Below are 63455 nucleotides of genomic sequence, written 5' to 3' on the forward strand. Positions count from 1 at the left end.
ATGATACACCCGGAGGTTTTCGGAGCTCCAACTTCGTGGAATGGGGGTCCCTTCGAGGGATTCCAGCTTGTACGCTCCGGGTCTTTGGATGCGCGTGACCCGATAGGATCCTTCCCAATTCGGGGCCAACTTCCCTTGCTCGGTCGGCTGGGAGGCTTCAGCTCTTCTAAGGACGAGGTCTCCCACTTTGAAGGATTTGAGTTTGACCCTGGCGTTGTAGTATTGCGCCATCTTTTGCTGGTATCTCGCCATGCGGATCCGGGCAGCTTCCCTCGTCTTCTTGATGAGGTCCAGGTTGTTCCTGAGTTGCGTAGCACTGGAGTCGGCATCATAACATTCTACCCTTGGAGAAGGGAGTCCGATTTCCAACGGGATAACGGCCTCCGTTCCGTACGTTAAGTTGAAGGGAGTCTCGCCGGTGGGTGCGCGGAATGTGGTCTGATAAGCCCACAAGACGTTGTATAGGTCTTCGACCCACTGCCCTTTGGACTGATCGAGCCTAGTTTTAAGTTCCTGCAAAATAGTACGATTTGTTACCTCGGTTTCTCCATTTGCCTGAGGATGTGCGACCGAGGTAAAACGGTGGTCGATGCTGAGCTCCGAGCAGAATTCTCTAAAACGAGCGTTGTCGAACTGGCGGCCGTTATCTGATATGAGGATGTGGGGGAGCCCGAATCTACAGATTATGAACTTCCAAATAAAGTCCCGCATCTTCTGCTCGGTGATCCGGGCCACTAGCTCGGCTTCGACCCACTTCGTGAAGTAATCAATGGAGACGATCAGAAATTTTCTCTGCCCAATCGCCAAGGGGAACGGTCCCAGGATATCAATTTCCCATTGAGCGAATGGCTAGGGGGAGCTGATTGAAGTCAAGGGGGCTGAGAGTCGGCGCTGGATGTTGGCATTCCTCTGGCACCGGTTGCATCTCTGAACAAAATCCAGTGCATCCTTCTGGAGTGTCGGCCAATAGTATCCTTGGCGCAAGATTTTGCATGCCAGTGCTCGGCTTCCCAAATGGTTTCCGCAGATGCCTTCGTGGACTTCGCGCATTGCGTAATCCGCCTCCGACGGGCGGAGACATCTGAGGAAGGGAGAGGTAAAAGATCTCCTGTAGAGCTTGCCTTCATACAGTATGTATCTCGAGGCTAGGCGCTTGACTCGACGAGCCTCACGCTCATCGTTGGGGAGAACTCCATTCTGTAGGTAGCTAACAAGCTCATCCATCCAGCTTGGCTCAACGTCAAGCTGGGGATCTGGAGGTACTCCAGTGCCGCCGCTTTTGGGAGCTCGCTCATGCGGGAGGACGCCAATTTTGATAATTGGTCGGCGCTGAGATTCTCCGACCTAGCAATATGTTGGATGTGGAAGGAACCAGAGTTGAAGTGAGGTGCCGCACCTTCTGGAGATATTTTTGCATTGTCGGTTCTCTTGCTTCGAAGTCCTCCAAAATTTGGCTTACAACCAATTGGGAGTCGCTAAAAGCCTTCAAGTTCTCGACCTTCAGCTCTCTAGCCAGCTTAAGCCCGGCTATGAGCGCTTCGTATTCCGCCATATTGTTAGAGGCGGGAAACTCGAGGTGTAAAGCCTGCTCGGCGACCACTCTATCTGGACTGGTGAGAATGAGGCCCGCTCCGCTACCCCCCGAGTTCGAAGAACCATCGACATGCAGAGTCCACATCGACCTCGGGGTCTACTCCGCTAGCGCGGGTTCGAGCTCGACCTCGTCTGGCACAGTGCACTCGACTATAAAATCGGCGAGTGCCTGCGCTTTGATCGCCGGTATGGGTCGGTACTCGAGGTCGAACTCTCCGAGCTCGATGGCCCACTTTGTAACTCGACCAGCGCGATCTGATCGCTGCAGGATCTGCTTTATTGGCTGGTCGGTCAACACGGCCACCGTGTGAGCTTGAAAATAAGGCCGGAGCCTTCGAGCTGAGACGACTAGGGTGAAGACGGTCTTTTCCAGCTTGGAGTATCGGGTCTCAGCATCCCTCAAAACCCGGCTGGTGTAGTATACCGGCTTTTGAAGCTTGCTCTCCTCTCGAACCAGGACCGAGCTCACTGCTATGGGAGAAACGGCTAAGTATAGGTAGAGGAGCTCGCCCTGCTGAGGCTTTGTAAGCAATGGAGGAGAGGCGAGAAGGCACTTGAGCTCTTTGAAGGCTTGCTGACACTCTGCCGACCACAAAAAGTTCTTTGGCTTCTTGAGAGCCGCAAAGAATGGAAGGCAGCGCTCGGCCGATCGGAAGACGAAACTTTCAAGAGCTGCAACTTGGCCTGTAAGCTGTTGCACTTCTTTGACTGTCCTCGGGGGCGTCATCTCTTGGAGCGCTCGAATCTTCTCGGGATTGGCCTCGATTCTCCGCTGTGTAATTACAAAGCCAAGAAACTTGCCCGAGGTGACTCCGAACGCACATTTGGCAAGATTGAGCTTCATCCGGTACCTTCGGAGTGTAGAGAGTGCCTCGTTGAGGTCGGTCACATGATCTTGCGCCATTCGGCTTTTCACCAACATGTCATCAACATAGACCTCCATGTTTCGACCTATTTGATCTTTAAAAATTTGGCTGACTAGCCGCTGATAGGTCGCTCCAGCATTCTTTAGGCCGAAAGGCATAACTTTGTAGCAGTAGGTGCCCCCGTCGGTGATGAAGGCTGTCTTCTCTTCATCCTCTGGCGCCATCCGGATCTGGTTGTATCCTGAGAATGCGTCCATGAAAGACAGTAGTTCGTGTCCCGAGGTGGAATCCGCAAGCTGGTCGATGCTAGTGAGTGGGAAGCTATCTTTTGGGCAGGCCTTGTTCAGGTCGGTGTAGTCCACACACATGCGCCACTTTCCGCTAGCCTTTCTGACAAGGACCACATTGGCGAGCCACTCCGGATAAGACATCTCCCGGATGAAGCCGACCTCGAGGAACTTGTCGACTTCCTCGGCCGCTGCTCGTTGTCGCTCTGGAGCAGCACTTCGCTTCTTCTGTCGCACAGGCTTACAGGTTGGCTTCACTTGGAGTCGGTGGATCGCGACCTCCGGATCTATCCCCGGCATATCGGCGGACGACCAGGCGAAGACGTTCATGTTGTTCCGCAGGAAGCTGATAAGGCGATCTCTCTCACGAGCATCAAGGTCGGAGCCGATCTGCACGGTTAGCTCGGAAAAATTTTCTCGTAAAGGGATTTGGATGAGCAGCTCACCAGACTCTACCCACTTCTTCTGAGGGCCGACCCGTGCCTCTAAAGTTTCGTCCAAGAGCTTGCCATCTGGTGTCGGAACCGATACTTTGGCTGGTTGCTTCGCCTCGTGGGTCGCCATGTAGCATCGCCTTGCCACCGCCTGGTCTCCACGAACTTCGCCGACTCCTTGGCTGGTGGGGAACCGCATAAGCAGGTGGCAGGTTGAGACCACGGCTCGAAGAGCGTTGAGCCCTGGTCGTCCGAGGATGGCGTTATAGGCCGAGGGCAGACGCACTACGAGGAAATCCATCCTCACGGTACTTTCTCGGGAAGCGAGCCCGACCGTGACCAGGAGATCAATCTCGCCCTCCACCGGAACCGAGTTTCCAGTAAATCCGACCAGCGGGGCGTTCATCCTCCGTAATTGCTTCTCTATCATCCCCATTCTAGAATAGGCATCAAAATACAAAACATTCGCCGAGCTTCCATTATCAACTAGGACACGTTTTACATCAAACTTGTTCACAACCATAGAGATGACCACAGCATCGTCATGGGGGGTTTCAACTCCCTCCAAGTCCTCATCCGAGAACGAGATAGTTTCGGAGGCGCGCAGGCGCTTCGGGGTGGTTCCTTCCTCTGCAGCTCCTCCGACCAAGGTTCCGCCTCGGATGGTGTTAATGGTGCCGGCGATGGGTCTGGTGGCATTTGGATCTTCGGGCTGTGCGGTATCCTCCGCTGGCCTTTACTCTTCACGCTGGTCCGTACGAACCGGTTGAGCACTCCTCGGCGGATGAGTGCCTCGATCTCGTTCCGGAGCTGGAAGCAGTTTTCCGTATCATGGCAGTGGTCTCGGTGGAAGCGGCAGTACTTCCGGGGATTGCGCCAGGCCCCGGGATCCCGCCTCGGGGGCGGAGGCCGGAAATAATTTGGGCCCTCGATCTCCATGAGAATCTCAGTCCGAGGAGCAGTAAGGGGAGTGTAGTTTTCGTACCTCCCGTTGGGTATGCGGGACCGCGGTGGAGATCTCGGCCGAGGTGAAGACCTTGGTCGAAGCGGTCCCTGCAACCGGGGTGGACTCTTCAGACGGGGCGGGTTCTTGTCACGGCGCGGAGACGGGCTTCTGGGACGGTCGTGCTCCTCACGATGCCTTTTCTGCTTTTTGGAGGTCTGCTCGGCCCCGCTCCGTCTAGAAGCGATGACTTCCTCGGCTTTCGCATACTTCCGCGCCCGAACCAGCATCTCAGTGAGGTCAACAGGAAAATTCTTCTCGATGGAGAAGAGAAATCTGTAAGACCGGACCCCAGTCTTCAGTGCCAACATGGCAATTGACTGGTCAAGCTCCCGGACCTCCCATGTTGCGATGGTGAAGCGGTCCAAATATTCCCTGAGGGATTCTCCCTCCTTTTGTCTTATGTCAAGAAGGGAGTCTGAGGTCCGCCGCTGGGGTCGGCTAGCAGTGAAATTGGTGGGGAATTGCCTACCGAGATGCTCAAAAGAAGAGACGGTACTAAGCTTCAGCCCGGTAAACCAAAGCCGAGCTGCTCCCCGGAGTGTTGCTGGAAAGGCTTTGCAAAGCATGGCCTCCGAGTTTCCCTGCAGGGCTATTAAGGCCCGATAGCTTTCCAGGTGGTCGAGGGGGTCGGTCTTGCCGTTGTAAGGCTCCATCTGGGGCATCTTAAACCTCAGCGGGACCGGCTCATCCTCGATTTGTTGGGAGAAGGGGGACCTCGTGGTAAACTCGAAGTCGCCATCGCATCCCATCCTTCTGCCGTGGAGCGCCTCGATCTGGCGCTCCAGCTTCTCGACCTTCTTGTCGAGCTCATCGCACTGGGGGATCGCCGCGGTGGTCCGCTCTGGCATAGGTGGCCCTGGGACTGACTCGGCTTCTGATGGTTGCGGCCAGTCACCAGGACCCCTCACCGGGGGTTCTCTCCAGGGGGATGCCTGGGCGTGGAGATCTTGGCCTTGGGGGGGCGCTTCACTTACAGGGGTGTCGGCTGAACCGGAGCTTGAGGGAACGGTGCTGTCGGGACGCCCCTAGGCTGCAGGCCTTGGACAACAGCGGCCAAGGCCTGAACTTGCTGCACCAGAGCATCAAACTGTTCCGGTCGAACTTGGAAAGTCGAATCGGCCGGAGGGGGTGAGTTTTGGACAGAGTGTCCAGGGCTAGGTGGAGGACGTCGGGAGGCATTAGAAGCTCCCTTGCTTCTCAACTTCATGGTCGCGACTCGGTCCCCTCCTCTAGCGCCAACTATTGCTGGAAATTGGACCCGGGGGCGGCCGTCGGCTGAGGAGGAGGAGCTCCGGGAGGGCTTGGCAAACGGCGGCGATCCGGCGATGTGCGGGGTCCTCCGGGGGACCTGCAAGAAGCCGGTGGCCTGACTTTTCCGGCGCTGGCCCTCCGATGCTTAAGTCAGAAGGGGCAAGTATATGAGCGGAGGTAGAAATCAATAGTCAGAATCTCAATCCCCCCCCCTAAGATGGAGAAATTCCCCTGTTATAGAGGGGGTTGGGTTACCTGTGATGTGACGGGGCAAACGATCTGTCGTACAATTGGGCATGCAGTAGAAATTAATGCTCGATTGTGTGAATCAATGTTGTTACTGTTGGAGATTAGGCCAAAGCTCTTGAGTCGTCGTGGAGTCGTGCCATCATTCATAATCAAGCAGGTTGCCGTAAGAGGCTTGATGTCCGTAGGCAACGGAAGTCATACGCTTTAATTGTTGAGTAGGCTGAGGGCCTGCAAGTGCCATACGCTTTGATGGTTGAGTGAACAGGATACCTGCAGGACCCATACACATTAATTGTTGATGAAAGCAACACGTAGTCTTTCGGTCGCGCTGCGGGGGGATGTGACCTCAGTGCGCAGGTTGGGCATTTTTGGGTTGGTAGAGCTGTTCGGGTGCTTCCAGGTCGAAGGGGGTCTGCTCGACTGTCTACAGTCGGAGGGGATCTGCTCGGTCGGCCCCCGCTCGGAGGGGACCTGCTCAACCGGCCCCTGCTCGGCGGGTCTGCTCGGGCAAGCGTGGCGACATGTTTTTCCCCCAACACTGCCCTAGGAAGAGGGAAAAGGGGTCTTTTATAGAAGAGGATTGGTTCAATTTAGGTAAGATTTGATTCCCCTTTTTTTCCTTTTTTTTTTTCTTTTCTCCTCTTGAGGTGGATTCGGGAAGGGATTGATGCAGGGGAGGGAGAAGACACCGTTCGGGAGTCTCCCTCCCCTTCACATGGGTCGGGCCGGTGCTGTGGTTAGCGGGCCGGCCCGGCTCAAAATGTGGCTCTTACAGGTTCAATAAAGATGACACTTCAAAGTATTTTCTGAAGCCTCCTGCCAATTTGCTTGTACTAGAAGGAGATTGTTTAGATACCAGTTGTGATCCTAGCGAATTAGAATCATATCTGGTAATATTATGTTAACCATGTGAATTTTGCCATTACTTGAACAATTTTGTCTTATTTTCTGATGCTGTTGTTTAATCATGTTTTCCCATAGTTTGCAACCTGTGATTTTGTTGGAGATTTTCTTCTGCTGGACCCCTGTGATGCGGGAGCTATCTATGATTCTTTAAAAACAAATGTTGTTGGTGAAGAAAACATTGCACCCCATAGAGGCAGCTTGGTCAGGTCCAAATCTCGCCACAGTATTCTAACTTCTCCATCGGGATGTTCTCAGGCAACTGCTTATAGATCAAGTATTGGGAAGAACCAAGGCATCAATCTAAATCAAAATACAGAGGGCAACTGTGCATTTGAAATAACGATGATAATCATTGGTCTGGACTGCATGTTGACCCTGATCATCCTGATGTGCCGTGTAGAGGAACCAAATTTAGGATGTTCAAATGTTATGGATGATTCTGATTTCTGATGATGATAATAATGATCCATGGAAGCCTCTAAATCCTCATGAGCCTGGGAACTTGAAAATAAAACCATTCAGAAAAGGTATGTTAGTTTCTTTTTTTTCCCACCAAGATATCTTTCTTTTTTATTTTTCTGTTATATAATGATATTCTTTTTCTCCTGTCTTGAATAGTTAAGGGTTTTAGAAGGCAGGCGATTCGTAATGTCAGGAGAAATACTTTAACTTCTCAGTTTCCTATTGCAAACTTGGATGGTGTTATCAGCCAAGAGTTTGCAGAAGCATTTGAAGTAAAATCTCGTTTACAGGAAAGGCTGCCTGCACCTCAGTCACCACCCCTATTTGAAAAGGTTTTTGCAGGAAGTTTCTTAAAATTTTCATTTAACTGATCTTTTCCTATCTTCACTCTTCCTTAAGTTATGATCGAGTTTCATATTGCAGCTAAGAAGATCACTTACTTTTGGAGAACAAGAAACATATGACAGCTTTGGTGGTTTTGAGTATGAAAATGATGATAATGGAGGAGAAAATCACCCTATCGATTCTGATCAAGCAGAACATGATCTGCTAAATACTATGTGCAATATGGACACTGAAGTACAATTTTGCCATGGGAAGGTTTGCATATAGCAGCTCCGCTTTCTGCTTGATGCTTTATCAATTATTAAGCTTATGCTTTATATGATGTATGCGATAATCATATGCAGCAAAATGATGATGCTGTGACATTTGATCGTGTTGAAGGTCTATCACAGGATGATCTAGATTCTCATGCAACCCTTGAAGATTTGTACCACTCACATTTGGTAAAAGACAAAAATATCTATCTAGTTATCTATCTTTCTATCTGCATGCGCATGCTGTATTGTGGACACGAGTTGCATTATAATTTCTAATATGCCATCCAATCTTCATTTCTTGACCATACTTGATTCTAAAGGTGCATCACAGCATATATGGGATAGCAAGTGCTATTGTAGCTTTACATTCTAATAACCATGGTATGTTGAGGTACGGCGTTGGATTTCGGTTCCAACCTCTTTTGTACCGGTGCCGGTTCCCACCGGTACAAGCCGATACCGGTGCGAACCAGGCCGGTTCGTACCGGCCCAAGCGCGGTGCAGCGCGCCCCGCGCGGGCGAGCTGCCCCATGCGGGATATTCAATGCCACCGAGTGGCATTTAACGCGGACGCGCGCGCATCCGGGTGGGATTTTTTTTTCTTTTGGTCTTTGCCGGTACAGTATCGGTTTGGTACTGTGTCAGAACCGTATCGGTACCGATGCCCATCGGTACGTCGGTGAAATCGGTACGGCGAACCTTGCTAATAACCATTTGCAAAATGCGTTTATTGATTGCATTTGTTGATGAATGAGATGATTTGATGCTAGGTTCGCCAAACCAGTACTCGGACCTGTATTGGTCAGCAATTGGCACGGTACAGTATGCATTCATATCGTGTTGTTATAGGATGTACCAACAAAGGAGAGCTAGAGAGGGAGGGGGAGAGGGAGAAGGAGAGAGGAAAATAGAGAAGAGGGAGGGAGGGATATAGAGAGGGAGGTGCAGAGAGAGGCTGATGAGGCCTCCCTTGTTTTGAAACAAAACAACAGGGCCCTTTTCAATTTCCTGTTTTTGAAATAAAATTGGCAATTGGTTTGTTAGCTCCAACCAGTTGCTGCCTTCATTTCGAAACTGGCAAATCAACTAAGGGCTCCTTTATTTCGTTTTGAAACGGGGGAGCCCTCGTTGGTCTTTTCCTCTTGCGGGCTTCCTTCTCTATCTCAACCTCTCTCTACCCCTCCCTCCTTTCTATCTCTTGTCCTCTTTCTCTCTCTCTCCTTCTTCTTTCACTCCCTCTGATTTGAACTGAGGTAATGACCATGCCGGCAATTGACCGGTCCGGTTCGGTACGCCACGAACTAAGCGGTTTGGCATGGTTCAACAAACTTTGATTTGTCCTCTACTGGTCCAATACGAGCTAGTTTAATAAGACTTCCCCCTACTTAATCTTCTTGGAATATATTGATTATTCCAACCAGGCTGACCTTATTCCCATATGGCAATATGAATAGTGGATTCAAGGGTTGACATATGGCTGGTAGATCATCTGTTTCTCTAATATCCAAAAATCATTAAACAAATGTTCCCTTATTGATTTGGAAGGAAACTCTGTGGTATTAAAAATTTTCTTGCTAATTAACTCCATAATTGACTTATGGTTCAATCGGTCCAAAGATTTTTATGTTCCTAATGCTCAGCATAAAGGCAAATAAACTTGCATGCCTCATTTGTTTCATTCCATAAATCAACTAACTGGTGTCAATTTGTTCTTGCATTGTACTCTTTTACCCCAAAATCTTTTCTTGATGCTTTCCGTTGGAAGGGTAGAAGACAATGATGCAAGAAGAGTTATTAAATCCTCCATTTCAATGAAACAAGAAAAGCAAGCTGTTGGTTTGGATATGCATTGCTAGATTTATCTTAGAATTTTGTGGGAAGTCTGAAAACTTGCCTAGAAGCAGAAGATTCTATATGAATACATGGCGTGAAATATTTTTACTACTTTTCTTTGCTGAAAAAGCTCTACTTTGTTTGAGTTATCATCCTTATATGGGCTCCATTTTAGATGTGAACAATGCCTTTTTTTTATGGATGATTTATGTAGGATCTCTGTGCGGGAAACCGCGAGAGAAAACTTGAATAGATAGAATATCAACTAGAGGTTACTGTGCCTTCAAAGGGAGGACCTAATGACCTGAAAGTTTGAGTACCGAGCAATTGTTCATGCAACTTCTGAAGTTACATTGTTGATGGCTCATATGACAGAAATGAAGCTTTGAATTAATGGTCCTTGGTCTCCTCAAAAAGAATTAGTGGTCTTTGGAAGGTATATTGTGATGATAACCATCAATTTGTATGGTTAACGAATCTTCCAAGATTATATTTGCTAAAACATAGTTGATCGACGTGCCCACATAAGAAATCAGAATGAAGGGAACAAGTTGAAAGCTATTCAAAGCTTGGAGGGACTATTAATCTTTATTTGTTATGTGAGGATCCGTGCGGGCATGTGTTTAGTTCCACATCGGTTATTCGCTGGGTAGATCTTGGATACTTATACAAGATTAAGGAACCCAAATAATAACTTCCGGCTAGCCATTTTGGATAAGATCCTGGGTTGTTACAAATGGTATCAGAGCGGACCCGGCCCATAACCTATGTAGACGAGGGGACACTGCAGCACGGATCCATTGGGGCTGACCACGGGTCAGTCGTGGTGTTTGTGATTAGATTTGAATAGATATAAACCCTTAGCCTGAGGAGGACGTCAGGGCTTGAACGAGGGGAGTATGTGAAGATCCGTGCAGGCGTGTGTTTAGTCCCACATCGGTTATTCGCTGGGTAGATCTTGGGTACTTATACAGGATCAAGGAACCCAAATAATACCTTCCGGCTAGCCATTTTAGGTGAGGTCCTGGGTTGTTACATAGCATATCAAACATAAATAATGTAAAAATATTTATATCATGTAGGATTGGCGTACAAGGATTCTTACTGAAATTGTAGACTGACTCAAATACAGATCTGGATCACAACCTACGAGCTGGGGTGCCGAGTCCCCTGATCAAAACCTCCTGGCACCGCTAACTCTTCCCCTACAACATCAATTATAAATCACAAACTAAATTATTTAATATTTAAATATTCTAAACCATAATTCACATCTACTATGGGGTCCATCATCAGGTCCCCAAACATCTCAATCCCTCCAGATCTAGGGCAGTCGGGGTGGCCCGACTCCCACCTTGCACCATCGGCCTATGTCGTCGCCAGCCGTGGCCGCAGCCATGCCGGCGACGATGGCCGGTCCCGATGAAGAGACCAACATAAAGGGATGATTCCTCTCTCTTCATGGTTGGGAATACATCTCCCTCCCTCAAATCTTTTTGATCCAAGGCCAATAGCCATGATAGATGTGCCCTCTCCTTCCCCAACCCGACAACACCACTGGCCGAACCATCGCCGGCCGCCACTGTTGCAGTCGCCGGCGATGGTGGCCGGCCAAGAGAGAGAGAAAGAGGTGGTCCCTTCCTCTTCTTCTCCCAAGAACCGACATGACCTCTTTCCTCCCTTCCCCCCTCCTCCATCATCAACGGCAGACCACTCTAATGGTGGCTCGGCTCCCCCACCCGACGGCAGCCACAGTGGCTCTCACTGTCGTCACCGGTCGGCGGCCAACCGACGAGAGGAAGAGGGAAAGGGGATGGGATCACGAGGGAGAAAGCCTCGGATCCACACTTCCCATCTTCAGTTAACCCTAGAAATTCCTCACCAAAACCTCCCACAGTCCCGATTCAACCAGCTTCCATGGATCCGGCCAACCCGGCGGCTGGCGGCGGCTACAAGATCCGAAAAAGAGAAGCCGAAACAGGGGTTCCCTGTTTCGAACTCTTCTCCGGCGATCTCACCGGCCAAAAACTTCACCCACGCCGCCCCAAATCCAGGAAATAAAACACAAAGGAAGGAACCATGCTTACCCCGGTCCGGTGGGGGTGTTCCGGCGACCTTTCCGGCGGAAAATCAGAGGAGCAAGACCCTCGGATCCCCAAGCTTCTTCACTTGATTTGTGGGGATCTTCTTGAAGGAAGGAAGAGCTTTAAAGCTTCCTCCACGGTCGGCCGGTTCTCGGCTCCAGCGCTCGGTCTCCCCCGGCGATCGCCTCTAACGCCGCCGCTGCCCCCCCCCCCCCCCCCCCCCCCCCCCCCCCCTCCTCCTTTTTTTTTCTTGTGTTTCTTCTCCAACGATCGTGCCCGTATATGGTGGATGGGCCCGGTCTTTTCGGGCCGGCCCGTCCACCCCTCTTTTTTTTTTTTTTTCTGGGTATTACACTCTTCATTCAGGATGCCCTTCTTGCTAGCATAGCTGAAACAGAGAAGCAAACAGAGTTGGCCATACGAGTTTCAACATGGAAAGAATGGATTGAACACACCTTGGAAGACCAAGTGGGTAGCAGGGGATTGCTTCCAATCTCTTCCAATCCTGAGCCATATTAGCCAAAGAATTCTTCTGGTTATGTGAGATGTGAGATTTCCTTTTTTTTTCATTGATTGAGAATTGTTTTGACAAAATACACACCTTCCTTTTCACATTCACTTATATGGTGAGAGAATCTTGGACAAGCTTTCCTTCGAAGTGGACAGTGGAGGAAGCATGTCCTTTACTGATGTTGTGATGGGTCAACCCAAGCATGATGTTGCAAGGACATTTTCTGCACTTCTGCAGCTGGTATTTACTTTTTTCTGCTTGCAAGCATATATGACATACTTGTTCTTGTGATCAGAAATTGAGAAACTCTATGTATTTACCACAAACTTTTGATTTCAGGTGAACAATGGGAATGTTGATCTACAAATAGCTCCAGCAAGTGATGAGTTTGTGTGTCACACTGCTGCAAATCCCTTCTATGTGAAGCTCCTTTGCCGTGCCAGAAGAGAAGAAATGGGGAACTGTTCAACAAGGAAAAGAGCTAATTTCCCTTTGAGGAAAGGGTGCATAAAAGCAAATTCTTCCACCTCAGAAGCCACCTCACCTTTAAAATCATTGCATCAGGGGCAGGTTCTCTCCTAAGCTTGGGAAGGGCAGTGTTATCAGGTGTACTCCTGAGGGGAAGAGAAGACGGAGGTCTACTCGGTTTATAGAGCCATTTGATTTGCAGTCTTCTGGTTGACATAAATCAACTTTTTTTTTTTAATTTGAGGATGACGTAAAATGGCTGTTGAATGGTCTGGAATCATATATCAGTACCATACTCATGTAACTCGGCATATCAGTTCCCTCTAACAAGTAGGTAGCTGACAACACTTTAATTTATGGCTTAGGACTAGGCAGGTATATATGTTAAAAATTTCTGTAATTCCTGTGTGTTTATTCATTAATCAATATATTTCAGTTGTCCATCCTTGTTTATATGTAATAGTAGCAATGCCCCATTAATAGATCTAAAATTTTGTTTTTTTTTTGGTTAAAGTTGTCTGTTTCAATCTCATTCGAGATAGTGTCTAAGATGAACATTTTCAGCTGCAAACAAAACTTCTGGACAAGGCCAGATGTCTGTTTCTAGGTGAGTTCTTTTTTGCATTTCATTTCATTATCTATATGATTTACTATTGTGGATAGATAAAATGTTTACTTTTTTCTTTTTTCTGTAACTTTTAATGTTTATTATAGACCAAGGTGTAATTTATAGATCTCCTTGATTTCTTCAACCTAGAAGATGAGTGAGTGGAATTTTCTCCCCGTCTTGTTTTGTATTTTCAGAGTATCGGTTGATACTTATAGTCTATTATTTTGTCTCCTGATGCATAAATTGAAGAATGAGATTAACATTATTTTTGCAATAAATTATGGAAAAATTCGTATAAGATGCCATTTTAGGAGTGTCATTTTTGTCCGTGTCTTTTGTATGTGTTTCTGGATGCTTTTACTTCGTGTTTTATCATTCAACTGGATCGATACATGACATCTCTTGGGATGGTTTCATAAATTGCTCGATTTTAGCTCCATGAGTTGAGCAGGGTGTTGAAGCCCTTCATGTCGCGTTTGTTGTCCATGGCCTCTTTGTTCACATTGGCTCTAGAGTTGGGATTGGCGGAGAAGATGTGGACGAATCGCCCTTCTTCATGTCGAGGTGGGCAAGGCAAATGAAGTCGACGATGGCGAGGTTGTCGGGGTGGACAATGTTGTGGAATAGGATGAGGATCGTGGAGAGGTTTGGGTTGTAAAGGAAGTTGGTGAGCAACATAGACGGAGTGATAGACGCTGTCGGGGTTGTAGCATGATAGAGTTTAGGGTGAAGAGCAGGAGAAAGGGGTTGAAGGCAAGCAGAGAATGTGATAGCGAAGTAGTGCATGGGTTGAAACTGAGGGAACAAGAGAAGTATCTTGTCTCCCCGAGGGAAGAAGGTGGTCACTGAAGGTTGGGCTTCGAAAGATGTCATGATGGACGAAGTGAAGGAGAATGGACGAGTTTTTACTTTGATAGTTGAGTTATAACGAATCCACTTTCTTTTCTTTTGAGGTGAAAAACAATTCGTCTTTCTGGATTTTTGACCTTCCACCAACGTTAAGAATTCTTATTTGTCGAGCTAATTTGGGCGAGGCCATCATTGGGTGGGGAACACAAGGCTTTGTGGTGGGGAAGAGAGGTATGTATAGACCTGCCAGGAGAAAATCAAAGGAACATCAAATGCATGACCACTTTAATTATGGAGCTCACAAGAGAGGTCGTGTAGAACTCATTTAGGCAATGGGAAGAGGAAGAGGGGGCGAAGGAGACTATGGTTAATGGGAAAATAAAGAGATGCTTAATATTTGGTTGGAGTTTTTAGAGGAGAGAGATAAGAAAGTACCTTCCACCCTGGAAATAAAATTTTCGCATTTCATTAGAAAGAAAAATCAACATAGGCTATGGAAAAGTCCAATTTCCACCAGCTGAGAATTAAGATATAATTTTTTTTTTCCAAAAGTTCCTTTAAGCTTTTAGTGAGAATAGCGTAAGTTTTTTTTCTTTTTATAAAAGGTATAATAGGCATTTTGCACCACTACATATACTTTGCCTAACCAAATATAAGTCACTCTAGAATATGTCAATTTTTTATGGTCAACCAAACATGCAAAGCCACTTTTTCATGTATCATATAAGTGAGCATTAGTTTCATAGAAAAATATTCGAGTGAGGAGAAATTCTTCTCGAGAACTAAATTAGTTCGTATTGATCTAGTCGGGCCAATTAAATGGAGGGTAAAAGTTTCCAAGATTATGTACAGTGGATGCAAATGAAAATAATATTTTAAAAGGGTCGATTTTGCAAGAATGTAATCGTGCAAATTTTTCTATAATTTACGATAAGTTTTACTAGAAGGAGGTATTTATAGGAGAATTATGGGCTGTTGGCAGTTGGGCACTTGGCAACCTCATCCAAGCTCTTGCATAATATATAATTGAGGCTTATATGTTCAACAAAACCTGTATCTGTTTTTCCAATATTTTGCCCTTTTTATGTACTTTCTGAAAGAGCACAGTACAACCTTCCACCAATTTTTATATTTTGTCTTTTTATGTACCTTCTAAAAAAGCACCATGCAACCTTCCACCAATATTTGCATGCAATATGCTGAACCAACCTCCCAATTTAGTTGTTCAATCCAGCCTATGACCGTCTTCAATTTGTGGTCTGTATAATTCTTGCTCTTGGCAGTCCTCCTCAATAGCCTGACCTCTCACCAATCTTGATGAAATTAATATTTAAACAGTTTGCAGGTATGTCCACCAAGAGGCTAAACCGGGGGCTACTCGAACTGTTATTGTTGTTGTTTTTGAGAGAAAGGAGGGCTAAGCCTACCATAGACATTATGTTTATTAATATAAACCATATGATAGATACAGTTCAAGATAAGTCTCAGTCTCAAAAAAGACTCGTTTTTCATCAATAAAAATGCGTACTCGTGGAGATGGAACATTCTCACTCACTTCTGCTGTAAATCATTAATCTACATACATTTACAAGCACTGCAGTTCATCATAAATACAAACAATCCATTTTAAGCTTTTTAAGAAGCAATCCATTTGCTACCGCTGGCTAAGTACAAAAGAGTAACGGCCATCTGTTTGCACAAAAAGAGTAACGTGGAGAGCTGGTGCGGCAGCAATGGACGGAGACCCTGAAACATTTTTCAGTAAATACTTTTTCAAAAAAAAAAAAATCCAGTAAATAGAAATATTCTTCGGTGCTCTAAATAATGCAGTTTTCCCTACAAAATAGGAAACAGAAAGTCGATAAAGAGGGCGGTGTGATGGGCTGTACCTGTCTCAGTAGGCTACCAAACCACATCATGCGACTTTTTCATCATTTTCCTGTGCCTTTGCAATTGCTCCGTCAACACCGGATGACAATTATTGAAATGTAAATCTTCTAGGGATGAAGGCAGGCCCTTCTCTGGCAGCGAGCGGATCTCAGGGCAATTTGATATCGTCAAACGTTGGAGGGTGGAAAGGCTATGCAACTCTGTTGGCAGGGACTGAAGATTGTTGCAATTTACAAGAAATACCCATCTGAGAGATTTCAGTCCTTGCAACCATAATTGCTCCTCTCCAGCGAATAATATGAGTTCAGTTGAGCCCCAGATTCGGAGTATTTCAAGTGAGGGCGGGGTGATTGTGGAGAACAGCACCTTGACCAGGGCAGTGTCGTCGATGTGCAGGAAGCGAAGACGTGCGAAACCCTCGCCCTGCTCTTCCTCATTAGCCAATACCGTGAGCCGAGGACATCCACTTACCGTCAAATTTTCAAATGATTTGAGAGCTCGTAAGTCCCCTAGCGACCTCAGTTCTCCGCAGTCCCGAATAGTCAAATTTCTGAGAGCAATCATGTGGCCGAGCACTTCTCCTGGAAGAGATGTTATGTGTGGGCAGCGGTTTAACTTCAATGAGGTAAGAGAGGTGAGATTGTGCAGGCAGCCGGGTAGTGACTCATCCAGATGACCACATGAATCCAATGCAAGCCATCGGATAGAAGAGGGAAGGATCAATTGCACTGGGGACGGGAGCAAGGGACAGTCCTTGATTCTCAAATTCTCGAGGGAGAGAAAGTCTTTAAACCTTTCCATTGGCAACCGCACAACCTTTTGACAGTCAGCAATCGTCAAGTCCCTGATAGCTGGCAGGTGGTGTGACGACAGCCATCGCTCCAGATTTACCAGGTTTGGACACCGGCAGATACGCATGTGAGTAATTGAAGAGGTCCTGCTGCTGTTTCTGCTGTGCTGTGTCATACTGCTCTCATCGGTAAAACCATGGTCTCCGTCCCTTGATTCTCGGAGCATATTTATTCCCACATTCCAAAGGTATAATTCTCTGAGCGAGGGAGGGAGGCAGGGTAAACCCCTTAGCTTGGGACAGTTCTGGATATGGAGCTTAAGCAGTCGAGGAAATACTTGGATACCTTCTGCGCTGAACCATTCTTCCCATTCCAACATGTCTGAAATCTTCAGCTCTTTCAGTAATAGGAATCCTTTGACCTCTGGAGAGCCATAGAATTCATGACCAACTTGCTTCACCTCATGCATATTTTTGATGCGCAGAATCTCGAGGGATGGCAGCTGTCCAAGAGATGGAAGTTGCCCGCAGCTTTGGATATTTTCTAGGCAAATAGCTTTCAAATTTTTGAGCGATTGTGGCTCCAGCCAACTTGGAAATCGGACACCGCCATAGTTTCTGATTTCCAGCCTTCGGAGATTGGAATGTGGTTTGAGGCCTTCAAGTACCTCAACATGGTTCCCTGAGCTGGTGCTTCTATCAATATTCCATACCAAGGCCAATTCATCAAGGTACTGTTTATTATTCAGCTTAGCCTGACTGGCCTCTTCCTCACTTTCGATGCTCTCAAGATTTTTAATGCAAATTCTTCCATGAAGCTGTATCATGTCCTTTAATTCTTCAATCTTGTGCCCTCTCTGCTTTACAACTTTGAATACCCGCAACTCTTGGAGATATGTTAACTTGCTGATATCAGCCAACATACAAATTGTCTCCTCATCTGCTTTAAGCTGCCTTAATTTAACTAGGTTGGTCATGCGTGTAGGAAAATTTTCAATTGGGCAGCCAGATATATTTAACACCTGAAGATTGTAAAGGTTACACAGTGATTCAGGCAACCTTCGAATTTTGTTGATAGAGATATCAAGGTATCGAAGATGTTTTAAATTGCCAATACTTTCAGGCAATTCTTTGATCCCACAATTCTCTAATTTCAACACACGGATCTTTGTTGACACTCTGAACAAGTAATCAAGCATAGAATCAAAGTTTGCATCATACAAATTCTCAAAGACAAGGGTGCGTAGATTCTTATAATTGGCAAAGTCCATTAGCGTACTTGGCTCCAGATTCTCAGTACATATTGATAGGTGTCGAAGCCTGCTAGGAATTTCTTGCCACTTACCATCTTCTATTCTTAGATGTTCATCGACTGAGACAGATTGAACCAGATCGTGTATCAAATCATGCATCACATATACATCCTCCCATTTATGCTGAAAGAAAGATCTGTCAAACAAATCATGGAAGAACTCACTCCCTACCTCTTCAATCCGCACATTTCCTTGAGGTACAATGAAGCCTTGTGCCATCCAGACTTGGACTAGCCCGTCTTTTGTGTATGCGTAATCTTTAGGAAATATAGAACAATATGCAACACACTGCTTCAGATATCCAGGTAGGTACTGATAGCTCAACTGTAGGACTGGTATAATGTCATCTTCACGTTGTTTTAGTTCCCATATTTCACTGTTCATGATGGTTCTCCAATGCCTCTCATCCCAGTCTAAATTCAATAGGCCTCCTAGCGTCTTTGCTGCAAGTGGAGATCCCTTCAGCCTGTCAGCAATCTTCCTACCAATAGCTTCCAACTCAGGATATTCTTTGGGATTCTGAGAACCAAATGCATGTCTACTGAAAAATTCCCAATAGGCATCATTTGCTAAACCCTCTAAGAAGACTGCCTCCATTGTGCCCATCATCTCTGCAACCTTTTGAGATCTAGTTGTTACCAAAATCTTGCTTCCCTGCAGCCCGGACCTTAATGGCGCAGACAGACGATCCCATTCGTTGTGGCCATCATTCCAGATGTCATCAAGGACGAGCAGGAATCTCTTTGACATTATCTTCTCCTTGAGGATCTCTTGGAGACAATTCAAATTTTGGTGATCACAGAGTCTCTCCCGGGTAACAGACTCTATTATCTCTTTAGTTAGCCTTTTCACATCAAAATTATCAGACACGCAAACCCAAATCTTTAAATCAAAATAACCATTCACCTTCTGATCATTGTAAATGAGCTGAGCAAGCGTAGTTTTTCCGATCCCTCCAATACCGACCACTGGCAAAATAGAAACACTGTCTTTCTTTTGTCTCTTTAAACAAACACGGAGACGATCATCACCGGGTTCAGTTGCATATCCCGACTTTAATAGCAGCTTTATCACCTTTTCTTTTTCTTTTTCTCGCCCGAACACTTCGGTTTCAGTTAAGAATGAGCTCGTCTCTCGTCTCGCCGATCTCTGATATTTTTTTCCTTCATCATCTATATCCAGGAGTCTGATGATTTTTTCCATATCATCAGCAATGCTATCTAACCTCCCCATAACCTCCCTCACTTTAGCCATAGCATCACCGTCTCGATGGAACACATTTCTGGCAAGTGTAAGAGAAGAAGATAAGAAGTTACCTCTCTGATTCTCTTGGCTTTCAGCCTTTTGCTGCAGGAGTTGGTATTCGAATTCGTCCAGTAAGTCTTCGGCATCGTATGCGGCGTCTTTGAAATCTTGGAGGATTTGGGCAAGGTTGTCGTCTTTGGTGCGCCTCTTCTCGGCGCTTGTAAGGATGAAGCGTGTCCGTAGCAAGGTAGTGCGCAGCCTCTTGAGGTCATCCTGAAGCCCCGAGTGCCGCGCGAACTGCTGGATGGCATCGGAGGTCACCTGGCCGACCAAGTTGTCCAGCACGGTGGAAGCGATGGATCCTCCAACTGATAGTAGTGCCTCCATATCGATCAATTTTGGAGGAGAAGAGAGAGAGAGAGAGAGAGAGAGAGAGAGAGAGAGAGATTTCCTCTAGGAAATAGACTTGCTTTCCGTCTTATTGTCATCCACACATTCAGCCGGAGTAAAATAGATTAAGCAAGTTGCTTTCTATAGACTTGCTTTCTACTTCAATCGTACAGGTTGTCTATATATGATGTTAAAAAAAATCCATGACGGAGTGGCGGGCATCAGGCTGAAGTAGTCAAAAATAAATATCTTATATTGATGGCGAACGGAGGGATCTGCCAATGGAGAGCCTCCGGTTCAATACAGAGAAGCAGCAGCAAAAATGTTGCGCAGATCTCTCCATGATTGTGCCCTGCAACCAATTTCAGTAAGTGGATTTGTCATGATTCAAAAGTCAATAGCTAGAAACATGAGTATATCTAGAAACACCAACAGCTGCACGCCTGTGATGCAAACCTTTATTTTAACGTTATATATATATTTTTTCAGTAAGTGGATTTGTCATGATTCAAAAGTCAGTAGCTAGAAATATATATATATATATATATATATATATATATATATATATATATATATATATATATATATATATTAGCATGGGCCAGATGTCTTGTGAAGTAGTTTCCTCTCACATCCGAGAGGCCTCATTGGCTCGTTCTTCGGAGGATATAAAACTTCTATAAAAATCTATATTTTTCTAAATAAATATTCTTTAAATTAAATTTAGATAAAAAATAATTTATTCATATTTTTATGTATTGGAAAATAGTTTCAGATTCTGTTACTTATACTCTTTTATATTACTATTTTCCGGATTAGTTTCTCAAAACTATCCATATTTTCCATAATATTCTTTACTATATAAATATTATATTATATTATATTATATATTATCATATAATGATATTTTAATAATATATCATATTATAATTAAAATAATATATTATACTAGAATAATAATATAATAACATATTATTATATGATAATACTATTGCATTATATATTATATTATATTATATTATATTATAATAATATAACATATATTATATCATCTTGTCATATTATTATATTATTATAAGGTTAGGGATATTTTAGAAATAAAATAATAAGGTTATTTTTCTACTTGAGAAAACAATAACTTACAATTCTTATAGGTAGGTAAGAATTTTCCTCTATTTCATGAGTAAATGTTAATCATGGAAAAATAATTTATTCATATAGAGAAGCATAAAAATATGGGTAGGTTAAGTTGATAAATTTTTTCATGATATTTACCCACTAAATAATAGTGTCTAAAAGATTTTAACATAAGAGCTGGAGTTTAATGTGTCCTGGTATCTAATTTGTCCACTGCTCTATCATGGATTTTTTTGATATTATATCTAGACAACATGTATGAATGTTTAAATTAATCAGTTCTTTGCTTTCTCTATTTAATTCCCGCTAAATTAAATGCATGGATGACAGTAAGAGAGAGAGAGACAAAGTTGACTTATCCTGTTGAGCATTATCTAATCTCCTATCTTTCTGAAATAGACATGCTGCCAACAAACCAAACAAACGAGTAGGGCAACAGGACTTAAAAAAATATTTAAATCATCACTAAGGATTAGGGCTGGAAGTGGGCCGGGCCGGGTCGGGCCAAACCCCTACCCAAGCCCGGCCCGAATTTTTTTCCCGGGCTTCGGGCCGGGCCGGGGCCCGAAAAATTTTTAAGAAACAAGGCCCGAGCCCGGCCCGAGCCCGGCCCGAGCCCATTTGGGCCGGCCCAGTTGGGCCCTAACCTGGGCCGGCCCGTTTGGGCCAGCTCGTTTGGGCCAGCCCGATCCCTAGCCCGGCCCAAAAAGGAAAACAAGTCTTTGAACAAGCAAAACAACCTATAATATAAGAAAAAGAAGGCATGCCTACAATGCTGCATCAAAAAGGATAAAGAGACTAACCAAGATGTTAGGAAGCTTTACAGTAACTTTCTCTCAGTTTTGGTAGTAAGAAGGGCCACCAAGATGATTTCTTGATTGCTAGATATAGTTAATATGTGTAGACAAAATCTCAAGAGACTAACCATCTGGAGGAATTCATTCCAGGAATGCACTTTCACTCCAGAGTTAGTGGCAGCATCAATCTGTTCCCTTGTTGTTGAAGCAAATGAAACAATCGCTGTGATCAGATAGAAGTCAGCAAGATGTCAGCCAAAGACGTTTAAACAACTGGGTTACTGGAGTACACAATATCACTATTCAGAACTTTTAATTCACACATTTCAGTCGCTGAGCAGATTTGCAATCGGCAGATAGAATCTGCAAAACGAGAGTTGGTTTAGAGTTCAAGAACAGAACATGCCATATGGTCGAAAAATAATGCTCAATGCCAAAGGAACCAGAATATTGGAAAGAAAGTACTAGATGCTTACTTCTTTCATGTTCTTATCTTGGACAAAAACAACATCAACTTCAGCATGCTCTATTATGTAATTGATAGCCCCTGATCCTGTTGCCATAAAAAGGCTGAGAGGCATTATGATAGAATATGTTGAATATTTAAACAGAATGCTATGGAAAACTGGATGCTTTTTTTCTTTTTTTGCAGCAACAAAAGCGGAACATCCATCAATGTAAAAATGGATTAATAACAACATAAATAACATCTTCTCAAGTTATAATTTTAAGCTTAACACAAAGCATCTTGATCAACCTACCGGGCTTCGTAGAGGAACATCAAGGTACGATGCAATAAGCAATACAGCCTGCAAAGCAAGGAAGAAAATAAATAACAAGCCGACCCTGATAATCGATGAAATAGAATCTCCTGAGAAATATTTGTTTCATCTCAGTATACACTCCAGAAACCAAGAAACAGCAATAATATGAAAGATATTAAAAATGAAACATTGATCAATAACAATTATTGGGACATTCTAAAATCACTTGAAGACCAAACCTGCCACCCAATTTTCTGCTCTTCTGGAACTACAGCTGGTTCCATGGTTCATCATAAAGTCACTGAAGCAACCCAGCAATGGATAATAGTGCACTTACCTTTAAAGAACCACAAAGAAACAGTAGATATACGGATCAAAATTCAGCTTTATAATGTCATTCCCCTGAGTGGTTCCATATGCTGCTCTTGTAAACATACAAGCAAAAATGTCGACAAGCAAACAACCTATTCAACTTAAATCAAATATAAGATGGAACAAGTAGGCAATCAGACAGATCATTAACAAAATAGCATCTGATGGTTTGAAGATAACTTGCAAAAAAATTCATTCCATGCAACCAACTGCAACGATACAACTGAAACCAAATAAAAGGATTCCATCAAAAACAGGAAGATAAAAAAAATCATCGGCCTGAAGTCGTTGTTCCCTGCACAATAAGTTAATAACTAGATCTGATGAGGGTATCGTCATTCAGTTCTCCGAAATTGCCCACTCCAGGAGTCCAGGGTGTCGTCATCTACATTCAACGTTACAGAACTCGAGCAATTTGCAACTGTTAACACAAATCAATCATAAATGTTTAAATTATAAGTACAATAAGCAAATAAAAAATATTAGATAAATTTAAAAGATTTATATACCTTCATCATATTGTTCACGAAGCCAATCTTGGGTACACACTAAGGCTTCTACGGTAGAAGGGCTCAAAGAGCTTCGATACTGATCCACAACTCTACCACCAGTGCTGAATGCCGACTCAGATGAAACAGTGGAGACTGGAATAGCTAGAACATCTCGAGCCATTCTTGATAGTATAGGATAGACTGCTGCATTGCTCTTCCACCAAGCCAAGATGTCAAACTCTTTATTCTCCAAATCAGGAAGTACATCATCATCCAAATAACTATCCAACTCGGATCTCTTAGGGCGTTTTGAAGAACTCTGATTTCTCAATTGAGCAAAGTCCATACCAAATTTTTTTTTGGAAGAAACTGAACTTATATCACCTTGTCCACCAAAATTAGATGTTCGCTCACTTGAACTCATAGAGGGATGCATTCTTGTTGCATCTACATACTCATTATACAATTGAAAAAGACAAGCACGAATATCATCAATCTTTTTCTTGCACTCCTCCAACTCAAATGCCTTTTGATAACAAAATTCTACAAATATCAACTTTGATCTGGGATCCAAAATAGAAGCAATTACCAACAAATTATTGCACTGAGACCAATATTTGTTAAACTTCTTTAGCATCTCATTTGTTAATTGCTTTACTGTTTCATCAGTATCGATACTTTCATCCATCAACAAAGCCCTAATTCCCCAAACTTCTTTTAGGTATAAATTGGATGTGGGATACTTACAACCAGAAAATACTTTAGTGGCATCAAGAAAGGCTTCTAAAAATTTAAGAATTATAGAAGCCTTTTTCCATTCATCATTGGTGGGGCATACACATGAATGCTCAGTTGCATATCTAATAAGAGCATCTTTATAACCAAGTGCATCATGCAACATTTCATAAGTAGAATTCCATCTTGTAGGAACATCCAAAGTGAGTCCTTTTCTAGCAGGAAGTCTCATATGCTGTAGAATTTCATTAAATGCTTGCATTCGAGATGGGGATGCAGAGACATATCTAACAATTTCTCTTATACATTCAATAGCTTCATGAATGATTTTCATTCCATCCTGAACCATAATATTTAATATATGTGCACAACATCTAATATGACTGTACTCCCCACTAAACAACATTGAAGCACAAAAGTGATCTCGGAGCCTTCTCATTACAGCATCATTTGTGCTGCAATTATCCAAAGTAATAGCACATATTTTATAATCCAATTCCCATTCAACAAGACATTTTTTTACAGCATCTTCAATTGCAAAGCTGGTGTGAGGGTATGGAAGTTTCTTGAAACTAATAATCTTCTTATGCAGAGTAAAGTCAGAATCAATATAATGTGCTGTGAAAGAAATGTAACCGATTTTCTGATTTGATGTCCAAATATCAGTAGTGAAACTAACTCGAGAACTTAGGTTCTTGAATACATCATGCAATTTTTTCCTCTCTTCTTGATACAAAGCCATACAATCATGTTTTACAGTCTTACGTCCCATAATTTTGAATAATGACTGAAGAGATCTCATAAAATCCAGAAAAACAGTGTGCTCAACAATACGAAATGGAAGCTCAGCACATATGATAAATTTTGCAAGAATTTTTCTATTCTCTTCTTGATTGAATTTGAAACACTTTATCGGATCTTTTGAACTTGGTAGTAAGAGCAACTGATTAGTCGGATTCTTTTGATACTTCTTGCAAACATTTTCAAGATGGCGTTTTAGATGACTCGTTCCTCCTTTAGTGCTCCCACTTAAAACTTTTTTACAATATTTGCACTTAGCTATTGACCCTTCAGAATTTTTTTCCTCGATAAAGTGATTCCATACCCAAGATCTTTTTCTAGAAGAATTGTCACAAACATTTTCAGAAGTATCTTCATTTATATCATCCTCATTCCTTAAATCTTCAACAGTCTCATTTTCACCCACTTTAGAATGAGACATTAGTAAAAATAATCTGCCCAAATAAAAAAATAAACATCACAAATTTAACCTATAACAAAAAAAATATCATTTAATCTATAGCAATAGGAATACCAAAACTAATAAAGATAATGGAATACCAAAACTATAGCAATAGAAATACCAAAACCAATAGAAATGATTCATGTAAAGCAAGATTAATTACTAACCATTGACAATTTATTTATCACAATGTAGCTTCATCATGCCTCAAACAAGAAGTTACAGTTTTACAGACATTTATAAGTAGATACAATATGACCTGTCACTCTGTCAGATACTAAAATTTACAGGTGCACAACATTGCAGTTAACTCAAAGATTAAAAATATTCTAATAAGAGTTACATACTTACATGTCAACCTCAATGACAAGTGCACTATGTAGCCTGAAGATGTAGAATGTTATACCGTATACAGTAACCGTTAAAATGCAACAGAAATACAAAACAATTTGCACCATATCCAGAAAATATTGCAAGGAAAAGAACCAAAAATTTAACATAGGCATACATCCATGGGCTTGCCATTTGTTTATAGGCTAATTTGAGAATCTTTCCCATTGTTTTCATGTCAGCAATAGCCACTAACAATGTATAATATCCAGAGTAAACAATTTTCAGTGAAGTTTCTCGGTGATGCTAGCTTGGAAGTACCGAAGGTCCAAACTACCAAAACCAAAAGGCAAAAACTGACATTCAAAGAATCAAAATTGATAGAAATTCAAGTGAAGCTTGCATGAGCGGACTAAATGCCAAATCCCAAAACAAATAAAGATAACGGAAGATTGTGATGGACGGTCGAAGAGCCCTCAGATCTAGGGTTTCCCCGCTTCGCCGAGCTTGGACGGTCGACGACGATGGCTGGCGACCGGCGACGAGCTGACAAGAAAAAGCGAAGAAACCCTAGCTCCACGCCTTCGCCGCTCGTCCACTCTGCGCTTCTGCAAATCCTAACCAAAACGAAGGTAATCGTACCTCAAAACCTAGATTCGCCGATGATAGGGTGGTCGGGACTCCTCTTCACCACGACGGACCGTCGAAGAGATGAAGATCTTGGACGGTCGACGACCGATGACGCCGATGATAGGGTGCTCGTCGCCTCGTCGCCTCCACCGGCCACTGCTCGTTCGCTCAGACCGAAGAAAGTAGAAACCCTCGTTGCCTCGTCGCCTTCAGTCGCCTCGTCGCCTCCACCGGCCACTGCTCGTTCGCTCAGACCGAAGAAAGTAGAAACCCTAGCTTCAGTGCTGCCCGCGATGTCGATTCAGGATTTAGGGGATTCGGGTTTGGGCCGGGCGGCAGACGGGCCCGCGATTCGGGCTGGAGGTAGGCTCTGACTTGGACGGGCCCGGGCCGGGCCCATGGTATACCCGAGCCCGGCCCGAAATACATATGGGCTAAATCATTCAGCCCGAGCCCGGCCCGAACTGTATTGAGCCTAGCCCATAGCCCGGCCCGCGGGCGGCCCGGCCCGATGGGCTTCGGGCCGGCCCGAGCCCACTTCCAGCCCTACTAAGGATCAATAAGATCAAACTATACTCAAACCAATACTTGTTAAATTTAACTTGCATCTCTCTAACCATATCAACCATAAAATCATATGGGCCATGTGAGGCCCAATAGTCCCACATCGGAAAGACTCGTTCTAGAGCCTGGGCATATGAGGCGGGTGTCTCCTAATCCTGCAGACGCATTTTGGGTGGAAAACAAAATCGGGAAGGGGTGAAGGATGCTTGCGTGAAGCATCCTCGAAAAGAAGAGAAGTAAAATTTCAAGAGGGGGACTTTGTATTCTTAAAAGTTTCACCCTCGAAAGGTGTTACAAGATTTGGAAGACATAGTAAATTGAATCCTCGCTACATTGGACCCTTTGAGATTCTTTCCAGAGTAGGGGAGGTTGCTTACAAACTAGCTTTGCCACCAGAGTTATCCAGTGTGCATAATGTCTTTCATGTTTCTCTTCTACGGAGATACATTCCTGATCCCAGCCATATAGTACAGCACGAGCCCCTGCAGATTGATAGAGACCTGATTTATGAAGAGTATCCTTTACGCATCATTGATCATAAGGAGCAGGTCCTGAGGCGACGTATCATCCCCTATGTGAAAGTTCAGTGGAGCAACCATTCGGAGAGAGAGGCCACATGGGAACTTGAGGAGGATATGCGAGCAAGACATCCGCAACTCTTTGAGAATACAGGTATGTAAATTTCGAGGACGAAATTTTAATAAGGAGGGGAGAATATGATAACCGCCCCACTCCCAAGAGAAACGGAGGGGGGGCATTACACTGTCGTGCAGGCGTTTGTAACGCCTGATGGTGGGCGGTTACAACCGCCCGCCTTTCCCAGCAATCGGAGGCTACAAGAAGCCTCGATCGGTGGGGAATTTCATCATCCTCTTCCCTCTTCTCCACCGTCTCTCTCTCACAAACCTTCACAGTTGGCAGGATCCGGTGTTAGACCCACGCCGTCGGAGCAGAGGGCTGCATCGCCGGAGTAGGAGACGAACGATCCCCTTCAGAGCAGGTAAAGCCCTTCTTCCTAATTTATTTTGTAGATCTAGTTAAAAAAAAAAAGAGAGGAAGAGGGTAGCGGGCGCCGGCTGCGGGCTGCGCCGGCTGCGGTGGCCGCGAGCTGCGTCGGCCGCAAGCCGCGGCGGTCGCAAGGGGCGGCCGGTGTCGCTGACAGGCCGGGGAGCGCTGCCGGCTGCGGCTCGGTCCCTCCCCGAGCCAGATCTTCCATCCGCGAGAGAAAAAAAAAAAAACATACCGGCGGTTGATCCGCAGCCGCAACCGCGGGCGCCGGCCTTGGCCGTGGGCCGCGGGTCGTCGGCCGTGGGATGCAGATCGCCGGCAGCAGGAGGCAGACGCGGCCGCGGGCCGCCGATGCGCCCCGAGCATGACCACGGGCACGGCCGCGGGCGCCGCAGGCCGGCCGCCGGGCGCCATCGGTCGCTGCCCGTTCCTCCCAAGCCTCTCGAGCTCGCCCTCCTCCCTCCATGGGAGAAGAAATGGGAAGAAAGGGGGAAGGAGAAATCGGGAGAAGAGAAGAGGAGGAGAAGAAAAAGAAAGAAAAAAAAATGGGAGAAGAAGCTTCGGGAAGGAAGAAGGAAGAAAAGAAAAAGAAGAAAAGAAGAAAAAGAAAAGAAAAAGAGAAGAAAAGGAAAGAAAAGAAAAAAAAAAAAAAAAGAGAGACCCTTAACGGGTCCGACCTAACGGGTCTGATCCGAGTACGGGTCCGAACCTGTTAGGCCCAAATAAAAGAAAAGAAAAATGGGTTTAGCCAAATTTGACTAAAACCGAGCCCAGTCAGATTGGGCTAAGTCCGGACGAACCCAAACTATAAATTGGGTTAAATCCGAACCAAATTAAGCCCAATTGAGTTAGGTCTGAACCTAATTAAACTGAGTTAGTCTCAGCAGACCTAAATTGAATATGAATCAAGCCCAATTCAAAACCAGTTTAACTAAATTGAGACCGAATTGACTTTGGGCTGACCCTGACTCAAGCCTAGATGAGCCACATTGACCCTGGACCAAAATTAAACCTAATTGGACTTGAAATTGAGCCCAATAACATAATCAGAAGACCAAATTGACCCGATAGGGCTAGACCCAATCAAGAACCGAGCCCAATTCTTTAATTAAAGACCCAATTGACCTACGTGAACCCAATCTGGTTCTAAATCGAGGCCAAGGGCTCTAAATTAAATAAATTGGACTTGAGATCCAAGCAAGTAAATTCATGTTATGATAAATTAGAAAATTATGAAATAAATAGAGAATAATGTGACCCCTATGTGATTTATTTAGGTGATCAAGGATTTGTCACCCGGACGTGAGAAATTGGAAATCATATTGCTGTAAGTAACCTTGGCACTGATCTTAAAGTTTTTAAATTACTGTTTATTCATCATTATGAAAATGTATTGCTTATGATATATTTTCCTCAAAATTAGGATCAAGTATATGATTGCATGTGATACATGAATTTGATTAAAGAGCATCCTTCATGAATATTTGATGATGTATGAGTTATGAAATTATGATTATGTTAGACTGCATGAAAAATGATATTTGAGGCATGTTTATGCATTTTAAATTATATAATGCCATTTATCATTTTCAAACCTATTTATGATGATTATGATTTATGAAAGAAAAAGAATATGATTTATGAACTCTCAGATAGCTATGACCACCTCTAGAAATAGAGGCCAGTCGACACCCTGGAGCTAGCATCCAAAGAATAACAGGCCCTCTGCCAACGGGTTAAAGTTGGTAACGAATAACAGAATTAGTCGACTAAGATTAACAGGCCCTGTCACGGGATTATAGTGACCATAGCAGCACATCCGTCTGAGAGTATGTTTTATAAAATATGGATAAATGGCAATATTTTTATATGATTTGCATTATCATGATTATGAACTTTTATGGATAGAACATGCATTGCTTTATGACCTGATTTGTGTATATCATCTATAAAATGTTTTATTTTACATCAACTGTTGGCTTTTTAATTACTGCATTGGCATAATTGTACTTGATCCAATAAGATAGTACCTGGTTACTTACTGAGCTGTGTAGCTCATACCTTTTTATCTACTTTTTTTTCTTACAGATGATTAAGACCACTAGGAGCAGGGAGCTTGATGTTATTCAGGGTTGGGGTAATTGAAAATGTTATGTAATAATCAGATTTTAGAAGCGCTGTACTGTTCCAACTTCTTCACTAATGTTATGACATTAGTAAATGAAACTATTTATTTTTATTATGAAATTTTATGAGGCTTCGTGTTATTGTGTGCATAAGATAGCAATAGCACGGCCGTGTCATGATCCGGATTTGGGGCGTGACATTTAGTGGTATCAGAGCCGAGGACGGCTCTTGTCCGATGGTGGGAAGGGTGTGAGGCCCAATAGTCCCACATCGGAAAGACTCGTTCTAGAGCCTGGGCATATGAGGCGGGTGTCTCCTAATCCTGCAGACGCGTTTTGGGTGGAAAATAAAATCGGAGAGGGGTGAAGGACGCTTGCGTGAAGCCCCGAAACCGGACAATATCTGGCAGGGGAGCCCCGCGGTCCCCCCTCATGTGGCCCCCATGTGGGCACTGGGTGCCTCACGTGCTCCGCAGAAGCAGGGGCGTGATATTGGTGTGAGGCCCAATAGTCCCACATCGGAAAGACTCGTTCTAGAGCCTGGGCATATGAGGCGGGTGTCTCCTAATCCTGCAGACGCATTTTGGGTGGAAAATAAAATCAGGGAGGGGTGAAGGACGCTTGCGTGAAGCCCCGAAATCGGACAATATCTGGCAGGGGAGCCCCGCGGTCCCCCCTCATGTGGCCCCCACGTGGGCACTGGGTGCCTCACGTGCTCCGCAGAAGCGGGGGCGTGACATTTGGTATCAGCGCCGAGGACGGCTCTTGTCCGATGGTGGGAAGGGTGTGAGGCCCAATAGTCCCACATCGGAAAGACTCGTTCCAGAGCCTGGGCATATGAGGTGGGTGTCTCCTAATCCTGCAGACGCGTTTTGGGTAGAAAACAAAACCGGGAAGGGGTGAAGGACGCTTGCGTGAAGCCCCAGAACCGGACAATATCTGGCAGGGGAGCCCTGTCACGCCCCGAACCCGAACCTAGGCCCGGGACGCGCCAGACGCCGCACACCCGCACGGCGGACCGCACGGGCGTGCAAGGCTGAATAATCAGACACTCAAGTCACAACATCAGATCACAATATCAATACTAAAAATCTATCATTTATGATAATCAAATCAACAATTCAATTTCAAATGTCTCAAATAAAGTTGATAACATTTATTTACAAGATCAATTACTTATGACAAAATGAATCTAAATCTATCTATGTCCAGTGTCATAAGTCCTCTCCTCCCGAATTCCCCATCAATCATCTCCTGCAATTATGTCAAAAACAGGTATGAGCTACAACAGCTCAGTAGGTAACAACATGCATAAAGTCACGATAACATGTATTAAAGCATATGCAATATAACTACAGGTCATGTGCACAAATAAATATGATGATCCGCAAACCAATCCGATACTCAAGTAATATATATATATACCATCTCAGTCTATCATATCACGCATAACATAATCCACAGATCAAACCGCATGACTACGGCCACATCACCCAGTGGCATGGTCACACCAAAGTGTCAACACTCTGCTCCAAATGGAGCCCTGCACCGCAGTGCTGCACCCCAGGGTGCCCAATCTCTGCTCCTCAGAGCATGCTCCGCAGAGCCAAAACACCCCATAGTGCCGGAACTAGTTCCTCATACAAGTCGACAGGGCCAACGTTTCCACCCCATTGGCGGAAATCCTAGACAATAATCACGCGGTCTCCAAAATCACATCCACAATTTCCAACAATCAAACTTAATATAAACATAAGTTTTCAAAACCAATATCTACATAATAGATTTTCAGATGATCAATTTCCAGTCAAAAACATGCTTCTAAATAATAATGATGCCAAGAATATAAAACATATCAATATGCTGGAAATAATCATACACATATGCATAATACATGTAAATCATACTTTGAGCAAGATTACCTACCTGGGCTCGCTTAAAAATCCCTGCCACAGATATCACGAACCCCTGGTTAAACATAAATATTAATTATTTAATTAACTAAGAAACATAATTTAAATTATTCCCAATTCCTTAAATTTCTAAGTTCATGGATCCAAGAATGGGCCCCTAAGATCAGACATAGACCCTAAGAACAGGTAAACCAAAACCCCAAAAATCAGGATCCTTTAAATCCAAAACCAATTGTAGCCCAAAACAGATTAGGCCCAATTGAACCAAACCAGATTCAGGTCCAGATCAGATCTCAGGCCCATACCAAACCAGCCCACAGATCCAATGAGGTTCAACTCAGCCCAACACAGATTCTCCAACCCAACCCAAACCAGATTTGATCAGACCAGATTAGATCAAATCCTGATGAATCAGTTTATACTCACACCAGGCTAACCCAAATTCCTGACTCAGGTTCAGACCCTAACCAAAACCCATTCACTCCAACTCGGATCAAACCCTATTCACAGCATAGGTGAAACCGGTTCACAGTTTGAACCCGGTCCAAGATCTGGTTCACAAATCAAGCACGGAAATCGATGCAAGGAAAAACACCCAGCCGGAAGAAGAAGAAGAAGAAGAAGAAGAAGAAAAAGAAGGAGAAGAGGAAGAAGAAGGAGAAGAAGAAGAAGAAAGAAAGAAGGGGGGGGGTGGCTGGTGGCTCCGGTCGGCCCTCGACGGCCGACTGTGGCCCTCGACGGCGGCGCTCGGCCCGCCGCCGTCGGCCATCCCACTGTCACAAGCCGAGCGGAGGAAGAAGAAGAGAAGAAAGAGAGGAAGAAAGGGAGGAAAGAGAGGGAGACCGGGGCTGGAAGCCCGGCCCCCGTTCACCCACCTCCGGCCGAACTGTTTCGGCCGGATTGACCCCGGCCGGCCACCGTCGGCCGGCTGCATCTCACAAATCTTCCCCGAAACAGGGGAAGTGCAAGCGGTAACATCACTCAATCCTCCCCCCCTTAAATCAAAAAAAGAAACAAATAGATGATTGTCTTCCTCACCTCCGGTCGTCGACGATGAACCCCGACGGCGTTGGCGGCTCCGGTGACGACTACGGCTCCGACGATTTTGACAAAGAGGGAAAACGAAGAGGAAGGGATGGGAAAGGGATGGGGCTCGGATGAGGCTCTCAGAGGAGAGAAAGAGGGAGAGAGAGAGGGAGAGGGAGAGGGAAGAGGGAAGAGGGGGGGTGGGGCGGAGATCTCGCTGGCCGTTCGGCCGGCGTGGTCTTCGTGGGGAGACCATGAAGTGTTGGGAACCCGCCCATGCCGCTGATATTTCAAAAATTAATTAGATGGCAGCGGAAGAGGCATGTGCGGGATCGACGTTCATCGCATGAACGTTGTTTCGAGACCTTTCGTAATTAGGTAAGAATTAAGAGTTTTAAAACTATTAGGAAGATCAGATCTTCACCTTGCGCGGGTAGATGATCACCGCAAATCTGAATTCGTGGTTTTGGAAGAGGGTTCGCTTGAAGCCGTTCAAACGTCCGGCCTCTACGGGTATCCACACGAAGCAGGATCCGATCCAAGCTCTCTATCTCACCGGGGTGCTAGCTCCCTTGCAGAGATAGCTTTGATGGCTGATGTCCTCCCTCTCAATCAACTCTTGATTGTGCTTGGAAGGAGGAAGAAGAAGGATGAAGAAGAGGAAGAAGATGAGCCCCTATGCAGCCTTCTGCTGTTCCTTGCGTTGGATGAAGGAAGGGAAGGGAAAGGAAGCCGCCAACTCTTGGCTTTTCTTCTCCCTTTGCTTACGGCTGAACCAAGAGGAGGAGAGGGGGCTTCCACGGCTTGAAGAGGAGGAAAAAGATTCAACCTTGAGGGGGGCCGGCCCTAGTCCTCCTTTTAAAGTGAGTGGAGCTCCTAACAATTAGGAGCTCCATGATAACTTACCAAAGAAGGGGCGCCGGCCCTAGCTCTTCATGTCGCCCTAGCCAAGTGGAGAGGGGCTGATGTCCCTCTTACTTGGTTAACCTAATCCTCTTCCAAAGAGGATTAGGTGCCTCTCTCATGGTTTAATCCCAATCCAACTAGGATTAGCCAATTGGGTTCAATCTATGCTAGTCCTAATCCAATTAGGACTTGAATGAACCATGACTCAATTGAACTCTTCAATCCTAATCCAATTAGGAGTCATGTTGATTCATTAGATTAATAATTAATTTAGACTTAAGGAATCCTAATCCAATTAGGATGTATTTAATTTTAGTCCTAATCCAATTAGGACTCTATTTGAATCCGAAGTCCTAATCCAATTAGGATTTCTAGGAATCCTACTCCAAGTAGGAATCCAATTTTAATTCAAAATTCCTAATCTCATTAGGATTGTAGGAATCCTATTCCAAGTAGGAATCCCAGTCCTACTCCAACTAGGATTTCCAGTCCTAATCCAATTAGGACTCTAGGAATCCTACCCGAAGTAGGACTCTTGTTTCAAGTCCAATTAATTAATTCCCTTTGTTCCTTTCTTCAACTTCTTATCAATCAAGTTGATTACTTGTGATTCCTAATCACGATTTCAACCATCGGATCGGTCAATACTTCTAGTGTGTGTGACCCCATAGGTTCTATTCTGACTGGTAGTGAGAAATATTGTGATCTCTATCTCAATATCATTGAAAACTCCTTTCAATGGGTTGGAACGATTCCAACTCAACTCATTAGGGTTTATCGATCATCAAGATAATCCCTATGAGTCCCACCATCCACCAGTGACACCTAGCAGCATGTAGTGGCTACCCAGCAGAATGGAATGATGAACCTCTAGGTGCAGTTAACATGTGATACAGTCCTACTATCGTGGATCCCTACAGGACGGAGGTCATGGACAACTCGTCAAACCCCATCGTCTGTCATATGTCAAGATTTATTCGACTCGAGTTCGATAGTGGAAAACTCTTTCTCCACTTTATATTACTGCCCTGGCCAAGGTCTTAGAACTCAGTCTAACAAATCACATAGGATCACTCCTCTTCTATCAAGGTCGATAGATTCCTTATAGGTGCATACCCTACTCCTACAGTGAACCTACTGCAGCCAATCTACACTGCATGGACCCATATGGCTAGAGACCATGTATGTGTGCAGTCAAACTACAATAACCTCACTGTGAGTAGCCGAAGCACCGCAGGTCAAAGGACCAGTCACACTACTGCAACATCAAGCAAGTCACTGACGAGTGGATAGACATCCAAGTGACTTCTTGTCTTGGTCACGCTCAGTACCCTTGTTCTCTAACAAGCACCTACACTATCACTTCAGTGTCCCTACACTGTGGACTCAAGTCTCGTCCATCCAGAAGAAAAGTGATCTGTGCACTGATCGGATCGATCACCGTCCTCGTGATGATCCATTGATCAGGAGCATTTAGAAATTAATCACCAATGATACATGGCTCAAATTCTCAACTCTTGAGAATATGTATCATCATCTTATTAATTCCTTGGACGATTCATAGACACATAAATAATATGAATGAAAAGATGCCTTTTATTTATTCAATAATAAACAGTCAAGTACAAAATTATGTCTCTAGAATCAACAATGTGTCAGCCAAATTGGCTTCTAGGGCATACATCTAACAATCTCCCACTTGCACTAAAGCCAATTGGTCATATATCTTAGGCCCATCTTCTCAAGGTGGGCTTCAGTCTTTTGCTGACTCAGCTGCTTAGTGAACGGGTCTGCCACGTTATCCGCGGAGTCTACTCTCTGCACCTCTACATCATAGTCGCGTATGAAATGGAAGCGCCGCTCTATGTGCTTGGACTTCTGATGAGACCATGGCTCCATAGCTAGTGCTATGGTGCCAATGTTATCGCAGTAAAGTGTTATGGCATCTGATGACATTACACCTAACTCTGCAATTAACTTTTAATCAGAAGGTTTCTACTGCACCCTTAGATACGGCTTAACATTCAGCTTCTAAGGTAGAATCTATAATGATCGGTTGTTTGGAACTCTTCCAATTTACTGAATCACAATTGCAGATATTCTGATGTAGACTTTCTATCATCAATATGTGTGCATCCTTCTACATTCAACTCTGATCTTCTCCCAAAGACCAAGAACATGTCCTTAGTTCTTCTCAAGTACTTAAGACTGTTCTTCACAGCTATCCAGTGCTTCTTGCCTGGATCCAACTGATATGTGCTTGTGACACTCACAGCAAGAGCTATATCAGGTCGTGTACACAGCATGGCATACATGAGGCTTCCTATTGCCGATGCATAGGGAATCTTGCTCATGCGTTGAATCTCTTCAGATGTGTTGGGGCACATCTTCTTGGAGAGATGAATTCCATGCCTTAGGGGTAAGAGACCCCTCTTGGAGTTTTCCATGCTGAACCTCTTCAGCACCTCCTCTATGTACATCTTCTGTGAAAGGCCAAGCATCCTTTTAGATCTATCTCTATAGACCTTTATTCCCAAAATATAGGATGCTTCCCCAAGGTCTTTCATGGAGAATTCTTTTTGACAACCAGACCTTGACCGAGGTTAGCATGGGAATATCATTCCCAATCAGGAGAATGTCATCTACGTACAGTACGAGAAAAACGACAGCACTCCCACTAACCTTTTTGAAAGCACACGGTTCCTCTTCGTTTTTGATGAAATCAAACATTTTGATTGCGTCATCGAAACGAGTGTTCCAACTCCGAGATGCTTGCTTTAGTCCATAGATGGACCTTTGCAGCTTGCAGACCTTGTGATCTCCATCACTGGAAGTGAAACCCAAAGGCTGTTCCATATAGATGTCTTCATTAAGATATCCATTCAGGAAAGCAGTTTTCACATCCATCTGCCAGATTTCATAATCATGAAATGCTGCAATGGCAAGCAGTGTTCGGATGGATTTCAGCATGGCTACAGGTGAAAAGGTCTCCTGATAGTCAATGCCTTCGCGTTGACTATACCCTTTCGCCACCAGCCTTGCCTTAAAGGTCTCTACCTTTCCATCCGAACCTATTTTCCTTTTGTAGATCCATTTACATCCAATAGGTACAATACCTTCTGGTGGATCTACTAAGGTCCAGACTTGGTTGGAATGCATGGAGTCTAACTCTGACTTCATAGCTTCCAGCCATTTCTCGGAATCGATATCAGATATCGCCTCGTTGTAGGTTTTGGGATCCTGTATGTGATCCCTATCTTCCACTAGGAACATTTACTCGGTATCCTCTTCTAGTATACCTAAGTATCTATCGGGAGGATGGGAGGCCCTACTAGATCTACGAGGTGGTTGAGGGACATCGTGTACTGGCTCTTTATGAATGGGTTCAATAGGATCCATGACTCGTTGCTTTTCAGAGACTTTCTCTTCAAGCTCAATTTTCCTCCCACTGCCTCTATCAAGGATAAACTGATTTTCCAAGAAGATGGCATGACGGCTCACAAACACATTGTGATCCTCTGAGACGTAAAAATTGTATCCTAATGACTCTTTAGGATATCCTATAAAACGAGCACTTATGGTCCTAGCCTCTAACTTGTCCGCCTGTAGTCTCTTGACGTGGGCCGGACATTCCCAAATCTTGAGATGACCCAGACTTGGTTTCTTACCATGCCATATCTCATACGGTGTGGTAGGAACAGATTTAGAGGGAACTCTATTCAATAAATAAATTGCTGTGAGTAAGGCATCTCCCCAAAGGAATATAGGTAAATCAGTGAAGCTCATCATGGACCTGACCATGTCCAACAGGGTCCGATTCCTCCTCTCTGACACCCCGTTGAGTTGAGGTGTACCCGGAGGTGTCCATTGTGAGACTATGCCGTTTTCTTTGAGATAGTCCCGGAATTCTCCACTAAGGTATTCTCCTCCTCGATCTGATCGAAGAGCCTTAAGAGGTTTTTCAGTTTGTTTTTCTACTTCATTCTTGAACTCTTTGAACTTTTCAAAAGACTCAGACTTGTGTCTCATAAGATACACATACCCATACCGCGAATAATCATCGGTAAAGGTAATGAAGTAAGAATAACGTCCCCTGGCTAGCACATCGAATGGGCCACATACATCTGTATGTACTAGGGTAAGTATTTCAGTGGTCCTCTCCCCATGTCCTACAAAGGGCAGTCTAGCCATTTTTCCTTGAAGACAGGACTCGCAAACTGGATATGACTCAGAAGTCAATGAGCCTAAAAGCCCATCTTCATCCATTTTGTTCATTCTGTCCTCTCCAATATGGCCAAGCCTGAGGTGCCACAAATATCTTTGGTTTATCTCATCTCTAGATCTTTTGGATCCTTTGGCACTCACTTCTTGCTCGGTAATATTCACAGATACATCCATATGTAAATGATAGAGACTGTCGATCATGAAACCACGTGCGACTATTTTATTTCTTAAATAAATAGAACAGCAGTCTTTGTTAAATGTAAAAATATGACCTTCCTGTGCTAGAAATGAAACAGAAATCAAATTTCTGCTAGCAACAGGTACATAATAGCAGTCTCTAAGTATTAAACTAAATCCAGACGGTAGTCGCAGATGGTAGGTGCCCACAGCCACAGCAGCAACTTTTGCCCCGTTGCCAACCCGAAGGGTTACCGCACCTTCCGCCAGCCTTCTACTTTCCTTTAGACCCTGCATGGTAGTGCACAAATAAGCACTAGAACCAGAATCTATAACCCAACTAGAAGTAGAAGAAACCGTTAGATTAGTTTCAATTATGAGCAAGTCTATACCTTCTGAAGGTGTGTCACCTTTCTTGTTCTTCAGGCTTTCGAGGTATGAAGGACAGTTCCTTTTCCAGTGGCCTTCGACATTGCAGTGGAAACATTTTTCTTTGTCGTTAGCCTTTTTCTTTTGAACTTCCTTCTTTGGCTTCTTGTCTTTCTTCTGCTTCTTAGCAGGCTTCTTTTTCTTCCAAGTAGACTTTCTCTTGGAACTAGAAGTCAACTCAGCAGCAAGGACATTGCCCCTTGAACCTTTCAAGGCTCCCTCAGCAGTTACCAACATGTTTATGAGTTCAGTCTTAGTGCATTCAATCTTATTCATGTGGTAGTTTACTATAAACTGACCAAATGAATCAGGAAGTGACTGTTGGATCAAATCCACTTGTAATTCCTTGTGCATGTCCATACCGAGCTTCTCAAGCTCCTCTAGGTCCTTGATCATGGTCAGACCGTGATCATGGACAGACTGCCCCTCGCGCATCTTCATTTTGAAAAGCCTCTTGGACACTTCAAAACGAGCTGTGCGACTCTGCTCACCATACAACTCTTGCAGGTGTGCTAGTATGTCCCTAGCAGTCTTCATATTTTCATGCTGGCATTGGAGTTCATTTGACATGGATGCCATCATATAGCATTTTACTCTAATGTCATCATCCAACCACTTTTTATGCATCTCACGCTGAACATCAGTAGGACGTGTTGGTAGTGTGGGGATATCTGAATCGAGTATGTAGCCTATTTTCTCACAGTCCAAAACAATTTTGAGGTTTCTAAGCCAGTCTTTGTAATTGGTTCCGGTCAGTCGGTTGGTCTCAAGAATACGGGTCAAAGGGTTTGAAGCCGACATTGTATCTGCAGAGAGTAAAGATTCTAGTTAGACTTTTGTACTTGATCCTAATCTGTTCTAAGGTCTTTTAGGACAAATGTAACTCCCACTATTTTCTCGAATCCCTCACACTCCCCTGGTAGGAAAACGGAAATCCTACGCGACTAGGGTTTCTAGTGGGTACTGCGGTCCCACCAATTTACATGCCACCTCACCTAACAGTTATTGGTGACACATAGATGGATGAGTGTACAACTCTTGTACAATGCTTCTCAAGCATGTTGCAGTGTAACTTGGTCTCTAAGCCATGAAGACCTCACCTAACAGTTATTGGTCCCATTTCTTAGTTAAGTCAGACCCACCGTATAACCGTAGGAATAAAGTCGTCATTGGGTCCTCACCTAATAGTTATTGGTGCCCAACCCCACCTTTACCCTACAACATCTCATGTCTATAGAGAGGTCCAGCCCCCCGATGCAACTTGACCACTGTGTCCGGCCGAGACAAATCAACATCAGAAAAGCCTTAGCAGCTCTACTACAGTGGAAGACCTATTGACTTAATATTGGTTAATCAGGTCTTAGTGTTTGCAACTTGAGCCCTTCATAAGAGGTAATCGAACAATTGGCCAGGTAAGCAGGTGGGAGGCTCCCCTTACTCAGAGAGTAAGGTCCTAATTAAGTAACCACCTTTCATGCTTTCCTAGACACCAATTAGATCAATTAATCTAATATGACTTGCTCATGTCGGTTCACTCTCGACTTGATTGAGGAGGTTTTGATTTAGGTCTCAATTGGGTTTGCTACATCACATGTAAACCTATCTACCCGACTCGCATTCACATCTCATGCAAACGGTACATCACAGGCAGTTATAATCGCAGCATCAAATAAAGTTAAACTTTAAATAGGTGATGATCATGGATTCTAATTAGGTCGTATTACAAGCACATGCACATCAATCGATCAAGTGGTCTTCAACTCTTGAATTGGTTCTAAGCCTCCTTGATTCGATCCTTGATTAACTCTTGATCCCATCGCCATCAACCGCTTAGATCACCTTTCATCTCATGCCTTTGCTTCAACTTGATCGTTGATGTACATCACATCACAGAAATACAACCAGATGTAAAATAAAAATAAAAATAAATTACATCTCCTTTTAGGAGGCACGCAGGCCTCTCAAAACATCAAATAAGATGCATGCAAGCATCTGAAAAATTACATGACATCGCAGATCACATCGCAGGTCATTATATTTGATACCAAAAGGGTTTGAATCCTATGATCATCACCGTATGCAACAATTATAATTTTCAGATCTGAAAACTAACTGATTGTATCATGACATAGGTCGCTGATCATGCTAATCATGATTCTAAACTTTATAATCCCATTAACAATGCATTTAGAATCATCTTTTTATCACATAAAAATCAGCATGCAAAAATCAGCACCCCTGAAAAATCTGCATGCAGAATTTTTCAGCATGCATGATCATTCAATTTTCAGATCTAATATGCCTTTAGATATTTAATTCTTACCTTAATCTACGAAGCCTAGGCTCTGATACCACTGTTGGGAACCCGCCCATGCCGCTGATATTTCAAAAATTAAATCAGATGGCAGCGGAAGAGGCATGTGCGGGATCGACGTTCATCGCATGAACGTTGTTTCGAGACCTTTCGTAATTAGGTAAGAATTAAGAGTTTTAAAACTATTAGGAAGATCAGATCTTCACCTTGCGCGGGTAGATGATCACCACAAATCTGAATTCGTGGTTTTGGAAGAGGGTTCGCTTGAAGCCGTTCAAACGTCCGGCCTCTACGGGTATCCACACGAAGCAGGATCCGATCCAAGCTCTCTATCTCACCGGGGTGCTAGCTCCCTTGCAGAGATAGCTTTGATGGCTGATGTCCTCCCTCTCAATCAACTCTTGATTGTGCTTGGAAGGAGGAAGAAGAAGGATGAAGAAGAGGAAGAAGATGAGCCCCTACGCAGCCTTCTGCTGTTCCTTGCGTTGGATGAAGGAAGGGAAGGGAAAGGAAGCCGCCAACTCTTGGCTTTTCTTCTCCCTTTGCTTGCGGCTGAGCCAAGAGGAGGAGAGGGGGCTTCCACGGCTTGAAGAGGAGGAAAAAGATTCAACCTTGAGGGGGGCCGGCCCTAGTCCTCCTTTTAAAGTGAGTGGAGCTCCTAACAATTAGGAGCTCCATGATAACTTACCAAAGAAGGGGCGCCGGCCCTAGCTCTTCATGTCGCCCTAGCCAAGTGGAGAGGGGCTGATGTCCCTCTTACTTGGTTAACCTAATCCTCTTCCAAAGAGGATTAGGTGCCTCTCTCATGGTTTAATCCCAATCCAATTAGGATTAGCCAATTGGGTTCAATCTATGCTAGTCCTAATCCAATTAGGACTTGAATGAACCATGACTCAATTGAACTCTTCAATCCTAATCCAATTAGGAGTCATGTTGATTCATTAGATTAATAATTAATTTAGACTTAAGGAATCCTAATCCAATTAGGATGTATTTAATTTTAGTCCTAATCCAATTAGGACTCTATTTGAATCCGAAGTCCTAATCCAATTAGGATTTCTAGGAATCCTACTCCAAGTAGGAATCCAATTTTAATTCAAAATTCCTAATCTCATTAGGATTGTAGGAATCCTATTCCAAGTAGGAATCCCAGTCCTACTCCAACTAGGATTTTCAGTCCTAATCCAATTAGGACTCTAGGAATCCTACCCGAAGTAGGACTCTTGTTTCAAGTCCAATTAATTAATTCCCTTTGTTCCTTTCTTCAACTTCTTATCAATCAAGTTGATTACTTGTGATTCCTAATCACGATTTCAACCATCGGATCGGTCAATACTTCTAGTGTGTGTGACCCCATAGGTTCTATTCTGACTGGTAGTGAGATATATTGTGATCTCTATCTCAATATCATTGAAAACTCCTTTCAATGGGTTGGAACGATTCCAACTCAACTCATTAGGGTTTATCGATCATCAAGATAATCCCTATGTGTCCCACCATCCACCAGTGACACCTAGTAGCATGTAGTGGCTACCCAGCAGAATGGAATGATGAACCTCTAGGTGCAGTTAACATGTGATACAGTCCTACTATCGTGGATCCCTACAGGACGGAGGTCATGGACAACTCGTCAAACCCCATCGTCTGTCATATGTCAAGATTTATTCGACTCGAGTTCGATAGTGGAAAACTCTTTCTCCACTTTATATTACTGCCCTGGCCAAGGTCTTAGAACTCAGTCTAACAAATCACATAGGATCACTCCTCTTCTATCAAGGTCGATAGATTCCTTATAGGTGCATACCCTACTCCTACAGTGAACCTACTGCAGCCAATCTACACTGCATGGACCCATATGGCTAGAGACCATGTATGTGTGCAGTCAAACTACAATAACCTCACTGTGAGTAGCCGAAGCACCGCAGGTCAAAGGACCAGTCACACTACTGCAACATCAAGCAAGTCACTGACGAGTGGATAGACATCCAAGTGACTTCTTGTCTTGGTCACGCTCAGTACCCTTGTTCTCTAACAAGCACCTGCACTATCACTTCAGTGTCCCTACACTGTGGACTCAAGTCTCGTCCATCCAGAAGGAAAGTGATCTGTGCACTGATCGGATCGATCACCGTCCTCGTGATGATCCATTGATCAGGAGCATTTAGAAATTAATCACCAATGATACATGGCTCAAATTCTCAACTCTTGAGAATATGTATCATCATCTTATTAATTCCTTGGACGATTCATAGACACATAAATAATATGAATGAAAAGATGCCTTTTATTTATTCAATAATAAACAGTCAAGTACAAAATTATGTCCCTAGAATCAACAATGTGTCAGCCAAATTGGCTTCTAGGGCATACATCTAACATGAAGAGCTAACTGAAGTCGGCATCCATTGCCGACTTCAGTTACTTTGGGCCCAGTAACAGGCCCAAATTCAGATCTTTACACTCTAACCAACTAGAAAAAAATTTCGTCCTCGAAATTAAAACATACCTCAATCCGAGAACAAGACAGGAAACTTCTCTCTCATCTCCTCCTCCAGCTCCCAAGTAGCTTCTCTCTTACTGTGATTGCTCCACTGCACCTTTACATAAGGAATCGTGCGCCTCCTCAAAACTTGGTCCTTCCTATTTACCACACGTAGTAAGTTCTTTTGATCTCCTTCAAAAGAATTCCAAACTCCCAACCTTGGATTAAAATGCCATAATTATATCCCAAAAAAATTAATTTCTCTTGATTCTACATAGAGATCATAATTGGCTTAATAGAAATAGGAGAAATCTTTAGTATCAAATCCTCTTAATATTCTATAATCATTTTTTTTTTCTTTTCTTTCTCCCACATCATTCCAACAAATAAGAGATCCATGTTAAAACATTCCAAGTCTAAGACCTACCAAGGAATCATCAATCGTAAATGCTAAATTTAACATGCCCAAGATTCTTCCAAAAGTTGTCAACAATAGAAGATCCACTGGTGAAAATTACATAGCTACCTTTAGATCATCCATAGAATCAACAACATTCTCCTGAAACTAACTCAAGTATTTCATCATAATGCCTTTTAGATCAAATATTAATGATCTTAACCAGTTTCAAAATAAGTCAAACCACCAGACTTCCGCTGCACACTCTGATTTAATTCATTTAATTCTCTAAAGTCACAAATGATTTCTGACTAAAGTATCACTTTGCATTAAGACTAAAAAACTCCAAATTTCAAATTTCCAAGTAGAACTAGAGCAAAACCTCTAGATCTTTTTGTCCTCAATTTATATAGAGTATACTTACCATAACTAACCCCCAATCCTTTTGTCAAGTTTAAGGTCACTACGTGATCTCCACAACCTTCTTAGAATCCAAAAATATCTAGGTTTAATTTAAAGGGGTAATTCTTGTATTCCTTTAGCAATTTAATCAGAAAATCTATATTGATTTTCCTTCCAACAGAATTTACTTCAAATTCAATGGGTTAGAACTGTTGAGCCAATATCACTATGAGTAGGAATTAACCCTATCAACCTCCAAATTCTTTTTCACCAAAATTCTTAATGTCTATGATCAATGCTACACATAATAACTCACATAAGCATCTCAAAATCAAAATTTCTACTCAATTTTGTATTTTACAATGACAAAAATTTCTAGTTAGATCATAAACCGAGACTTGAGTTCAAATTAACACATCCAATAGTCTCCAACAATTATAAGAAAAATTCAGTAGCCCAATCTGAATATACAAATTCAAGTAATTAGAATTCTCCACCAATTTGCTTACTAGCCCTAAAAATTTAACCCACCAATAGAAATACATCTATTTAAAATATCCAAACATGTCAATACCAAATATAATTTCATATACAGATTTAACCTCGAAGAACAATTTGCTTTAATATTATGAAAAATCGTTCTTAGCTCACTCCAATGCTATAATAGATCCATGCACAAACTCTACTCTAATAATTACCAACAAAACCAAAAGTACTATTACATCTGCACCCATATCATGTTTGAACTTTCAGATCACTTACACAACATCTAAACATGATATAACTAATATGCCAAGGCTAACCTTCCTATACATGCCTTAGGTCTACCCTCTCTTATCATGATCAAAGACAATTTATACTTTCCTTCCACACTCATCGAAAACCAAATCCGATGCATACATTTTATCACAATGCCCAGTGATCTCACACCTTAAGCACTGAATTTAATTACCATGTCCCAAATGATCATAACCTTAAGCTATGATATATTTCTGTCACGATCCCTAGTGATCTTAAACATATGCTCAGATTCCAACTGGTCACATTTTCCAATAAGCTTAAACCTCAAACTTTAATGCCACTAAGGCCACAGTCCCTAGTGGTCTTAAACCTTAGATTATTATATCATTCTTGTTACAATCTCAAGTGATTATAAACCAAATCTCTGATAGTTTTTCTATCATAATTCTCCACTGATACTCACCTGAACATAAACCCTAGGATACCTTAACCTTAAGCTCTGATACCAATAAATCTGTCACGCCCCGAACCCGAACCTAGGCCCGGGACGCGCCAGACGCCGCACACCCGCACGGCGGACCGCACGGGCGTGCAAGGCTGAATAATCAGACACTCAAGTCACAACATCAGATCACAATATCAATACTAAAAATCTATCATTTATGATAATCAAATCAACAATTCAATTTCAAATGTCTCAAATAAAGTTGATAACATTTATTTACAAGATCAATTACTTATGACAAAATGAATCTAAATCTATCTATGTCCAGTGTCATAAGTCCTCTCCTCCCGAATCCCCCATCAATCATCTCCTGCAATTATGTCAAAAACAGGTATGAGCTACAACAGCTCAGTAGGTAACAACATGCATAAAGTCACGATAACATGTATTAAAGCATATGCAATATAACTACAGGTCATGTGCACAAATAAATATGATGATCCGCAAACCAATCCGATACTCAAGTAATATATATATATACCATCTCAGTCTATCATATCACGCATAACATAATCCACAGATCAAACCGCATGACTACGGCCACATCACCCAGTGGCATGGTCACACCGAAGTGTCAACACTCTGCTCCAAATGGAGCCCTGCACCGCAGTGCTGCACCCCAGGGTGCCCAATCTCTGCTCCTCAGAGCATGCTCCGCAGAGCCAAAACACCCCATAGTGCCGGAACTAGTTCCTCATACAAGTCGACAGGGCCAACGTTTCCACCCCATTGGCGGGAATCCTAGACAATAATCACGCGATCTCTAAAATCACATCCACAATTTCCAACAATCAAACTTAATATAAACATAAGTTTTCAAAACCAATATCTACATAATAGATTTTCAGATGATCAATTTCCAGTCAAAAACATGCTTCTAAATAATAATGATGCCAAGAATATAAAACATATCAATATGCTGGAAATAATCATACACATATGCATAATACATGTAAATCATACTTTGAGCAAGATTACCTACCTGGGCTCGCTTAAAAATCCCTGCCACAGATATCACGAACCCCTGGTTAAATATAAATATTAATTATTTAATTAACTAAGAAACATAATTTAAATTATTCCCAATTCCTTAAATTTCTAAGTTCATGGATCCAAGAATGGGCCCCTAAGATCAGACATAGACCCTAAGAACAGGTAAACCAAAACCCCAAAAATCAGGATCCTTTAAATCCAAAACCAATTGTAGCCCAAAACAGATTAGGCCCAATTGAACCAAACCAGATTCAGGTCCAGATCAGATCTCAGGCCCATACCAAACCAGCCCACAGATCCAATGAGGTTCAACTCAGCCCAACACAGATTCCCCAACCTAACCCAAACCAGATTTGATCAGACCAGATTAGATCAAATCCTGATGAATCAGTTTATACTCACACCAGGCTAACCCAAATTCCTGACTCAGGTTCAGACCCTAACCAAAACCCATTCACTCCAACTCGGATCAAACCCTATTCACAGCATAGGTGAAATCGGTTCACAGTTTGAACCCGGTCCAAGATCTGGTTCACAAATCAAGCACGGAAATCGATGCAAGGAAAAACACCCAGCCGGAAGAAGAAGAAGAAGAAGAAGAAGAAGAAAAAGAAGGAGAAGAGGAAGAAGAAGGAGAAGAAGAAGAAGAAAGAAAGAAGGGGGGGTGGCTGGTGGCTCCGGTCGGCCCTCGACGGCCGACTGTGGCCCTCGACGGCGGCGCTCGGCCCGCCGCCGTCGGCCATCCCACTGTCACAAGCCGAGCGGAGGAAGAAGAAGAGAAGAAAGAGGGGAAGAAAGGGAGGAAAGAGAGGGAGACCGGGGCTGGAAGCCCGGCCCCCGTTCACCCACCTCCGGCCGAACTGTTTCGGCCGGATTGACCCCGGCCGGCCACCGTCGGCCGGCTGCATCTCACAAATCTTCCCCGAAACAGGGGAAGTGCAAGCGGTAACATCACTCAATCCTCCCCCCCCTTAAATCAAAAAAAGAAACAAATAGATGATTGTCTTCCTCACCTCCGGTCGTCGACGATGAACCCCGACGGCGTTGGCGGCTCCGGTGACGACTACGGCTCCGACGATTTTGACAAAGAGGGAAAACGAAGAGGAAGGGATGGGAAAGGGATGGGGCTCGGATGAGGCTCTCAGAGGAGAGAAAGAGGGAGAGAGAGAGGGAGAGGGAGAGGGAAGAGGGAAGAGGGGGGGTGGGGCGGAGATCCCGCTGGCCGTTCGGCCGGCGTGGTCTTCATGGGGAGACCATGAAGAGCTAACTGAAGTCGGCATCCATTGCCGACTTTAGTTACTTTGGGCCCAGTAACAGGCCCAAATTCAGATCTTTACACGCCCCGTGTTCCCCCCTCATGTGGCCCCCACGTGAGCACTGGGTGCCTCGCGTGCCTCGTAGAGGCGGGGGCGTGACAGGCCATTAGCAGTCTCTATCAATTTTCTATAAATCTCCCACACCCTCCTAAAATAAATGTTTGCTGTTGGATGCTTACTAGCAGAAAACTGATTAGTCACATCATAAAACACTTTCAAAAACTTATGAAGAATAGCAACTTTTTCCCACTCTTCTTCAGAAAGTGCAAAGATTCTAAATTCTCTATCACGATGTCCCCAGTGATCTAAAACAGCCTTAAAATAAAGAACACGGTCCAGCATTAAAAAAGTAGAATTCCATCTAATACAACAATCAGAACGCAATCTTTTTCTAGTATTCCAATGAAAACTTTTTTCAGCAATTTCATAAAACTTCTTCTTCTTTGGAATTGAATTTTTCAAATGCTTGGCCACATTTCTAATCTTACAAACAACACCATCAATGAGATTCAGACCAGCTTGCACAATAAGATTTATAATATGGCAGCAACAACGAATTTGAAAAAAATCAACACCATGCAAGAGAGATTTATTTGCAAGAAGACGAATCTTGAGAGAAATAGCCATGGTATTATTATAAGATGCATTATCCAATGTCAAGGTAAAAACCTTACTATCAATTTTTCATTGAGCCAAGCATAAAGCAACCTCATAGTAATAGAAAGCCCATCAAAGGGAGGGGGGGTTAACGCTACAAATCTAATTATTCTTTTTTGCAACTTCCAACTATTGTCCATCCAATGTGCTGTGATGCAAATATATTCATCTTGTGTGTTATCATTTTTTCAATTATCAGAAGTCAAACAGATTCTCCCTGGTGCTTGTGCTAACTCTGTCACGCCCCCGCCCCCTCGGGGCACGTGAGGCACCCAGTGCCCATGTGGGGGCCACATGAGGAGGGACCGCGGGGCTCCCCTGCCAAATATTGTCCGGTTTCGAGGCTTCACGCAAGCATCCTTCATCCCTCCCCGGTTTTGTTTTCCTCCATAAATGCGTCTGCATGATTAGGAGACACCCGCCTCATATGCCCAGGCTCTAGAATGAGTCTTTCCGATGTGGAACTATTGGGCCTCACACCATTTCTACCATCGAACAAGAGCCATCTCGGCTCTGATACCAAATGTCACGCCCCCACCTCCTCGGGGCACGTGAGGCACCTAGTGCCCACGTGGGGGCCACATGAGGAGGGACCGCGGGACTCCCCTGCCAGATATTATCCGATTTCGGAGCTTCACGCAAGCATCCTTCACCCCTCCCCGATTTTGTTTTCCTCCCAAAACGCATCTGCAGGATTAGGAGACACCCGCCTTATATGCCCAGGCTCTAGAACGAGTCTTTCCGATGTGGGACTATTGGGCCTCACACCCTTCCCACCATCGGACAAAAGCCATCCTTGGCTCTGATACCAAAAGTCATGCCCCTGCTTCTACGGAGCACGTGAGGCACCCAGTGCCCACATGGCGGCCATATGAGGGGGGACCGCGGGGCTCCCCTTCCAGATATTGTCCGGTTCCGGGGTTCACGCAAGCATCCTTCATCCCTCCCCGGTTTTGTTTTTCTCCCAAAACGCGTCTACAGAATTAGGAGACACCCGCCTCATATGCCCAGGCTATAGAACGAGTCTTTCCGATATGGGACTATTGGGCCTCACACCCTTTCCACTATCGGACAAGAGCCGTCCTCAGCTCTGATACCAAATGTCACGCCCCCACCTCCGCGGAGCACGTGAGGCACCCAGTGCCCACGTGGGGGCCACATGAGGGGGAAACACGGAGCTCCCCTGCCAGATATTGTTCGGTTCTGGGGCTTCACGCAAGCGTACTTCACCCCTCTCTGGTTTTGTTTTCCACCCAAAATGCGTCTGCAGGATTAGAAGACACCCGCCTCATATGCCCAGGCTCTGGAACGAGTCTTTTCGATGTGGGACTATTGAGCCTCACAAACTCCTCCTTCACAACATTCATTTCATCCATGTAATATTTCAATGCATCTCTCCTAATAGTACGCATGCTCATGGTTTTGTATTGAGGACACATAACAGATACCATATATTTAAAATAAGGTTCCTCACAAGTTGTAAAAGGATGTGCACCAGCAATAATAAACATACAAATAGCTCTACGAATTTCTTCCGGATCAAACTTAGGATTTTTCGAATGCAAAACTGGGACAGCATACTTACCCTGGGGGTACACAGAGTCTTCAATAAGTACATTGACAAATTAAGTCATTCTTAAATAGCCGAAAACATAAGCAGACTGATATCCTCGGGCTGAGGAGTGTCCACATGAGTTTGTTGAGGTGTCTACATGTCTGTGGCCCTCTTTTCTATTCTATCGAGAGTTCGGAGGAAGAGGAGAGGGAAGGAGGAAGTTTACGACCGACTTCCCAACTTACCTTATCGGACTTTCATATCTACCTCGAATGAAACTTGATCTCCAGGGTAGGTCGGTCATAAGAAATTTTCGACTAGTTAGTGTTAAGCATATGGGTGCTTCCAGAAGTTGTGGTTTCAGTTGAAATAGTGTAATTCCTTATGTTATGATGAAAACGTTTAGAACATCTTTTTAAGTAGCGCCATATATGAGATGTACCATTCTTAGAAGCAGTTGAAAAAATCTTCTTGCAATACTTGCATTGTGCTTTTAATATATCCTTATCTTCTGTTGGAAGCTTGACCATGTGCATCCACACCTTTGATTTTGCTTTACTATCCTTGACATAACAATCCTCATGCTCATTATCCACCACAGGAATAGGTGAACTTTCGCTTGCCATTGACATAAGCCTATCAAGCCTTGGAGAGGAAGAGGAGTGAAAGCCTCCATTTCCGAGCTCGGGCGAAATCCATTCGGAACCGAGCTCGAAGAGGAGGAGGAGGGGAAAAAAGGCTCACTAATCTGAAAAAAATAAAAACCAAGTCTTACCGGTGAGTCGGTGACCAGAGCCGCGAAGAGTTGCTGGCCTGTGGAGGAGGACGCGAAGAGCCACTGGTTGGTTGTTGAAGAGGCGACGGCATCGAGATGAGGCGGCGGCTACAGGGAAACCAGCGGAAAGGGGAGCGGCTCTCAAGCTCTTAGCGAGGAAAGGGGGGTTTAGGGTTTCTTAAGTCTTAAGTCTTAACTTAAGAGTTAAGACTTACCTTTATATATATATGGTGTTTTATATATAAAACACGGGTCGGACCGGGCCATTTTTAAAAGTTTCCAAGCCCAGCCCGATTTTTTGGTCGGGCCGCTTTTCCAGCCCAGGCCCGACCCATGGGCCTTTTTTTAATGTCCAAGCCCGAAAAATCTCGGGCCAAGCTGGGTGGGCTGGGCGGGCCAGAAGGCCCGTGATCAGCTCTAGCCCAGGCTCAAAGGACTTTCTAGCCGATGTAGGATTAAGGAGCCTCACAATCCACCCACCATCAGACCAGAGCCGTCCTCGGCTCTAATACCAAATGTCACGCCCCGCCTGCGCAAGACACGTGGCCATCAAGTGTGCCTCCACGTGGCGCCACATGAGGGAGAACACGGGGCTCCCTTGCTAGATATTGTCCGGTTCTGGGGCTTAACCCCTCTTCGGTTTTGCTTCTCCCCAAAACACGTCTACAGGATTTGGAGACACCCGCCTCATATGCCCAGGCTCAAATGACGCTCTAGCTGATGTGGGATTAAGGAGCCTCACACTGTAATGTCATGCCCTGCCTGCAGGGGGGCATGTGGCCATCAGGCCCACATAAGGGGGAACACGGGGCTCCCCTGCTAGATATTGTCCAGTTCTAGGGCTTAACCTCTCCTCGATTTTGCTTCTCCCTAAAACACGTCTACATAATTTGGAGACACCCGCCTCATATGCCCAAGCTCGAAGGACGCTCTAGCCGATGTGGGATTAAGGAGCCTCACACTCCACCCACCATCGGACCAAAGCCGTCCTCGGCTCTGATACCAAAAGTCATGACCCACCTGCGCAGGGCGCGTGGCCATCGGGCCCACATGAGGGGGAACATGGGGCTACTTTGCTAGATATTATCCGGTTCTGGGGCTTAACCCCTCCCCAATTTTGCTTCTCTCCAAAACACATCTACAGAATTTGGAGACACCTACCTCATATGCCCAGGCTCAAAGGACTCTCTAGCCGATGTGGGATTAAGAAGCCTCACAAGGACCCTCTACTATGGTCGACCTGGGTCCACAAAAGAAACATCTGGGATGCTCCTGCTAGGTTTATAGAACCATGCGAAGAGGGAGAAATAGAGGAAACAGATCAAGAGAGAGAGAGAGATAGGAGCGAGAAAGGAAGAGAGAGAAAGAGAAACCTCTCTTCTCTTCTTCACGAAGAGGGGAGTTTCATCTTCTCCTTCGTCTTCAGTCAAAACCAAGTCAGCGAGGGTGGACCGACCCTCAACGACGGTGGTGGCCAGCGGCAGCTCCCAGCCGTGGGCATCACCGGCAACAATGGCTCACCAACGGAAGGAAGAAGGAGAGAGGAAGAAAGTGAAGTAAGGGGTGATCAATCTCGGCCTAGAGTGTGGTCGATTCCACTGACCAATGGCCACACGTTCTCAATGGTCCTAGGCGGGGGCAAAACTTCGCCTATTCCGGCGGTCGGTGGTGGCAAAGTTCAGTGGAAGAACACTGAAATAGGCCACCCTTGTTTTAGATGAATTTTTGGCAATTGACTGGCTCCAATCATGGCGAATGAGGCTAAAACACCAAAGAAGAAAGGGAAGAAGATGAAGGAATCTTACCTCGGTCTGGCAAGGCATTCCGACGTCTCTTCCTGACGAAGATTTAAGGAAGAAATCCAGAAAAAGAGCTTGGGCTTCATCAACAGAGGAGGGGGAGGATTTAAATAGAAGAATCCTATAGTTCTAGTCGAACTCGGATTACTTTGGGAGTCTTTGACTCTGCCGAAATTGGGAGAGAAAGAATACTCCCATCAGAGTCTCTCCTCCACTCAAATCGTGCCACAGTGCACAATCAAGCTTAGGCCTAACCTCTTCGGACCAGCCTACAAGCCCATGGGACTAGGCCGCTATGCCTGACCGACTTGGGCCTGGTCTCTTCGAGCCGGCCTACAAGCTAAAAAAAAACTGGGCCACAACAAGCGATGGGTTTAGGCCTCGTCTATTTGGGCCGGCCCACAAGCCCAAGGGTTGTAGGAAGAAACGGTGAAAAAATGGGATCCCACGTCAAGCTTATGGGATGTGACTGACCGCCCTTCCCTTCTGGTACCCCAATATCATGTGAGCACCGGCCCATGCTGGTACCTTGGCTAAGCTCAAGAAAGGCTTTTTCTTATTTTTCCTATTACTCTTTTATATTATTTATAGAAAGTGAAGAGATATCGTGACCATCCAAAAGTTATTTGAGTATTTGAGTCTAATTCCAAGTAGGTGATCAGTGATGGACAGAGCGTGGACATGGTGGGAGACTCCTGGGTGGATTCACTTCCAGTAGGGTAGTGGCCGACCATAGTCAGCATCGACGCCCTAGGAGGGTTGCAGGTTTGTGACCTCCTTCGGCCCGGCGGGGCAGGATGGGACACTACCCACTTAGCCCAGCTGTTTGATGACCAACTTGTTGAGAGGATCCGGTCAGTACCAGTTCCAGATTGTCCCTGCCCTGATATGCGGGTATGGAGCTCAACATACAGATTTAGAGTCAGGGTTGGCGATATCTTCGGCCTTCTCCAGAGTGTGCAGCACATAGGGGTTGACTACGCCTGGGTCTGGCGCTTTGATCTGCATCCAAGGGTAGCCTTATTTCTCTAGAAGGTGGCCTGGAGCAGGCTACCGACGAGGCTCGTCCTGAGTGGTAGGGGCCTGGAGATCCATTCCCAGTGCCCCTTGTGCCAGTGGCTGAGCCCGTGGACCATGCATTGTTCCAGTGCTAGCATGCGAGGAAGAATTGGGAGCTTGCCAAGGTCCCTTCAGGAGGCCAGCGTGACTCGATGTCCTTTTTGCTGATGACCAGATGGTGGGCGGCCTTACCACGCTACAGGCAAGCGGCTATAGTGGTGACTTATACGGCGTATCAGATCTGGCTATTCAGGAATGCCTGGACGTTTGGTGAGAGTTGTCCCCCTCCGCGGTTCGTGATTGAGCGGGCTCGGAGCCAGGCAACTGAGGTTATTCAGTTGCATTTGTTGGATGGACCCTTGATAGCTCGAGACACCAAGGTCTCCTCTCTTGCTCATGGAGCGTTTCGCATGGTGTTCTTCACCTGGGAGCCCCTACCCCCGAGTTTTCTCAAGGTAATTTTTGACAGTTGTGTACTGATGGTGGAAGTAGGGGAGGGGCAAGCTTCATCATTAGAGGTCCGGACTCTAGGACGATTGTGACGGGTGGATGCTAGATCTTTGATATCTTGATCTCGAGGGCGGAGTTGAGGGTAGCTTGGTCAGGCTTAAGTTATGCCCGGCGTTTATTGCGAGCATGTGCTATAGTACTGGGAGGGCGACCTAGCAACAGTTATTGGCTAGATCTAGCAAAGTATGGGTGGGGTGGGCAACAGCCACCCGCTGCTCAGAATATTCGAGCGATGGTGAGTGGGGGGATGGCATTTCAAGTAAAGTATGTGTACCGTGAGGCCAACAGAGCAGCAGATTAGGTAGCCTCCTTTGTGGCTAATCATTCTGTGGAGATCTTTGGCTGGGGGAGAGGGAATTGCCCGATGCGCTCCGGGATTTGTTATCTTTTGACCTTTTTGGATGTATTCGTATCTGTGGTGATGCATTCGCCTTAAAAAAGAAGAAGAAGACGACGACGACGGCGACTGCCCAGCTTCCCTGTTATTATTATTGTTTTAAAAAAATATTATTTTTGGTTCTGACTTGGCCGAACCAAGAGGGGAAGCTGACTCAGCAGATTCTTCTTTTCCGTTTCGTCGAGCCCATTTTTAATCCATCTTCTTCCCCGCCCCGGCACGCTGTGCTCCACCGACGTCATTCCAAACCTCGCCTAACGACGCTTCTTCCTCCTTCATTTATCCTCCTCTCTTCGACCACCATCAACGTCTTGCTCGACCGCTGGACGCCATGCTCCACCGCCCGTCATTCCAGACCTCGATTCACGGTACATCTTCCTCCTTCCTTCTTCCTCTCTCCTCGACCGCCGCCGGCTCCATGACCCATGCACCAGTGCCGTGCTCCACCACCGACGCTTGACTGGTTGTCTAAGCTTCTTTCATCACTGAGTTCCACCTGCGTCCTTCTTCGTCTCTTACTCTCCCTCTTCTCCCCGGCATCGTAAGCTCCATCGCCGTCATTTCCCACATACGGTTAAGCGGCATCTTCCTCATCAGTCATCTTCCATCTCCTCTTCCCCCCGGAGCCCCATCGATGTCAATCCCTATAGAAAACCGGGATTCCACGGCTCCACGGCTTCTTCACCAGGTAGGCGACAAGGGAGGCGAGGTCGTCGTTCATCCGGGCAATCCTGGAGCTCCATCACCTTCTGGCATCTCGTGCCCAACCTATCGAGGTGAAACATAAAGTGTTTGGTGAAATGTTTCTTATAAAGGGACAAGGGAGACCCTCTCCGTGCTTCATACATGTACCATTTGGATGAAATGAAGAAGAGATCCATGGTTGGAGGAAATTACCAGAAGGTTCTCTGCCAGTGAAAATACCATTAACCGTTGGGAGGCCATAGGTGTTGATCCCGAAACTACTGCGAAGTTCGAGGCCTCAACAACTCCGGGGAAGCTTGCAGCACTTAGACAGCATGAGCTGAAGCCTAAGTCAATTCTAACCATCTCTGCTGAGTCTAACACCAAAGCCTTGGATAGGACTCCCAAGTTTGGTTTGGCTCCTGCTCTTAAGTGACACAGGTGCTCAAGGAGAGTCCTTTTCAAAAGGGGGAGCCAAAAAGAAATTTTGTCTATGGCGGATTTTGACCATGGGTGCTTAATGAGAGTCTTCTTCAATTGGGGAAGCCAAAAAGAAAATTTTGTATGGCAAATTTATTTTTGGTTTATGCCTAAGCAAAGGCAAATTTTGGAATGCCTATTTATGGCGTTTTTTCTTTTTCCCCAAGTTTAGGATGCCTTTTCCTCACATTTTTTGTTATAGTTTTTTTTCTTATGGTGTTTTTTCTTTCTCCTCATGTTTAGGATTATTGATTGTAATTACTTGAAAAGCATTCCAAACTGCCTATATAAAGGCATGCTCTGTGTTATGTTTTCAAAGAATTTAATTTCAAGTTTGAGTAACTTAAGGATTAAGCCTTTGGCTTGACGAGTTTCTTTCTTTTGGGTGTTCTGTATCTCTAGGCATTTCTTTTGGATTGTAAGCGTGTTCTTGCCTCTATATCTCAGAAAGATTGTCTGTGAGTGGTGATCACTAGAACTCTGTATCCCTAGGGTAGATTCATTTGGATGGTGAGTTTTCTTTTCATCTAACTCTCTTTCCCTTGGTGGATTCCTTTGGGTGGTGGAGTTTTTATCTATGCCATTAAACTTGTCCTTGGAGATTTGGGTTTACCATTTATTCTTCAAATTCCTTGGTAGTTTTGGTTTGCTCATTGTTTGTCTTCCCCCTTTTATTTTCCCAGCATCATTTAGCCCATGACTTGCCTGTAGAAAGAGGGTGAAGCTTAATTTGTTTAGCTAGGCAGAAGTTACGGGCAATAAAAGTTATACCACATACATTATTTTCCTTGAAATTTGGGTTTCACTGTGAATAATTTGGTTGCATGCTGGTGCATGTTTAGGTTATTTACTGTTTCCCTTGTTATTCTTGGAAGTAACTTCACCTGTGGTTAGATTTTGTAATATGATTTCTTGTGGGAGGCGCCTGCCCTCATTAGACTGTGAGAAGTTATCACAGTAGTTTCTATCTTGCTGAATTTGTATTGGAGAATGATATGGTTTAAACTTTGCTTCTCTTAGCTTTGAACCATGGAGCAGCTCATAAAATTCTGCTGATGGTACTATGGGGATTTCTTTGAATGGACTGACAAGCAAAGTATGGATGTAATTCTTGAAAGTACAAGGCTGCATTTCAGGATCTGGGCCATATCTAGTGCCTACAATACGTGAGTTTTTCCTTGGGGGTGATGTTCTAGTGTGAACAGCTCAGATGCGTGTGCACAGGTGAAACTCAACAAGGGTCAGCTATCATGATGCAGATGTATTTCCATTTTACATCCCCACATGACCGGAGTTGTATGAGATGAGACTGTGTATCTCTTTTCTTTGTTATATATATTTTCCAGTATTGTTTTCTTACCATTATAATGATGTCTGTATCCTGCAACTCCTCAAGGTTGGCACATATGTTGGATGTTTGGCTTGGCCCTAGGTAAATTAAAGGTATTGCTTATACCCGAAACAAGTACAAATTAGTAGTAACTTGTATGACCATGCTATGAATTTCAAATACACTAGTAATTTATACAGGGTTTGGCTCTGCTGTGGATTGATTTGGATGGGTAACATAAAGACTTGATAATTATTAAGCAATTCAAAAAAATTCACTTGATATTTCAAAAGAGACATAGTAGTTAGAGACAAGTATGAGAATGATAATTCAGAAACTAGACATGGTTAAGTATTTATCAAATAAATAATCAATTTCTTTTAATGAATGAAGTTTCTACTTAAACATTTGTGATAATTTTCATTTGAAAATTTCATTAGGACTATGAATTTAATTTTTCTTTCTAGTAAGATATTAGAGTGGCATGTACAATGCATGCATTTTATTATTTTCTAGTGATAATAAATGAAATCTATTCAAATGAATAATAAATATTCAGGGAAGGGTTTAAGTTTTGACATGTAGTTAATAACAAATGCTATGAACGACTAATCTAGCCTAAACTTCCATGAGATAGCAAAAGAGCAGGATAGTGGGGAAATGGAGATGGTTGGACAAAACTGGAGGTAGAAACACATTAAGGAGTTAAAGAAATTAGTGCTATTTTGTAGAATAAATATTTTCAACCAGTATAGATGGTTTCTTTTGAAAAAAAAAATATAGAGTTACTAGTTTGTTTTAGGCTAAAAAAGATAACCTCCTGCATTTTGCATGAATTTGCAAATACCTTGCTATGTGTCTAATTGCCATAATGTCAATCCTGCATTTTTTGGATTATTATAATGTTGCCCTCTCTCCTCCTAATAGGGGTTAGAGCTCGCCGGTGGTACCAACATGGCAAGTAATTTTTAGAATTTGCCTGATGTGGTTCTTTTTTTTGTTTTTTAAATAGAGACTGGAGCTGCCGTGGATGGACTGCAAACAGTAAAATACCTGCCAGTATGTGAGCTGCACATGCGGATCCCTTTCATTCAAAGGACCTTTCATTCCCTCCCCATTTCAGTCTGTTGCTCTCACCATCCCTTTCAATTAAATTTGTCTCTGCGGTATGTACTTGCTATGAGATTTACTTCAGAGAAGTAGGAAGAGAGGTTTCAGTCCAATCTCCAAACCTAATTTGCTTTAGAGATTATTCAATTTCATCAGGTATGGCAAGCATTTCGAATTTCACTCTTCTAATGAAATGCTACAATAATTTGACCTTTTCTTGGAGTTTTGATTCATATTTTATATGTATTTGCCTGAATCATAGCAAAAAATTATGCTTCATGAGTTATGTTTGTGATTTTTCCTAATTTAAGGTTTCTAAAATTAAGGTTTTTTTGTCCGAATCTTTCTACTGTGTTTACGATTCTTCATGAGTTATGTATGTGTTTATTTTGCTTCTTTTGCATGCATTTCAAGTGGTATTGCATGTGATTATTGGCATACGGAAGTTGTAAAATATTGAATGAGAGGGCATTGTTGGTACTGCAGGCACTATGGCCTCATATAATATTGAATTAGTGCTTTGCCCACACTTAAACAAACAATTGTTTATCCCATTCCTTGGCAGTTGTTTATCCCATTCTTTGGCTAAGACAAACAATGTGCATTGTAAATGTATTGCTTTGTAGTTATGTCAGATCCTGATGTGGTCTTTTTCTGAGTGTATTATGGAGGAAAATTTATTGACAAGTCTCGTAAATGGTGAACTGATGGAAGGATAGAATTTCATTATGATTTCGAAAGAGATCTTGTATCATATTTGAGATAGAGGGTATTGTAAAAAAATTTTAGGTATGTAATGGGGGATCGGCTGTATTACTTGTTGCCACACAAGCAAATTCTAATTGGTGTTAGGCCTATTAGGGATGATAAGGACTGCATGGAGATGCTAGCATATCATGAAGGTAGGAAGTGAATTGATATCTATGTAAAGTCCAGTTAGTCTATTGATCAAAGTCAAGTAGAGGGTTCTGCTATTATTGGGAATCCTAGCATACCTAATAGGGACTTGCATGAGAAGCTGGTAGGTTACAGTCAGAAGGTTTAAGTGACAATGAAACTGATAATGAAGAAGAAGAAGCTGAGAAGGAAGAAAAAGATATTGAGAAGGAAGAAGAACAAGTAAGTGACAAGGATGCTGAAAAGATGATAAGATTCTGGCTGATGAAGATAGTGAGGTTGAGTGTTAATCGGGGAGTGAGGAATTTGATGACTGGGATATCATTGAAGAATCAAGTGAGAATGAGGACTTACTTGATGCAGGAGCTAAGTTTATAGCTGGACCACTTTCAATTAGTCCTAAGTGTAGGTCATGGAGTCAAGGAACATAAGAGTGGGAGACCTACGGTCGGTGAAGATAAGGGTAAGAACCCAGGTAAGAAGTAGGAGATAATGTTATGGAAGCCCCAAGTGATGAGTTGTGCACTCCATGACCTTCATATTGTGATGCTCTAGGGGACGCGGGGCTATTGAGTTTGATTCAAGAACCGTGGATGATCCTCGTTATGTGTAAAGATGTTGTTCAAAGATGCTTATCAGTTCAGGAAGCGCTGAAAAATTTCACTATCAAGGATGGTAGGGATATAGTATTCATAAGAATGAGAGAACAAAAGTAACTGTTGAGTACGAGCAGAAATATGGGTGGAGGCTTCATACTTTCAAAGTTACTGTAGAGATGTCCTTCCAGATTAAAACATTTCAAAATGTTTATAACTGTGGAAGAAGTTTCATGAACAAATATGTCACAGCAAAATAGTTGAGCAAGAAATATATGGAGAACTGACCTCTGATTTTGATTAAAAAATCAAGGCTTTCAAGAACCAAGTTAGGAGACTCGAGAGAGTATCATGTACATGTGACAATGCATATGATTTATAGAGCAACAAAGTAAGCTGTAGAAGATGTGCATGGAGATAACAGGGAGCAGTGTACTAGAGTTTGGGACTATGCTGGGACTTTAAGAAAGCATAATCCTAACAACTGGGTAAAGGTAGGTGAAGAGAGACCTGAGAGGACATTGCATACTAGAGTTCAAAGATTGTTCATATATCTTGAAACACAAAAGTAGGGATTTCAAGGAGGGTGTAGCCTTTTATAAGTTTGGATGGATGCTTCATAAAATAAATTTGGTGGGTAGATCCTAAATGCAGTGGGAAAAGATGACAACAATAATTTCTTCCCTCTAGCATATGCAATTGTTGAAGTTGAGACAAGAAGCTCATGGGAGTTTTTTCTAGAGTGCTTATTGGATTACATTGGCCCAATGGAGCAGCATGGATGAGTTTTCATGTCAGATAGACAAAAGGTATGCATTATTTTTCTAGTATTTGGTGTTTATTGCATCAATGTCTTCTAACTTCTCCTGTTATTTTGCTTGATTTGAAAGAGGCTTTTGATAGTATGGTTCCTGCAACAGAACAGAGAATATGCATGCGGTATTTGTTGTCAACTTTAAGAATAGGGGGCATAGAGGCAAGGCTTTGAAAGATGACCTGTGGGAGGCAGCATATGCATACATAGAATTTGATTTTAACAAGGTTATAGAGAAGCAGAAAATGAAATCTGAGTCAGCTTATGATTATGTGGCTGACATAAGGAGCCTTGAGCAAGATACACTTCAGCCTAAGGAGCAAAGTAGATCTATTAGTGTACAACCTATTGTCAAATGATCTGAATACCTTCAGTGGAGGGTTCCTCTCATTAAATAGAAAATCTTTTCTTAATTACAGCCACTATCAATCTTCTCTCAATCAAAATCTCCTAAAACAAGGAAACTATATGCAGCTGTTGCTATATATGGATATACACTATATAGGAAACTATATACACACCCACACCAACACACACATAGCTGTACAACACACACACAGCTGTACACTGTACACACCGGCATCCCCCCCTCAAATTGATGCTGGCTGATCAAGAAGCATCAATTTGTCAACCATGAACTGATGCCGGTGACGTGGCAGAGCCTTGGTAAACACATCAGACATCTGAAAGTCAGTGGAAATGTGAGGGAGGGTAATCACATGTTGATCAAGTGCTTCACGAATGGAATGATAATCTACTTCAATCTGCTTGGTGCGTTCATTGAAGACCAGATTGGCAGCAATTTGATAGCATTTGTGTTGTCAGCATGAAGGGGAGTAGGGGTAAGTTGAGGATACCAAGTTTGCCCCAACAGACCCTGAAGCCACACAATCTCAGAGCATGCTGATGAACATAGCACGATACTCAGACTCGGTAGAGGACTTCGATACTTGATCTTGCTTCTTACTCTTCCAAGAAATAAGAGCATCATCAAAAAACATGCACCAACCAGTAACCGAACGATGAGTATCCGAACAACCGCCCAATCAGCGTCACTAAAACCCATCAACTGTAGAGAAGACCTAGTAGGAAAGAATAACCCTCGACCAGAAGTACCCTTTAGATAACGAAGAATACATCTCACCGCGGCAAGTGGGAATGTCGAGGTGCCTGCATAAATCGACTAACCTGCTGGACTGCAAAGGAGATATCAGGCCTGGTAATCATCAAATAATTCAAACTCCCTACCAGCTGGCCTATATAGGGATGGATCAGATAATAGCTCACCTCCTGATGTAGCTTCAAATTTACCTCCATAGTTGTAAGTACCCGAGTTTCTTTGACTGAAGACCAGCCAAAGTAATAATCTCCTGGTATACTTATGCTGATGCAAACCGTACCAATCGGAGCAAAGTTGCACTTCAAGGCCAAGAAAATACTGCAGCGGACCCAAAATCTTTCATATGAAAGAAATCTTGAGGTGCTGCTACAGCTGCTCAATCAACTGAGAATCAGACCCTGTAATGACGATATCATCCCATACACAAACAGCACAACAATCCCAGTAGCAGTCTTTCTAAGAAAGAGAGGAATCAAAACTGACTCTGAGTAAATCAAATCAAGAAGAGTGGTATGAAACTTCTCAAACCATGCACTCGGTGCCTGCTTTAACCCGTACAGAGACCACTTCACCGACAAACCTCAGAGGAGGAGTGAGTGAACATGCCTGGAGGAGGAGTCATGTAGATCTCTTCTTTAGATCCCTATATAAAAATGCATTCTTCACATCCATCTGTCGAAGAGACCATCCTTTCGAGGCAGCGATGGCCATGATGGTTCGCATGGTAGTCATCTTAGCCACGGGTGCAAAGGTCTCTCATAATCAAGACCAATACTCCTGTCGATTCCTAATGCCACCAGACGTGCTTTATACCTTTCTATGGAACCATCAGGCCACAACTTGATTGTATATACCCATTGCATCCAACAAGCTTCACCCCATCGGGACAACGGTACAATATCCCAGGTGTGGTTGTCCTGAAGAGCTAAAGCTTCTTCTTGGCATAGCTCGCTGCCAACATGCTTGAGTAGAAGCCTGAGAGTAAGACGAAGCCATAGAAGTAGTATCCAGAGTTGCCTGAAGCGTTGTATGAGAGAAACCATACCTATCTGGAGGGTGAGTGACACGAGTTGACCGTTGAGGTTCAGGCGCGACTGGATCAGGCGTTGGTTCAGTGTCAGGAAGAGGCATTAGGGACAGTGGGCGACGTCCTCTGATACACACCCCTAGCTTAACGGAAGTGGAATCATGAGTGACACGAGACTGAAAAGAAATATTGGTTTTCAAAGAAAACACATTCGAGAGACACAAAGCTTGTTAGCAGCCGCATCATAACACACAAACCCTTTATGTGCATTAACTGTACCCTAGAAATGCACACCGAGCAGCTTGAGCAGCAAGCCTTAGGACGTTCAGGTGGGTGGCAGTGAACAAACAAACACAACCCAAATGTGTTGAGAGAGTGATACTCGGGAGCAACACCAAACAAACGAGAAATACGGAGAATCATAGTGTAAAATCTGTAGGGCAATGATTATCAAATAACAGCCGTAGACAAGGCTTCTACACCAAAATTTAGTAGGCAGAAGATTCAATCAACAGGTACAACATCCAAAAGATGACGATTTTACACTCTGCTACCCCATCTGTTGGGAAGTGTAAGAACAAGAATGTTGGGAAGTATACCCTTCATTTTAGATAGCCTGAAAGTCATTGGACATATTCTCCCCCCCCCCCCCAGAGTGTAAGATTTAATACAGTAGAAATTGTGTCTCAACAAAAGCAACGAAAGCTTGAAAGTAGAAAACACTTCAGCTTTAGAGCGAAGAAAATATACCCAAGTGAAACGACTATAGTCATCAATGAATGTCACTAAATACTTGTACTGAGCATGTGAAATGACGGACTCACACCCACACATCAGTATGAATAATCTCAAAACATGTGGAAGCACGACTACCATGCAAAGGAAAAGGTACCAAGTTTACCCAAATAACCATGTTTCATAAGATGAGTCAAAACAACAGAATTGGGATGTCCAATTTCTTATGCCAGACATTACTATCATTAG

At 43.9% G+C, this 63455-nt stretch overlaps 3 protein-coding genes and 2 long non-coding RNA genes across 5 annotated transcripts; 3 read left to right on the top strand and 2 right to left on the bottom strand.

The window, feature by feature from the left end:
* The first annotated feature begins 6377 nt into the window (after positions 1 to 6377).
* On the top strand, positions 6378 to 8047 carry LOC120112432. Its single transcript, XR_005514062.1, has 3 exons — positions 6378 to 7386; positions 7478 to 7654; positions 7744 to 8047. It is a non-coding gene; the product is annotated as an uncharacterized LOC120112432 (long non-coding RNA).
* Positions 8048 to 11834: 3787 nt separating this feature from the next.
* LOC103700187 (condensin-2 complex subunit H2-like) lies at positions 11835 to 13002 on the top strand. Its single transcript, XM_008782147.4, has 2 exons — positions 11835 to 12324; positions 12424 to 13002. Exons 1-2 carry the CDS (start codon positions 12250 to 12252, stop codon positions 12664 to 12666), a joined length of 318 nt encoding a protein of 105 aa, XP_008780369.2. The 5' UTR covers positions 11835 to 12249; the 3' UTR covers positions 12667 to 13002.
* A 2329-nt stretch (positions 13003 to 15331) lies between these two features.
* On the bottom strand, positions 15332 to 19651 carry LOC113460936 (putative disease resistance protein RGA3). Its single transcript, XM_026801459.2, has 2 exons — positions 15901 to 19651; positions 15332 to 15757 (listed from the first exon to the last, which is right to left on the bottom strand). The coding sequence occupies exon 1, from the start codon at positions 19634 to 19636 to the stop codon at positions 15914 to 15916; it is 3723 nt and encodes a 1240-aa protein (XP_026657260.2). The 5' UTR covers positions 19637 to 19651; the 3' UTR covers positions 15332 to 15757; positions 15901 to 15913.
* Positions 19652 to 21505: 1854 nt separating this feature from the next.
* On the bottom strand, positions 21506 to 22215 carry LOC120112599 (long chain acyl-CoA synthetase 1-like). The gene is made up of 3 exons (XM_039132181.1): positions 22050 to 22215; positions 21897 to 21936; positions 21506 to 21796 (listed from the first exon to the last, which is right to left on the bottom strand). The coding sequence occupies exons 1-3, from the start codon at positions 22152 to 22154 to the stop codon at positions 21597 to 21599; spliced, it is 345 nt and encodes a 114-aa protein (XP_038988109.1). The 5' UTR covers positions 22155 to 22215; the 3' UTR covers positions 21506 to 21596.
* Positions 22216 to 27444: 5229 nt separating this feature from the next.
* LOC120112434 lies at positions 27445 to 29014 on the top strand. Its single transcript, XR_005514064.1, has 3 exons — positions 27445 to 27554; positions 27624 to 27702; positions 28988 to 29014. It is a non-coding gene; the product is annotated as an uncharacterized LOC120112434 (long non-coding RNA).
* Positions 29015 to 63455: the final 34441 nt, after the last annotated feature.

Source organism: Phoenix dactylifera, chromosome 11 (assembly GCF_009389715.1).
Source record: "Phoenix dactylifera cultivar Barhee BC4 chromosome 11, palm_55x_up_171113_PBpolish2nd_filt_p, whole genome shotgun sequence".
In the NCBI taxonomy this organism is placed as follows: Eukaryota; Viridiplantae; Streptophyta; class Magnoliopsida; order Arecales; family Arecaceae; genus Phoenix; species Phoenix dactylifera.

Coding starts and splice junctions, on each gene's coding strand:
- LOC103700187 (XM_008782147.4), top strand. CDS start 12,250: ATGTCCTTTACTGATGTTGTGATGGGTCAACCCAAGCATGATGTTGCA. Junction 12,325..12,423: donor TTTCTGCACTTCTGCAGCTG/GTATTTACTTTT, acceptor TTTTGATTTCAG/GTGAACAATGGGAATGTTGA.
- LOC113460936 (XM_026801459.2), bottom strand. CDS start 19,636: ATGGAGGCACTACTATCAGTTGGAGGATCCATCGCTTCCACCGTGCTG.
- LOC120112599 (XM_039132181.1), bottom strand. CDS start 22,154: ATGCCTCTCAGCCTTTTTATGGCAACAGGATCAGGGGCTATCAATTAC. Junction 21,937..22,049: donor AAGATAAGAACATGAAAGAA/GTAAGCATCTAG, acceptor CTCGTTTTGCAG/ATTCTATCTGCCGATTGCAA. Junction 21,797..21,896: donor ATCTGCTCAGCGACTGAAAT/GTGTGAATTAAA, acceptor ATCTGATCACAG/CGATTGTTTCATTTGCTTCA.